Raw genomic sequence first — 72,089 nt, 5'->3', positions numbered from 1 at the left:
TGTTTGTTTGTTTGTTTGTTTGTTTGTTTGTTTGTTGTTTATTGCAACCAGCAATATCCCAGCTATATGACGACAGACGCCGTTGTTTACGCCGTAGTTTACGCCGTAGCTGTAGACGTGGAGTCGGAATAGTCATAGTCGTCGAAGTCGTAATGGTAATGATATCATATGTAGTAATATTGTAACGCCAACTGGTAGTTAAGGATGGGGACAATAAACCCCAGCTCAGCCACACCCCATATTTTCATTGAATACACTAACTGAAATGGGCTATGAATAATATGTTATCATTAGATGAAATATTAACATTTACAACAGTGATCAATTGATTGTGGCTTCTTGTTCAACAGGTCGGGATACCAGGCATCGGTTGGGGCTTCTGTCTTCCTAGGTCCTGTAATGTCAGCTCAGTAACACATGCAGTATCAATGGGCAAGTAACACTTTAGGTTTCCTTTTTCATATTTAACATATACTATTCAAACAAAAGAAACGCATAACCCAGAAATCTGTTGCGAAAATGTTGTATTTTCAAACATGTATATATCGTCAACAAATAGACTTTAGTGCATGAATGGTTGCATTAGTTTAGAAGAAGGAAAGTAACACTTTAGGTTTCCTTTTTCATGTTTAACATATCTGACGGCCTCTTTGCTCACAATTAAGCTGTTGACAGTGATGAGACAGTTTGCACGAAGCGTTACTGCATCCTTGCTCGTAATTTAGATTTTGGCAGTCATGAAACATGAACCAGGGTATGAAACTCCCCAAAAGTTCAGCCAGACCACAGAGCCGGTTAGATGTATAACTTGCCAGTCTTGATCAAAACTTACCTGAACGCAAATGATTTAAGTTTGACAAGCGACGTAGTTTATCATCCAATTGGAATGCATCATTTATTTTTACGAGTGAATTATTGATTATTATCCTGAAATATGATGAATATCTTCATATACATGTCTAAATTTTATTGAGAATTTGAGAATCTGACAGTCTGTGTTGAAAATAACCTGTCCCGGGCGGTCGGGCAGGCAGGTATTTCGAACGCTGCATGAACACTCAATGCTTTTGTAGAACGGGATCAATGTAACTTGTCATTTTGGGATTGCACATTCATAGTAACTTAGACTCCAATACATCTGGGACTGTTTGCATAAAGTATTTAACCACACCACAATTAAGGTGATAGCAATGAACAAACTGTTTGACTATGTAATGAATATGAGGTTTTTTGTCGTGTACAGTACCTTTAGAATGGTTTGGCACCGAGTTGATATCCGCCTCCTCAAGAACCACTGATGACTGGAAGGAGGATGCAAGCGCCATTGCAGCAATGTGAGTCGACATTATAATACGTCCTGGCAATGGGAAGGTATTGGCATGTACAACTGAACAGGGAGGTGGCTGCAATGTTCTCTATCATTTGCAAATGTTCTCTTCAGTAGGAATCATTTGGAATACCAGAAAACCAAAGCCACCATCTTACCCACTGCTGGAACTGCCTTCTTTAGAGATTAGACGTCTTATTACAAGCAGTAGTCAATATACGAATAAACTCCATGATGCCATGACATTTGATGGGCTACCCAAGCTATTTCTTATGCTCTTTCCTGAAATGGATTTTCTTGTTGAAAATAATGCAAATATTGATGTTGCAGGGTTATTTTAGTCCTGATTGCTTCGTTATCGGTGATCGGAACATGCTACGACGTGGTGTCTGGGTGGCTGGCCCTACGCAAAGCAAACAGAGACGACGAAGAGGAGTTTGTGGACGGATTTAAAGAATCCAAGGCTTTCGTCTCCGAGGACGGCAACCGCATCTGGCGCCTTAGTAACGGCATCTCGATGGTAGCAATGAATGGCAGGAGGGTGTACCCCATGGATGAAGATGGAGACCAGATGACCACAGTGATGGGTGGCGGTGACGGGGGGCACCTGCAGGAAGAGGACAGTGATGATGAGGAAAGACCACACACATCCAACACCGCTTACAATGACAGTAAGAATATCACGTTTAAGTGGTTCAGTGAATTTGGTTTCAAGCCGCGTATAACAATATTTAGTTATGCTACGGCGTGTCAGCTCCCTGAAGGTAACCAGTCAAAGATAAAACATGTTTTAGACACTTACCGTTTTAATGACACCAGTGAACTCTGGTATGGTGCTGACAAACTTGGAACCATAATCAGCTTGAACCTGGAGTCTTGCATGGTAAAAGGATGCATCTGTGTACAGGGAACTTCGCCGACTGAGAAACACTGGACCAAAATAAGACGGCGAACGCTTCTTAGTCCGGAGAGATTTACCAACATAAGTAACACGCGTCGTGTTTGCTGCTGTTTGTTGTTTTATACCTCACTCACCATGGTTTAGATATATGACCAGGTCCCGCTTCTAATGTTGCCGTAAGTCTATGTGAAAGCATGGGAATTATATTATTTACGGTCGGTATAGCAAGAATATAGCACTAAACATTTTCTTTTTAATGACAAATATTCATGCTTTTCCGCCTCTCCTATTCACATAGGCTTTGGTCGTCAACTGTTGTTGGCCTTCTCCATCACACGGAACGCGGAGAAGATACTCAGCAGCGCATCAGGGGAGGGCAATCTTGGCTGCATCCATGGCATCCGGGTCCTCAGTATGGCCTGGGTCATCCTCGGACACAGTTTGTCAATGTCTACCTTAACCACAAGTAAAGTTACAAAACAACGCCTACATGCAAATAAGCTTTTTGTAAACGTGTTTTTTGTTTAATGCCGGACTCTAACAACCGGGTTGGGGGCCTGGGGGATTTTATCGAAAAACATAAATAATACCAGAAAATGTTTTACAAGAATAATTATGCTTCAAACTGTTGTAAAAACATTTAGGCTCTTAGTTGTAATAGTTGAAAAACAATATCAGGCCTTCATACAAACTTCACCCAACACCTACAAGCAAACCCCCTCATCTATATCCACTCCTCCGAACATAAGGTAGTCGATTCCATTTTGTCAAAATAGTATATTTGCTTAACTTAAGAACTTTAAAAGATGTTAACAATGTTTTGGCCCTATTTGGCCACCGTACAATGACTACCCGTGAACATTTGGGCTAGAATTGGTCTTCACCAACCCATGCTTGTCTTAAGAGGCTACTAACAGGATCGGGTGGTCAGGCTCGCTGACTTGGTTGACACATGTCATCGTCTCCCAATTGTATAGATCGATGCACATGCTGTTGATCACTGGATTTTCTGGTCCAGACTCGATTATTTACCGCCAGTGCTGTGTTAAACAACAACCAAACCGAAGAAAATCCTTTCAATAACGGCAGGGGGGCGATAAAAGAGATCCCCTTTTCGTTATGTTTTTCATTTTTGAAATTCTAACACCTGTATCTATGATCTCTTCTGTCACCCCCGATAATATAACAAGGAAACTACTTGAGATGTAATTGATGTATTGTCTTTGCGCGCGGTGGGGTAGCCTAGTGGTTAAAGCGATCGCTCGTCACGCCGAAGACCCGGGTTCGATTTCCCACATGGGTACAATGTGTGAAACCCATTTCTGGTGTCCCCCGCCGTGATATTGCTGGAATATTGCTAAAAGCGGCGTAAAACCAAACTCACTCACTCACTATTGTCTGTGCAGCTGAGAACTTGATCGACTTCTCGACCAGGGTCAAGGACTTCACCATGGAGGCTGTACTGAACGGTACGCTCTCAGTGGACACCTTCTTCCTCCTGAGGTAAAGTACAGAATACTGCACCTATTACAGGCCTAGACTATCAAGCTGGTATTGGTAATATATCGGTTCAACAAGCTGTAAACGGTTTTGAAAATATAAAGTTGTCTGTTTGCAATAACAGAACCCTCCCAAACATGTTGTCTGTACCACATCATATGACTGTTGACCTCACGCATGCCCAGTGCAGTACAACTTTGAAACGAAAAAATTACCTTGACCTTCAATATCTAGTTCGTACCGAATGTCGTTGACCTTCAACGTCATCCAGTAACACGCGAGACCATTACTTGTTGTAGACTTTGGTTGTGTTACTACTATGAAGTCTCGTTTCCATGCCAACACTAACTCTTGAGGAAATTACTTACAGTTCGTTTCATGAAAGAACATGTTCATCAAACTGACCAAGAGTGACATATTTGAATTTTTATGAAACATATATTTGAACCATGTTTCACAATTTGGCCGCTTGGGACCTTGACCTTATATGGAGGTCACACAAAAGCTGATGTAGATTAAGTTGTTTATCCGGACCCTGCCCCTAGTTTATACTGTATGACCTTGACCTCATGCATTCAGTCACAACTTATAAGATGCATTTACGTGGAGCAGATAAGTTTTTGTGAGTGCCGCCACACGGGCGGGGTTCAATTGCTATATATTTGACAGGAAGTATGCCTTCAGAGAGTCTGACCTACATCTATACTTGTCATTGCCTCATCTCTGTTTCCAGTAGAAAGTCGAACCAAGATATGGTCATATTGACTACTAGTATACGCTAATATTATTCACCCTAATTATCGAATATTTAAATTAATCCATGTGTTGTAATCATTGCAATACTAACGTCATTTAGAGACCACAAAGTGTTTTAATACTGTATACCAGTAAACTCTGGAAGTAACAATATCATTTTGTCCGAAAGCGTCAAATGCTAAAGCAGAATCGATTACACATGTCATAAACTAATACAAAAGCCATTTCATTGTTCACCCGAAGAAAATTCTGAAACATATATCACAATGCGTCAAATCTTGAACAAGAACGAAAGGTAAGCAAGTGTGAGTTGCTGATGCTAAAATTAGTGCACGACATATATTTACCATTCTCGTTGACATGCAATGTGTATTATTAGATAAAGTGTGAGAAAATTGTTTCGACAGATAATGGAGACTGGTTATTCTCTGGCCTTGACTTACATATTTACGTTCTTCACAGCGGCTGTTTGGTCTGTTATTTGTTCCTGAGGGAGTCCAAGAAGACAATCACAGGGAGACCGACCGTAAAGCAAATGGTGTTATACTACGTTCACCGATACTGGAGGTAAAGGCAGTCAAGACACCACAATAAGAATTGTCTCATACACTTATTTAGGTCTACTTGCATAAAGGATAGACACAGGAAGCCGCTATGAAAAGAATTATATACGATCTTTACAAGTTATAATATATTTCTTTATCTAACTGGTTTTCGGGTAATAGAAGGTTCAATGTGTGTTTCTTCAGTTTGTCACCCATAAACATATTTATAAGTGCATCAGTATATGTTGTTTTTGTGTTGGTTGTTTAACGCCGCACTCAGCAATATTCCAGCTATATGGCGGCGGTCGGTAAATAATCAAATCTGGAGTAGACAATCCAGGGATCAACAGCATGAGCATCGTTCTACCCAATGGGATACGATGACACCCAATCCCGCTAGTGTCTCTTACGACAAGCATGAAGACCAATTCTTACCCGGATCTTCACGGGTCGCATCAATATACGCAGATAAACATTACATTTCGTACATTCATGAACTATCATGAAAATGTTATATACTGAACAGCATTGAAAACGCACCACCTGTAAATTTTGAAATATGGTAATAGGATTGTTTTGAGAGTGAAAATGAACGTTGGGAATGTTGTTAATAACACGAAAGACAATAATAATGCTGTACAGTAAAGAACGGTTGCCCGAACACATCATGGAACACATCACATGACAACAACGAAAGTCATGCACAACACACACGAAAAGCACAAATTGCATGCGTAAAACATGCTGATTAGGGGTTTAAATGACCGTCGGCAAAAAGCCGTTCTCATTTTAGCTGTACCTCCGCAAGTAAAGTTTTTTTGCAATGCGAAGATTGACACCAGGGAAACGAGAGCGGGCGTTGTACATATTGCAGGTTGGCACATCAAGCAGGATTATTGCCAGACAATTTGGTTGTCATCATTCCACCATCATAAGACTTGCCAACAGATACCACCAAACAGGAACCACCAGGGACCGCCAACGTCCTCGCCAGGCACGTGTTACCACCCCTCGCCAAGATCGAGACATTGTTCGGCGCCATATTCGGGATCGTACGTTGCCGGCTGCCAGAGCCGCCAACGCTGTCCAAGGCCGACGTGGTTTGATCAGTGCTTCCACCGTCCGACGCCGTCTCCGTGCGGCAGGATTACGATGTCGACGCCCTTATGTTGGACCCATCCCGACTGATTGGCCGACGATGGGCTGAACAGCATCGTCTGTGGTTGTTACGACGTTGGCAAGGTGTTGTGTTTTCCGACGAGTCACGTTTTCACTTGCGAAATGCTGACGGGCGTCTACGGGTATGGCGTAGACGGGGAGAACGTTACCATCAGGACTGTGTTGTGCAAACAGATCGGTGGGGTGGAGGCAGCATTATGGTGCTGGGAAGGATCAGTTATCATCACAAAACCGCTCTGGTAGTTTGTCGTGGGAGAGTGAATGCCCTTTACTACCGTGACACCATTCTTCAGAACAACGTCATTCCCTTCTTTAACCAACATCAAGATCTGCACACATTGCAGCAGGACAAACCTCGTGCGCACACTGCACGTGTTGCAACACACTTTCTGGCAAACAACAACATTCCTCTATTTCCATGGCCTGCATTGTCACCAGATTTGTCTCCCATTGAACACTTGTGGGATTACATCGGCCAACGCCACTCACGTCGCCCACAGATCAACAACCTTGGGGAACTGGAGTGTGCCTTGCAACAAGAGTGGAATGCATTGCATCAAAACATTATTCAGAGACTTATCAGTTCAATGAGGAGACGTTGCACAGCTTGTGTTGCTGCTAACGGTGGTCATACGCGTTACTGACTTTCCAATTTGATTCCATCGTTCTTTCATGGTCAGCTGAATTAAAACTTCACTGTTTTGCTGGATTGGTTCTTGTTTCTTTTCTTTACCAATCATTGGACTACAAAAGTATGTAAAATTTACACCGATTGCTCATTTATGCTCTTGGAAATCCAAACTTATACAGGTGGTGCGTTTTCAATGATGTTCAGTATATTAAAAGACCCAAGTTTCGATCGTTCGTGGAATGTCCTATGTTTGTATAAAGCAACCTATTACGTGTGACTGGTTCATTGCTCTTTGTGATTTCTTACAGACTGACACCAGTTTACATGATAGTTGTCATGGCGTATACAGGGTTCATGCGCCACCTTGCGGAAGGTCCTTTGTCAAACGCTGACAGTCTAAAGGATGCAGAAAACTGCCGATCAAACTGGTGGACTAATTTACTGTACATTAACAACATCTACAAGAATGACGAAATGGTAATGTATGCATACATTGATTATCAAACCGTTTACACTCAACGTACCTCTACAGCAACGACATAGAGGACATTGTTGTATGAAACTAGTGAAACTTATGACTTATATGACATATAAATTGAGATATTGTGTATTATTTTTACAGGCCTTTTAGATACGTATATTATAAGGGAATATAACAGTTAAATTATACTTACTTAAAAGTAGAACAATCAAAGTTAGTGCAAATGGCAAATATGTGTTTTGTAGCCAGATGTGAATATTCCAATACTGCCAATACTGAAATATGAACTATGTTTCATAATTTGGCCTCTTGCAACCTTGACCTTATAAGGAGGTACCTTTTTTAACCTGTTCACTGACATTTTGCAGTGTCTCGGGTCGTCTTGGTTTCTGGCCAATGACATGCAGTTCCATGTTGTGGCCCCTTTGGCGCTTCTTCCAATTGCTTTTGGGTAAGAACTTTCAAATCGGTAAGTTGTCGATTAAAGGGAATAAAATGCTTTTCTTTCTGGTTTTGTTAGCATCATGAGCACACCAGTATGTTTAGACTGTACTGGAGATAAGTGCATGTAGAGTTCACTCACACAACGTCCAAAACTGCCGAGCACCATACAGCTGACGGAATGGCTAGTTGGAGTGGCACTGTCTGCACAATGGCGTCACTAGGAGACTGTCATCAATGAAACATTGTGTCGGTTTGAACGCCCGAGGAAGCACACAAGAACTTGATGCCATGGGGGCTATGGAAGGCATTTTGAAGATTTGTTGAATAAGTTAAATAAGTCTGAAGGTTCATTGATTTTCTGCTTGATTGTTATGTCAGGAGCACGTCAATTTTCAAGTGTAGTTCTTAGTTTTTCTCCATACTAGATAAGTCGAAAGGCGCACTGACCTAAGACGGTTTGAAGGTTAAGTTACATGAAATATACTGAGGGAAAGAAATAAGGAAACATCACTTCATCACAGTGTTCCTATGTTATTTCTCAGAGTTTCACCCACAGTGCAATACAAAACTGGTAAGGAAACCTGGGAAAATATAGGAGCACTTGATCTTTCATGTGTTCCCTTATTTGTTTCCTTCAGTATATATCAACAAGAAAGCAAAATGGTTGATTGCATTACATGTCATCTGTTAGACAAAATAATTGTCATTATTAATATTCTACATTGTTTCCAGACTAGAAGCCCTGGGAATAATTGTGATGTTTGCATTCCTAGTGATCCATATATCTACATACGGATATTTTGAATATCATCTCAAAGGAGCAACACTTAGTGTGTAAGTTTTTGTTGTTTCTCGAAATTAAAATTTGTTCGTCTGTGTCTTTGTCACCTACAGTGTCATACAGCTCTGTGTGTTCTGCGTTTCTTCTATTACGTCTATATGTGTTTGTTGCGGTGGAGGGCCGGTAGGGGAGCCTAGTTGTTAAAGCGTTTGCTCGTCACTCCGAAGTCCCGAGTTTGATTCCCCTCATTTCTGGTGTCCCCCGCCGTGATATTGCTGGAATATTGCTAAAATCGGCGTAAAACCATGCTCACCCCCTCGCCCATTATAGTGGTGACTTGTGCTACGTTTTAACAGCAAAATGTGTTGCCGACAGTCTGTATATAATCATGTTGGCATCATAAGAATCGTTCTCCCTCATATGAATGTATTGCGTTATTACCGGTGTCCATCGCTGTGTAATTTGAACTTACAATCGATCTTGGCCGGCCTGTTGTTCCATCAAAGTTACAGCATTCAAGGCTTCAGTAAAGCTTTCAAAACGTTTTACAGTAGACGTGGAAGACATTTCCGGTGGGGCGGGATACGCTCACCTTTTCGTGAACACCTGGTATCATCACTATTTTATAAACACGTGCTCTGGCATTGTATCAATCACTGTATTGTCTGGTCCAGACTCGAATTGTTTGCAAACAACATCGTACAGCTGTAATAATGCTGAAACAAATAAATACCCATGATATAGTCACACTTGTACAATCGACTCTGCTTTTAGCAGATATTTCCTATGGATGTAGACAGGGTTTCGCGCTTCTTTCGATGTGTTGATATCATATTGGAAAACATGAGCGTCACGCGAGGGTATCAGTTAGACCTTACTCAGTATGTTTCGATGTTCAAATTATCCATTAATGGTTTGCTTGTACCAAGACCGAAACATGTTTCGACATCATGCTGTTTCTGATTATTGCTGGCCTACAGTACATATTTGTGTAGCTTCACGGTGCTCTATGTTGTTTTACAATAGGCACCAGGCTGACTTCTTCCAGTATATATACTTCGTACCTTGGTGTAGAGTTGGAGTATTTGGAATTGGCTTGTTCCTTGGATACGTTCTTCATAAAACCAAGTGCAAGGTCAAGTTACCAAGGGTGAGTGTAGATTATCATCGTCATTTTCTGGACCTTACTACCTTTTTAGGCCGACTACAAGGTCTAATGGAAAGAGGGTCTCACCGGAATGGGGAAGGTTTTGTGGTTCGGGTCCCATTCAATTCGGACCAAATGTCGTAAGAATATGATCCTTCTTGTACCTGATGTTACTTGTACTCTCCTTAGATACCGCCGGACCAATGGAGATGATACTCTAGGTCCTCCAGTGCGATTTTGTGCTCATATGACCTCTTCGCCCAGCATTTTCAAAATGCAAAATAATACCATTTAGCAATCATTATTGTTCGAAATTGAACGGATTTGGTATATGTACAGCTTATAGTGGGTTTCCAAATGTAAGATCTTTTTCTTTGGCAAAATAAAGTTTGACCTGGTTTTGACCAAGCTCTCAGAGATCTACTGATCTGTGAACTTCTCTTTTTTCTGTTTAAACTTCACCTCGATAGTTTATCTCAGCATACATGTTCCTATTTTTTTTAAATTTTTTTATTATTTATTATAAAGTTTGACCTGGTTTTGGCAATGCTCTCAGAGGCCTGTAAACGTCTTTATCTCTGACGTTGTACTTTAACTTTGACAATCATGTTTCTCTTTATGATGATATCATATCTTGTCTTGAGATTTTAGCATTCATTTGAGAATTTTAGAAATTGTTTTTATTGATATTGTGTCAGCAAATTATTTCGGTGGGCTACAGTGTCAGTGGGGCTGTGGTGTAGCCTAATGGATAAAGCGTCTGCTCATCACGCCGAAGACCTGAGTTCGGTTCCCTACATGGATACAATGTGTGAAGTCCATTTCTGGTGTCCCCGCTGGGATCGGGTCAGGGTCTCTGACTTGGCGGACACATATCATAGTATCTCAAGATGTTGTTGAACACTGTATTACTGGTTTATCTTGTCCAGGCTTGATTATTACATACCGCCTCAATGTAGCTGGAATGTTGCTGTCCTGAATGCGGCGTTAAACAACAACAAAAACTTAAAGTTCTCGTCTTTGTTGACATTGTGTCGACACATATCCAGTGGAGCTACAGTGTCAGTGGGGGCGGCGGTGTAGCCCAGTGGTTAAAGCGTCTTCTCATCACGTTCGGCTCCCCACATGGATACAATGTGTGAAGGCCATTTCTGGTGTCCCCTGCCAGGATATTGCTGGAATATTGCTAAAAGCGGAGTAAAACGAAACTTGCTCACTCACTGCAGTGTTACTAATTATGTAATGTTCCAATGCTTTCAAATTGACTGATGCTGTTTTGATTTCTAATAAAATAAATCTTAAATATACCTACGTTGAAGGGACTAATGCATGTCAGTAATAATGGATGGTTTCCACAACAGTTCGTCCTTGTCCTTGGATGGCAGCTGGCCCTGGCTATTGGCCTGATGTGCACATATTTCCCCTACGATGACTGGAAGGATGGCATTCCTGACTGGGATCTGAACACAACAATCATCTATACAACCTTGTCCAGACCCGGATGGGCGGTGTTCGTGTCTTGGATTATATTTGTGTGCTGTACCGGAAATGGAGGTTGGTATCCAGTACTATTTTTCTTTGAATAGTGCTTTGTCAAAATTGGAAATGGTATCTTTATTTAGTTCCCCTTGATGTCGACCAAAAGACCGAAATAGTAAATAGAAATAGTAATTATAGGTCATCAGGACCGGTAGCTCTGTAGGTCAAGGTTAAAGTTTGTAGGTCAAGGTAAAACTATGTGATGTGACGTCATTGAGAAACGGTCCCTAATTTGTCAATGTGTGTCATACCAGGTGTGGTCAACAGGCTATTGTCCTGGGGGGCCTGGATGCCGCTGGGAAGACTTACCTACGGGGCCTATCTCCTCCACCCTATAATCTTATCGTACACGATGTTAACCCTGAGGAAACTGGTGTACGCCAACTTAGTAGAAATGGTGAGTAGCGTGTGGACAAATAATTTGTATTGAAAAGTCAAAATAATCTGATCTTAAATACACAAAAACATGTTATGCGTATATTTGTCGCTGGACATGCTGAGTGAATGAAAGTGTGAGTGAGTATGGTTTTAGGTCGCTTCCAGCAATATTCCAGCAATATTGCAACTCGGGACACCAGAAATAGGTTTCACACATTTTCCCCGTGGGGAATCGATCCCGGATATTTAGCATGGCGAGCGATTCTATCTAATGTTATTCAATTATATATTATGATTTCAAACGTGTAAACTGTAATCTATGTTTTGAAGTCTTATTGATACTGTTCAAAACTGGGGCGGTGGGCTAGCCTAGTAGTTAAAGCGTTGGCTCGTTACGCCTAAGACCCGGGTTCGATTCCCCACATGGGTACAATGTCTGACGCCCATTTCTGGTGTCATTATTGCTGGAATATTGCTAAAAACGGCGTTAAACCGTCCTCACTCACTCACTGTTCAAAACTATCTCTAACATATAAATTAAAAGTTTATTCCTTGTAGATTAGACATAATGATGCAAGCATCAAATATGTAGGGGTGATTAATTATAAATATATAAAAATAAATAGAATAGGATTGGTGAGGTAGCCTAGTGGTTAAAGCGATCGCTCGTTACGCAGAAGGTTGGGGTTCGATTCCCCACATAATATCTCCCGCAGTGATATTGCTGGAATATTACTAAAAGCGGTGTAAAACCCAACTCACTCACTATAAATAAAATGGAAGCGGAACACGATTGTCTTGATAGGACCATAATGTATATTTGTGTTTTCTAACAGAGCTATCACTTCATTGGAACATTTGTTGTGTCTTACGGCATGGCCTTCATCTTATGTGTGTTGGTTGAGTCGCCGTGTGTGGGGCTGGAGAAGGCGGTGTTGACGAAGATGAAACTGAAAAGAAGCTGAAGGACATGTTGTCGTGTGAAATATGTGTGATTTTGTGAATTGTATATAAACTATATCTCTTTGTGACACCGAGTCAAGAGTTTTCAACGCTGGAAGGATACATGCTTTTAGGTCAATTGCCTTTTCGTATGAACAACACTTATGTGATTCTGTGAATTATATATTGTGATTATGTGAAATATGTTTGATTTTGTATATATACACTATCCCTTCATTGCTCCGAGTAAAGACATTGTGTTTTCAACGCTAAAAGATATTGCCTTTTCTCATGTAAAAACTGACTGTTTTATGTGATTCCTGATCTTCAACTGGATTTGTTACTTGTGTTTTCCACGCTTCACAGACATTCGCATCCGGTTTAGCTGGGAATCACCTAACGCACAACACTGACTGATTTATATGATATTGTGAATTATGTGTAACTGTAGGGTAAAGATTGGGATGGCCTAAAAGTCGGGCCGGGCCGGGCCAAGTCGTGCCAAATCTATTATTGGCTAATAAACCCATTAATGAAAACCATGCCTACAATTAACCAATGCAACATACACTCATGATAATAATGATCAATCGGAAGCCACAAACGCGTACCATAATAACCTTATTACGAGTAAATCGGCTAAAACCCAGGAAGACGAGAAGCCTGTGAACTTGCTGACCGAGGTTACGTCTAAAAGTGGAATCGTTAAACGAAACGGGATTTAAGACGTATAAATACTTCAGCCAATTCCGATACACATTTCCGTCGGCCCGAAAATGTTTTTACATCTATATCCAATCACATACCACCCCATAAATTCACCATTCATCGTATTTAAAATGACCACATTTAAATGATACGATCTCTTTCCACACTCTCAACATTATCTCGGCCACAATTTTCCGCCCGGCTTGGCTCGAGCCGTCAAAAGCAACTTAAACGGAACATACGTATCTTGAATTGTGTTTAAATCCATAGACTGGCATTATATCTACCAGAATATCGTTTTGTAATGTTATAAAATGCAACATGTAAAGAAAACTGCTCCATTAAAGTGAAGCCCTTGTCTCTCATTTTTCAACATGGCCTCAATCAAAAGTGTTTAGTCTCTGTTCAGCCCGACTTGGCCCGTGCTGTCAAAAACAACTTAAACCTCACACATGTATCTTGAAATGTGTTTATATCCATAGATTAGTATTATATCCACCTACATATCAATTCACAGAGTCTCAAAGCGTAGTATTTGAAGCAAAAACGTTGCTGAAAGTGAAGCTATTTTTTCTACATATTCTCAACAAAGACACAGTATCACAAGCTTTCGGTCCGCCTTGGCCCGGGCTCTCAAAAACAACTTAAACCCCACACATGTATTCTGATTTGTGTTTAAATCCATAGATTAGTATTATATCTACGTAAATATCAATGTGTGATGTTACAAAATGCCACATGTAAAGATAACTGGTTCGTTAAAGTGAAGCCCTTTTCTCTCTCCATTCACAACATAGCCTCAATCAAAAGTGTTTAGTCTCTGTTCAGCCCGACTTGGCCGTGCTGTCAAAAACACCTTAAACCTCACACATGTATCTTGAAATGTGTTTATATCCATAGATTAGTATTATATCCACCTACATATCACTTCACAGAGTCTCAAAGCGTAGTATATTCGATCTGTTTAGCTTTCTAATTTTTTCGTAGTAAATTACATAAGTAGTGTCAGGTTGCGTCATCTCTTGTGGCGACCCTCGCGATATAGATATTCTGATATATTGCCTAAATGAGTTTTGTATGGATGAACTCGTATGCGTAGTTGATGCAAACATCGATACTATCGATGAAACATTTTACCACTTGTGTTTGTAGTTGTATGTGTCTGTTGATTGATCTTGTACTAGATTCCCATCTCCACAGGCTATTAATTTTTCAGCAAAGTTCGTGGAATGAAAACAGTTCTTAGCAATACAAAACAATCTTAGCAATTCAGGGTGAGAGACAGGGTAAGGAATATCACATCTACTCATTTATTTATGAAATTATAATTTCACTTTACACACTACGTGTGCTTGTGAAATTTCCCAATTTCATTTCATAAACATAGTAGATGTGACATTGGTAGTTCAAATCCTGTGAGTGTCAAGGATCTCTGACAAACAGTTTTTTCTGTTGACTGTATTAGTTGGAAAGGTTCTGAACGTAGAGGCTTTGGTGAGGTGAGGTGAATTTGGGTTTAACGTCGTGCTTGAGAATATTTCGCTCATATGACGACGTGCATGCGTGTGTATGTGTATGTACGGCTGCTTGTACTAGCCCAGACTTAAGCTGGTTTTATAGTGCTAGCCCACTGAGATACCATGCCGCAGTGAAGCATGAATACCCCACTCAGACACATTATACTGACTCCTAGCCGACAAGTCCTTGTTGCATCTTGAAATTTGTTTAAATCCATAGATTAGTATTATATCTACCTACATATCAATTCACAGAGTCTCAAAGCGTAATATTTGGAGCAAACACCTTGCTCAAAGTGAAGGCCTATTTTCTATACATTCTCAACAAAGACACAGTACCACAAGCTTTCGGTCCGGCTTGGCCCGGGGCGCTCAAACGATTAGTATTATATCTACCTAAATATCACTTTGTAATGTTTTCAAATGCAACATGTAAAGATAACTGGTTCGTTAAAGTTAGCCCTTTTCTCTCTCCATTCTCAACATAGCCTCAATCAAAAGTATTTAGTCCCTGTTCAGCCCGACTTGGCCCGTGCTGTCAAAAACACCTTAAACCTCACACATGTATCTTGAAATGTGTTTATATCCATTGATTAATGTTATATCTACCTACATATCACTTCACAGAGTCTCAAAGCGTAGTATTTGAAGCAAACACCTTGCTCAAAGTGAAGCTATCTTTTCTACATATTCTCAACAAACAGTATCACAAGCGTTCGGTACACCTTGACCAGGGCTCTCAAAAACAACTTTTTTTCACGTGAATGATTATCTTCATCAGCTGATGAACGTCGACAGTACAACGTCAGCTCTAACATATTGATAGCCCTGACCTAGATGAACATTACCAAGTCGGCTGTAGTCAACTGCATTGTTCCAACAGACATTATGAAGCCACCTGCTGAGTTCAGCAGAGTGTGTTTCAAATGAAGGACTTGCCTAGATCTATATGTTTATTTTCCGAAATACGAATGCTAATATTACTAGGAGATTAGGTTTTGTAATTGCGCTTCCATCCATGTAAGAACTACATTCGCTCTGTATTGCTGGGACCTTACACATGCCAGTAGTCTGTCTCATACTCCAAACTTTCGGCCCTACCCCTTCATGCAAAATGAAGCCAGTCTGGACTCTCACTGGTTCTGAATCTCCGAGCTCACTGGGGCTAATTCAGTATCTATTTCTATCAAAATTTCCTATTATCAGAGACTTACGCTTTGTATAACGTGCCAGGATGCTGTAATTATAGGATCCAAACATGCCCCGGATATGCTTATTGGTTTTCCATGAGCATATCTATATTTCTGAATTTCTCCTACATTAAACAACTGTTGTTTGATCCAATATGAAACTTGCACGCTGTGTAGCCTATTTTTGGCATTGGGTTTTGTGCGTGTTTTTGTTTATTTGTTTTTTGTTGCATTTGTATGGGCTGGGGCTGTTCAAGATGAAATCCACCGAAGCAGGATTGATTGATTATTTTCTCCCTAACGCAGTGAGTAGCGAATTAAGTTACCTACTTTTTGTTTGTACCATAAGCTCCCGGTTTTTCCTGGTGACTTGATTGTGTGTGTGTGTGTGCGTGCGTGCGTTCGTCAAAGGCAATCAGTAGTAGTGAGTTGAAATAAATCAATGTCAATCAATAAGCAAACAAATAATTAAATTTAGTGAATTAAAATCAGTGTCAAAGGCAATCAGTTAGTAAGAGCAAGGGAGCTCATTGGCTAAAAATAAATTATGTCCCATCAAATCGCTGACTCCTTTAAGTGCGGGGCAGGTTAAGGCCAAGGTCGTCAATGGCGAACGTGCACAATACAATTCTGTTTGCGATGAATAAATGTACGTAAACTCATTATGACAGTGAGATATAAGTGTCTCCGAAAGAATGGCGACTAGCGCGCTGACAGGCGCCATCGGTTCAACATGCATGTCGTTTGTGTATACTGTGAAATAAACAAGAAAATGGGTGAGTTACCACTACAAATTCTGAGCAGGGATTTTGGCTTGGAATCGAGAAATCACGATTTTTCGAGCTTCCGAAGACCCTAGCTCCCAAAGTACCGCTTCGAAGTAGTGCTGTATGTCTTATTTTGTAGGTAAATCTATTGGCTTGAAATGTGTACATACTTTAAATGGGATAAATACAGTGAGTATTGTTGAATTCGCCCTGAAACGAACCTGGTGTGTTGACTTCACTACATCCCTTTCCTTTTATATAGTACTAAGACCCGTCAGTGACAGTATATACCTTGATGGCAGTTTTTAGCGTTACAAGCCCTTGTGATTGAAACCAACCCCGGCCCACTCACTTTGGAAGACATGAGAGATTGCTTCATAGCTGAAATACGTGACGTCAAATCAGATTTATCCTTACTGATCACCGCCTTGAAAAGTGACATGTTATCAATCGGATCGAGATGTGATCAGCTGGAGACGTCAGTGACAGATATCAAATAAGATATCGACGCCTTCAAACATAAGTATGGCAACATGTATTCTGATTTTGATGCCATGATCGACATGTATTCTGATCTTTTTGACCATTATCGACGCTGAGCTAGATAACATGGAATCCTTCAGCCGTCGAGACAACGTCATCATACACGGTGTACCGGAAGCTGAAGGTGAGAAATCAACGGCATGTAAGGAAACTGTTCTTAATCTTATCACCAAGCTCCTAACGTTCAAAACGTGGCAACCAATTGACGTTATTCGAGACCATCGTCTTGGGCTTAAGCGTGGCGATTCAACTAAGCCACGCCCGATAATTGTCAAGGTGCAAGTGTCAGATGACAAAGTTAGAGCACTGAAAGCCAGGTCTGCGCTGAAGGAAATAGATATATTTTTTTCAGTGATCTAACTACACGCCAACGTCAACAACTTCAAGATCTGAAAGAAACTGGCCAGTTTGGTTACAACGTAGAGGTGACGACCGTCAACCACTTACAAGTAGTGTATCTGAATAGGACGGCGGTCAAGGCTCGAAATTTACATCACAAGGTCCTCTTAGCAATGAACCCAATGATAATCGTCATTCGCTTAATCATATTGCCCCTCTATGAGGATATGTATAACAAGAAGTCTTCTCTTGTTCCGCCTCTTGGTATAAGAGTGGAACCTTTCCTTTCGGATGCTGGCATTGAGCTAGAACATATAGCGCCTTCCTGTCTGCTTTCTTCTCCTCCTTGGCAATTGGTTAGGCCACAAGTCGACCTAACACTCACTACATTTAAACAATCCAAAACTAATGAATTGCAATATAAACATGAATATAATCAATTAAAAATTAAATATAATACATATAAATCCTTTTTTACAGATGGATCCAAGGATGGTGGCGCAGTGGCTTGTGCCACTGTCATTGGATCCAGAACAATATCTTTTCGATTACCAGATCACAGCCCACTTTTCACAGCAGAAGCTAACGCCGTATTAACAGCCTTAAAATATATTCAAAAACAGCCTAATTACAAACAATATATACTCTCCCCAAAAAGAAACGCATCATGAAAATAGCAATTTCATGTAGCAATGAATTAACACGTGATTCATTTCACAAAAGGTTTTGCTCTGTTTATGAGTCCTATGGTGTTTATGTTTTGAAACATCACAACAAAACGCACCATCCGTAAAATACCCGTACTTAACAGCATGATTTTCAATTTTGGCGTGTAGTGTCACAGAATACACAATTCACATGCAATGCACATAAAAGTTGGGGATCAGATAGTCTCAATGATGGGTATAAAAGGTTGTTCGCTGTCTGTCGATTATTCACTGTATTTGGAATATTGTTGACGAACGCAAAATGCCACGTCTAAGTGAAGCCAACCGTCATATCGCCATTGGTTTGCTTGAAGCTGGCCAGTCTCAACGTGCAGTTGCCCGACGCATGAATGTTCACCAAAGCACCATTTCACGGCTCTGGGAGAAATATCGCCGGCAGAATGCGGTAGCAGATGCCCCTCGTAGTGGGCCGCCTCGAGCGACCACTACAGCGCAGGATCGCTACATCCGGGTACATCACCTGCGTCATCGAACAGCTACGGCGACCAGTACCGCTCGACAAATACCCGGATTGAGGAGGCTTTCTGCACAGACCGTCAGGAACAGGTTGAGAGAGGCTGGTTTACGTGCCAGAAGACCTTATTTTGGCCCTGTGCTTCGAAAACAACATCGTCGACATCGAGTTCAATGGTGCACCAACGTTCAGGCCTGGAACCTACCGAATTGGCCTAAAATCTGGTTCAGTGATGAATCACGATTTCTATTGGAACGAAGCGATGGAAGAATGCAGGTGTACAGACCTCGACGTGAACGTTTCGCCGACGCTTGCGTTTCCCAGGTGGACAGATTCGGCCGGGACAGTGTTATGATGTGGGGAGCGATCACCTGCCGTAGGAGAAGTGATTTTGTGATGATCCAGGGCAACCTGACAGCCCAACGGTACTGTGACGAAATCCTACGCCCACACCTCCTTCCAATCATTGATCGCCAGAGGGAGTTGTTTCAACAGGACAATGCCAGGCCCCACACAGCACGTCACACTAGAGACTTCCTCCAGAACCACAACATCATTGTGCTCCCCTGGCCCTCAAGATCACCGGACTTAAACCCGATCGAACATCTGTGGGATGCCCTGGACAGACGGGTGCGACGCCGTAACCCTCAGCCCCAGACACTTCAGCAACTCGCACAGGCACTACACTACAGGCAGAGTGGGCTACGATTGGGCAACACGAGATTCTGAGACTTGTTCGTTCGATGCCGAGGCGATGCCTTCCAGTTCTGGATGCCCACGGTGGTGACTTCAGCGCCACCACACGTCTCCATGTGACACTCAAACAGACTTTCCTCGAGTTGGTGCCAAAGACGGATAAGTCTGCATTCCCAGTGTGCAATTTCGCTATATTTCATTGACTCAAAAAGTTCAAAATAAACATAAAAATACAGATGAAATTCCCATATGCGTTTCTTTTTGGGAGAGTATATAATCTATTCAGACTCTCTTTCGTGCCTTCAGGCTAAATCTTTCTTGCAAACATCCACTTTTAATTGAAATTATTGAATTATATAATGATCTTGCTACTGGCCAATGCGACATCGTCCTCTGTTGGTTACCCAGCCATGTTGGTCATTCTGGGAACACAATGGCCGATCCTGCTGCTAAGGCAGCACTCAACAAATCTGTGACACCACTTCTTATTCCATACACTGATTACAAAGCCGTCGTTAGGTCTTACATCTGTGATCTAATGCAGAAGAAGTGGGACACCCAAGTAGGTATAACTAAATTACATGCAATAAAACCCTCTATCGGTTACACCAACTTGGGTTGTCAGTCCAGATTTGAGGATTTTATTATGCGACGATGTTGCATGGCCATACTAGATACACACATGATTATTTGCTTAAAGGTGAGGATCCTCCGTTTTTCTATCCTTTGTGATGAGATAATCACGGTCAAGCATGTTAGTGTGAAAACAGTAAAGGGCCTTTTTAATAACGTTAAGTATCATTTAATTATTGTTGGGTTTTTTAAAAGAAATTGAACTGATTAAAAAGTTTTGATAAATTTGTTTTGTAAATAAATAAATGACATCTTATACTCGCTAGATTAAATTGGCAAAGATTGTTAGTGGCTGTACCCTGAAAGGGGGTTAAAGTATTATATATACATAGAACATCATAATAGTGCATTTGGATGTTTGTATTGAACAAGAAGATGTCATGGGAGCAGAGAAACAACGAATTTATTTTTCAAACGTAAGCTAAGATTTGTGGACAATAATAAGTGCTTTAACATAAAAACCTACTGGGAAGGCTCGCAATGTTTGTTCCTAATGCATAATATGAACCAACCCAACACACACTCGCGCGATAACCTATATTATATTAATTTCCTCTGATGATCAAGATTTTATTTTTGATTCATGACATTCTTTGCAAAAAGTGTATTATGTCAATGTTAAGATCCATCAAACAATTGAGAAACACAATTTAGTTTTACAATCAAGTTAGTCTAAGAGTCTCAGCTATGGAAATATGTTTAACTATCTGTTTAAGGAAAGGCTGTCCGATACTTAGCACAATCATGGCAGTCCTTTCGTGTTACTATAAACAGTTCAAATCACTTCTTGATATCGATAAGTATCTATCTTATGAGTGAGTGAGTTTAGTTTTACGCCGCACTCAGCAATATTCCAGCTATATGGCAGCAGTCTGTAAATAATCGAGTCTTGACCAGACAATCCAGTGATCAACAGCATGAGCATCGATCTGCGCAATGGGGAACCGACGACATGTGTTAACCAACCCAGCGAGCCTCACACACACACACACACACACACACACACACACACACACACACACACACACACACACCGATCCCGTTAGTCGCCTCATACGACAAGCATGGGCTACTGAAGGCCAAGGTGAATTTAGTTCGGAACACTAACCTTGATATTATCAGGCATGTTCTATTATTAACATCATGTCAGAAATATTTTAAGTCACAAAAATTAGGTAAATAATCATGTCCAATGAAATAAATAATTATCGATGTATGTATTCTTGGCCGGAGGCCTCTTACTGAAATATACATGCCTGTCTGTCAGCCTATCATATGCTCAAACACATCATGGTGTAATTCGAAAGTAGCAAAGTTGATGTAATGCAATAAGACATTTTTAGGTAGTTATATTTCACTATCGCTTAAATATAGTTTTAACCTTCTGTTAAAATATACAAATACATTTTCAGTAGCTATTTAACATCATACATATACATCACAGCTGATTCCTACGGAGACTACAATCGTATGTGCTCTAATACTTGCACAATTACTGTCATGGCAAAAATCGTACAATCAATCATAACTGCCTGAAATGCCAACAACATTGTGTATAGTCTTTTATGCGTTTACACAACCAAATTGAAAACCTGACGCTTGCTCAATTGAATCAGAAACAGCTGCAGTGTGTGCATTCTTGTGAAAATGGATGCGTATATGAAACGCATCAGAGGTAGGTTGACAGAGCCGGCCTATATGAACACTGCTACGCCAGCTGTCGTTCATTTCCCAATGAACGTTAGACTGTCCCGTGATTCCGTGTCAATCGAGCGACTATCTACAGAACTCAATATTTCGCCCATGAAGGAATTCGTTCACGGGAGGGACTGTATTCATAAGCTGATGAACGTAAAGAAATACAACTTCACTTCTAAAGAATAATTTTGAAAAAAAACACAATGCATAACGTTCCATGACTCCCCAGGTGCAAAATTTACACTGATGAAACTGATAAGACTTCACAAGTGTCAGGTCACAGTGCTGCTGTGAGGGAACACAATGTCTCCTCGTGGACAGGAGACTCTTTCGGGACGCTGTAGCCACTAGTGTTCGTCATTTGTCAAAGTTTGCTTTTTGCTTTCCAAAGTTCTTGCAAGGTAGTATTCTTCTTCCCAGCTCATCCCGTGTGTGTTTGATCGGGTTCAAGACCGGGGACCGGGAAATCAGCAAAGGGACATAAAAAGTTATGCGTCAGAACTGCTGTGTGGAACACAGACTTGTCATGTTGAAATGTCAGTCCAGGACCATAGGGTTGCATGAATAGCAGAAGTACTGACGTCAGTCTTGGTGCCATTGTCGTAATGCAGTTAGATTATCATGATTGACTATCAACTGAGACTGACCGGTGGCACGAAATGCTCTCCAAACCATTACGATGCCCTCTCAAAATCGGTCAGCCTTGGGAACACTGTTTGAGTTAAATGGTCGCGAAGATGAAGTAACCACATTGTACGTCATCTTGGTGACACGTCGCAGTCACACACCGATTTTGCTACAGGACATCCCTTCATCGTGCATCTTTTCTAAAAGTCTAGGCTCTTTCATGTCAAGCATACTTAATTAATTGTACTGTTGTGATTTAAATCTGTTGAGAAGACTGCACTGCATGTACTGCAATTGTGAACGTTTGTTATCAATGTGTTGTGTGCCTTTGTGGCACGTGTACATGCGACCTATATCTTTTGAGATATCGTGTAAAGAACGTGCTTTATATGTGCATTCTGCTTGGACCAGAAGTTTCAAAATGGATTCAGGTAGTGTTTAATTAATACTGGTCGTTAGATTTAGCTCATAACAATAAATACTCTGCAATACGTTGTGTTCTTTCATCTGCGATGTTATCTATGTGTTCTGGAAAACCATATTTTACACGTTATACATATTATGTGTATAAATAGCTATAGAACACTGTTATGATACCAGTATGACTAACTGCAAACATCAGTCTTATTACAATGCTTCAACCCCATACCAATGCCGTAATAATAATAGTTTTCAATTACATCAACCTCAGTTTAAACACATCCATTCAAAAACTAGTGAACAACACTATCCCATTACGTACTGTTCATACTTTCTTATAGATGGATATCTGAGGTACGATATGCACAACAGTATTCTATAGGTATTTATACAGTAACATTACACAAGATGTTGTTGGCATTTCAGGCAGCAGCTGTGAATGGTTGATTGTTCGATCATTGCCCTGACATTAATTGTGCAAGTCTTACAGCACATACGACTGTAGATCCCGTAGGCATCAGGAGTGTTGTGTATGTATGATTTCATATAGCTACTGAAAATGTGTTGATATATTTTTTAAAAATTTAACAACAGTTTAAAACTTTAAACGCAATCGTGAAATTAATATTTACCTAAAAGAGTTTTATTACATAAAGTCAAATTTGCTACTTTGTACCATGATGGATTTGAGCATATGACGGACAGGTTTATTTCATTAAGAGGCCTCCGTCCCAGAGTACATACATTGATAATTCATTTCCTTGGACATGAATAGCAATATAGCAATATTAAATTAAAGTTACATGCCAGTTATGATTCTCTATCTCTGGTAATCTAGTTGTTTTAATGTCCTTTGTCGACTGATTTGATAATGTAACATTTTATATTGTCATTGTATAACTTGTTTGAGTCATGACACGGCTGAAATATTGCTGATGTGACTATAAATCTTAACTCAGTACCAATAAGGCATCCCCATGGTGTAGCATGATGACCAACAATGCAAGTATATACATATTCTTTCACCATACCAACTATCCAACGAGTTTAATGAATTAAAGGTCGTGAGAACAAACGGTGTCCATATTGACTTTTAATTGTTTTTTTACAGATGTTCAACATGAAACGTCTGACCTTGCTTGTCCTTCTAGTATACACATGCCTGTTTGTGTTATGGGGCAGTTATGACAGGTAAGTGTTGTTATGTGGCAGTATTATAAGTTGTTCACTGGTCTCGATGGGCCGTCAACCGATGGGCCCCGAGGGACCAGTGAACAACGTATTTATCTTACAGAACACCTTAATGTTGATTTTGAATTGTATGAAGCACGGGTACAAATCTTTTTTGTAGCCATCGCTAGATTTTGCTGACAAGAAAAAACAGATTTAGAGTTATCTCAGTTCCATCGATTTGCATTCGCAAAACATCGGTAATTTCAGTACATCATACGTGATTCAATGTTATTCGAGATAAAGAACTACTACCACGAAGTACCAAATGAGTTGCAATTGACAGCGGGGTACATTGAAATGTTACTAGCTTGTAAGCGGGGTACATTGAAAGTAATAGAAGAGCGCTCAACCAATCGGAAAGCGACATTTATGTGTGAGGTAAGATAAAAGTCATTGTAAAACAGTGTTGTTAGTGTTTTGGGGTGGCTGATTGTGTTGGGAGGGTGTGGTAATGGGATGTAGGGTTGTGGGAATTTTGGGTTGCTGATTGTTTACAAACCTAGGCAAGTGCCCATCTACAATCCAGGGATCAACAGCATGAACATCGATCTACGCAACTGGGATACGATGACCTGTGTCAACTTAGTCAGCGAGCCTGACCACCCGATACCTTAGTCGCCTCTTACGACAACCAAAGTCAGCAGGGTTCCAAGTATCTCACACCTTTCCTGTATTTCTTCCTGAGCATCGCTCTACGCAATTTGGAAACGAGTCTGACAGCACGATCCTTTTATTCGCCTCTTAAGACAAGCAAGGGTTGCTGAAGGCCAATTCTAACCCGGATTTTCACGGGCAAGTCAACTGTTTCATATTTGGATAAAAAACTCTCCACAAGGCCGTATGACAGAAGGGATGATTTCAACTTTCCAATAGTCAGCTTCCCTTTCATGTCGAGAAATATTCCAACACCTCCATCCTTTGGTGTTTATATAACGTTTGAGGTACAATCGAGCGTGCTCTTTCTTTCAGGATTTCAAAGAGCGTCATTCCACTCTTGCTCAGTTATGTGATCAAGGTCACAACATTCAAGGCCTCAGTAAAGCTTACAAGAAGTTTTATCGATCACGTGATCTTCGCATCGAAGTTTTCTTCATATACACGTGTTTGCACCTCCATCCTTTGGTGTTTATATAACGTTTGAGGTACAATCGAGCGTGCTCTTTCTTTCAGGATTTCAAAGAGCGTCATTCCACTCTTGCTCAGTTATGTGATCAAGGTCACAACATTCAAGGCCTCAGTAAAGCTTACAAGAAGTTTTATGGTAGATATATGGAATACATGTGGAGGAAATTTCCGAATTTGATGCATCAGTGACAAAAATATTGTCCGTTGTTCCCTATTTGACTTATACCATACTTCCCGAATTGTTTCAGGTGGATAAATACTAGACTCAGCATATGTTTATGACGGGTGCCATCTGTGGGGCAGGATACGCTCACCTTTCGCTAACACCTTGTATCATCCCTATTTCATAGTGATTCATAAACACATGTTTTGTCAACACAGATCCCAACACACTTCTTTCTCATCTCCTTTAAGATGGATTAGATTGAACTGCTTGCCAGTTGAGAATCCATACGAAAAGTATGTATGAAGTCCATCCATTCCACGATCCAGAGTATGCAGATGGCATTATGGAAAATTACAAAATTCTTTGGAATAGGCCCACATACAGCCCCAGACATATTCAAGCCAACAAAACTGATCTTGTCCTTTTCGATAAAACCAATAGTGTTATCTATACTGAGTCAAAAAAGAAACTTCACAAAATGTAATGTGAAAAATAATGAATAATTTTTCTCTGATGATACATCTATGTATCCGAAATGGGATCCCTATCTTTCGACTCTAGAAAAACGTTAGCAAAACCCACTCAAACCCATCCATTCGTCGTGCAAATGACGTAAGTGCCAAATCAGGTTTTGCACGTGCAGTCGATCACGTGATCTTCGCATCGAAGTTTTCTTCATATACACGTGTTTGCATTTGCCTCAAGAATTGAAAAAACACTTTTAAACCACAGTTCTAACGGTACTTGAAATGCTACGATTGTCAAATGTGCAACGTGAACGTGCCGTTGGCATGTTGCAAGCGGGAAGATCAGTTATTGACGTCGCAAGAGCAATGGGATGAAGCCGTCGTACTGTGTATGACTTGCGAGGTCGTCTACAGCAAACTGGCACCACTTCTGATCGCCCAAGGTCGGGTCGTCCACGTGTGACGTCACGAGCAGAAGGCCGTCAAATCGTCCTACCTCACCTACGTGACAGATTTCTGCCGGCTACACAAACCAGGGCTGAGATGTTTAGAGGTCGACTGTCCTCACAGACCATTCGAAATCAGTTGCGGGCTGCCAATCTCCATTCTCGACGTCCATATCGTGGGCCAATATTGACGCCGTTTCATCAACGTCAACGTCTGCTGTGGGCCCAACGTCACCTCCGATGGACCCAGAGAGACTGGAATCGAGTCGTCTTTAGCGATGAATCCAGGTTTACCCTCAGATTCGCGGACGGCAGGCATAGAGTCTGGTGACGACGTCGTGAACGGTATGCCCAATGTTGTGTACAGGAAGTCGACAGATTCGGGGGCGGAAGTTGCATGGTGTGGGGTGCTTTCTGTGGGAACAACCGTTCCCGACTTCTGGTCATCCGTGGAAACCTCACAGCTGCTGCTTACCGCGACCAAGTGCTCACCCCTGAACTCGTTCCTTTCATGGCGGCTCATGGCCCAGGTCTACAGTTCCAGCATGATAATGCTCGGCCGCATACCGCGATGTTGACAGAAAATTTCCTTCAAAACGCTGGAATCAACGTCATGGACTGGCCATCGAGGTCCCCTGACCTTAATCCAATAGAGCACGTTTGGGATGCACTTGGGAGAAGGCTTCGTGGTCTTAGGAACCAACCTCAGAATTTGAAGGAACTTGGCGCTACCTTGCAAGAGCAATGGAGCAGAATCCCCAACCACCTGTTCACAAGCATCAGGCAGTCGATGAGGAGACGGTGTTTGGCAGTGGTGAATGCGCGGGGCGGCCATACACGATACTGAACTGAGAAATTTCGCATTTTTATTCTTGTGACTTGACATTCTGTATACCCATGTTTTGGAACGGCGGTGTAGCCTAATGGAACTGGTTATGGCACTGTCAGTGTATCGAGTACATCACACAGATCTCAGCAATAAAATAATAACAATTTAACCATCTTACCATCTCTTGTTCTTTTAAAGTGCCCTGACGAAAGGATGTGAAGTTTCTTTTTTGACTCAGTATATATCATTGAATTTTCTGTCCCTTTTGACAGCGATGTGATTGACACGATTTAGGTAAACGTGCGGACCTCGCCTTTGAAATGTGGTGCTTGCATTGCAAGTACACTGTTTGCCGACTTCCCGTTGTTCACGGTGCCCTTTGCATAGTACCTCCTGATCTCTTGCGCAGAGAGTGCCCGGGTTCTCCACTGAGAGAACGGGGCTTCTGACCCTCTGGGTAATGCAAAAGCTGCAGTGTTGGGCGGCCTACATATTCTCTGTAAAGTTCTTGATGGGTTCGACTTAACCTCCAAAAAACCCTACATCCCATAACCCCTACAGCTTATAGCAACAAAGTTAATGGTCCAGTGCACTGCTAATCTCCTGCCTATTACCTATTTCATGCATTGGACCAGCCCAAACACTTAGCAATTGAGAGAATGATTTTAATGAGTAATAACCAAACTAAGAGTTTGAGAGAATGATAACAAAAATAGTTTAACAAAAGTTTAATGTTAAATTAATATTGAACTTGAGGTTTAATTCTGGGCTGTAGGGGTTATGGGATGTTGGGGGTTACTGAAAGAGCTTGTTTTGGAGACACTACCCAACCCCTTTCAGATAACGTAATCATAAGGACTTAACTTATTCTCATGTTTTCACTTATTCATACATAGGGGTGGGTATTGCAGAGAAATTTCATATTGCGATATATGGCGATGCGAAAGCATATATTGCGATATGTGTTGCAATATGTTGCAAGATGTTTTTTAACAAAGAAAAACCTACTTATAAAATCGAGTTAATGCTTGATTTATAAAGCAAAACCACAACAAAATCACTATGATTGATTAGCCTTAATAAAAACTTTTAACCATGACAAATTCAAAATGTAAATAATTTAAAAAGTTTTTATAAGTTATATTTTATATGGCATTATTTGAGGGCATGCCATTGTCCAAGAGGTGCCAAATGACAGATCGTTTTTCATTTTTTTCAATTTCTTAAAGAAATACTAACCAACCCCAATGTGTTGTGATATGTGAAATATTGGATATGGCCTTGCTAATAATTTCTTCAAAAAAAATGGAAGCTTTTCAAACATTGGACAGCGCGAATATAGTTAGGCTGACTACTTTATGAACGCCCCTCGTATATACCACCCCAAATCATCTCAAAATATTTATCTCAGTTTACTATCTCCAACATTATTACAACTGATATTATTACGATTTGCAAAATCTGACTACTCATTATGTACATCAGGAAGTTATAAAGACTAGTTCAACATCTAATTCATCTCAAATATTTAAAATAAATTATCAAAACCCGAATAACAAAAGCACAATCTCAATCCCTCCTCATCTGTATACTCTGTGCAGCTCACACTGTATACTCTACCCTGTAATCTCTCCTTTGGGTAAGGGCGGTGGGGGTAGTCTAGTGGTTAAAGCGTTGGCTCTTCACGCCGAAGACTCGGGTTCGAATCCCCACATGGGTACAAGGAGTGAAGCCCATTTCTGGTGTCCCCCGCCGTGATGTTGCTGGAATATTGCTAAAAGCGGCGTAAAACCAAACTCAATCAGTCAGTCAGTCCTTTGGGTCAGTTCATTATGCCAGACAGGTAATGCCGTGTGTTGTTAATTGTAGGGTTACTGGGCCGTAGGGGTACTGGGCTGTAGGGCTTTTGGGGAGACAACCGGGTTCGCATAGACAGTGCTTCCTGGGAGAAGTCACAATCACTGTCTGGACTGCGTGTAGATAGAACAAGGACACCTGTGCCTGGACCATCCAACCTCTCTCTCTGCTGCTGCATTTTATCTCAATCTGTAAAAGATGAAAGAATTTAATCTCACTATTTTGAATTGCAATACACTGTATGTTATCCTAGTTTCAATAATTGCATTCAGGGGACATCTATTTTTGTTATGAGGCAGAAATACTGTTACGCTTTGACTTTGAGCTATTAAAATGCATGATGTCGTAGTTTCCTGTTGGTGCTTGATATATGTTGTTTCGGTATTCCCGTACCTTCAGATAATATCTCACCAAGATCTAAAAGAATCATAGTTGGTACAACTTAAGCCTGCAATGAAGGGGTGGGGGGTGGGGTGTTGGGGTTGTTTTGTTTTTAAAACATAAACATTTTCAAAGATAAATAAAGCAAGAACCAACAATGATACTCACGAAAAAGAGAAACTGTTGACACACACAACTGTTATTGTTACGGTAGAACTATAATAATTAAATTTGATTCATGGCATGTTGGTAAAAACAAAATGGCTTTACTAAACAGTTGTGGTTAATGTGACAGTGTTTGCGTGAAAGACCCTGGATAAATGCAATCATACGTGGGAGCTGCTATGAAAAGTCACAAGCTTCCAGACCCGTGAAGATCCGGGTTAGAATGAACCTTCAGTAACCCATGCTTGTCGCAAGAGGCGACCAACGGGATCGGGTGGTCAGGCTCGCTGACTTGGTTGACACATGTCATCGGTTCCCAATTGCGTAGACCGATGCTCATGCTGTTGATCACTGGATTTTCTGGTCCTGACTCGATTATTTCCAGACCGCCGCCATAGAGTTGAAATATAGCTCAGTGCGGTGTAAAACTAAACTCACTCACTCACAAGCTTCCAATGAGTGAATTAACATCACATTGACAAAATACCTGCCATATCGTGACGACAAAAGTCATACACAGTGATATGGATAAATATGTTAATACTTTTTAAAATGCTGTCAGTGAAGAACAGTATAACAACTAGATTATCCCAGATTAATTAACACAAGCATGAGGTCAGTTTAAAATGCTAGATCGGTTGTCAACTACACAATATAAAATCAAGCTTTTCATCACCAGCAACTGAAAGTAGATCACCATGCTTGGGGCCACAATGCTTGGGGCCACACCTCCATGGATTTACATAATTTTGCACGAGTGGTTGTATTAGTCATATGCCACACTTGCTCAGGTGTAATACTTTCTTTATTATCTATTTTATTCATGCACATTTGTGCACTAAAATACGGTAAGCAAGTGACGACACTCTTCATTTTTTAATGTTCATTTGTTTAATGACATCACAGACGACGAAATACAGAAACAATGGTTGCTAGGCAAAAGTGATATGTGCACATGTGCACATATGATATATATGACACTGGTTATATTTCACCATATGGATAATAAATTCACTGTATGGCATCAGAAATGTCGTCACAGATGTTCGAGCGCTGCATCATCATGAATTGCGTTACCAGTTTTTTCAAAACAGTTCACACTCCATGTGGTTTCGTGTTTATATATCAATGTGAACATCCCCTGTTGGTTGTTTTACTGTGACCTTTCCATAGAATGGTTTTGTAACCTTGAACAATATTTACATAATGTAATAAATGAAGTTACCAGATATGTTTATAATGTATTCCGATTTACAGTCATCCTAAAATCGTTAAACGATGCCACAGGAGCACGTCTCTTCATATTCAGGCGACCAACACTGCTACCCCTTTTGTGGCATTGATTACATCCATTCATGTACATGTCATCACTATTTGGTACAGTGTCAAAGTAAACTATGACCATTATAACATTGTTGCATTATGACCACTTTGTCAGTGTAGGGTAATCAGCATGGACTGTTGAAGGTTGTTCCATTTGGCTAGCACACACAGAATCTATACTAGATATTCACGCTATATTATATCAAACATATGACATATGTTTACCTGTAAGTATGTAAAAAGACGATTACATGTAACATCAACTTTTACTGTACATGATTCTTTACAGGGTTCAAACCGTAAGAGAGCCCTCCCCTTCAAGAACTGAGAGCAAAATCCAAACTCCTTTAGTTGATATTAAAATCAACCAAGAAATCTATATGATGAATGATACCGAAATAAATGATATCAGTTATCATGCGTCTGCAACAGCCTCAACGATGACCCTTGTTAACTCCCATACGGTGTACACACTTAATGGAACAATCAGAGTGAAGATTGTACTGTTTGACCACAAGCAGAGACCCAAAACCCGAGGTGGAGACATGCTTATCTTATGGATGCGAGACAGAAGCAAAGGAGCTGCTTCAGCAGGATCCGTTACTGACCATGACAATGGGACATACACAGGTATTCTGCGCATCTTGTGGACCGGGCAAGCTGTCATCCGTGCAGCAATATTGTGTACAAGAGAAAAAATGGCTTTCATGCACAGGGAATTGAGGAAAGGATATGTTGGAAAGAAAATCACGTGCTTATTTAACACACCTAATTTAACTGAGATCACTTCAGGACACATGGATCACGCATTTCTGAGGATTGGACAAGTTTGCAATCTAACAGACAAACATTACGGTGTTCCATTGTATTGTGAAAAACCGAAGAAGAACGGAATTCAATGCAGCCATTGGACAGGCATCAATTCAGTACCATGCTTGAAGATGACACTAAAACCTAACAGTGAATGGTATTTCAAGTAAGTATAAATATGAGAATAGAGAATTAGTTTTAATCTAGAGAGAGGGGTTGAACAGCACATCTGCATGTAAGGACATATCAAATAATATCACACAAGGCCAGAATATCAAGTGAGGAAGAAATCTACCAAAACTATGTATCAATACTATTACCGTCTGGGCTGCCCGTTACCTTTGTACTGGGTTTCAATGACCCATTAAAGTTTTACACGCAACCCATGTATCACATAATCCTAAATGCAATTAAGGAACAACTTTTTAAATAGCCGGAAGGATCTAAGACACTATAAACGTCAATGAATTTGTTTGGAAACAAGCTGCTTTCTGTGAAAGTATTCGTCTTTACAACTTTGTACGCCACTATCCCACATGACATGAGGTAAAACTGCATTTGTCTGTCTTAAAAGCTTCAATTAGCACACATGATAACAAATGAGAGAGAGAGAGAGAGAAAGTGAGAGAGAGAGAGACTGACACTGAAGGGAATCCACCATTCATGTTCATCACGACTTCCATTACACACACTTAATTCACTGTGTAAATATTTCTCTTAATGTCGAGACCAGCATCTGTTGTTGATATGAAACCATCTTCTGTTATTTCAGGTCATTTGTCCCAGGTACTTTTCCAGGCAATGTCACAGTACACATTCCTTCTGGTTTGTATGCAGCAACTCATGTATAGTCTGTTTGCAGTGAAAACGTACCGATGAATTTTACTTTAAACAGAAAAGTAAATCAAATAAAGTGAAATTAAGATTGCGAATTCTCATAATTTTACCTTGCCAATTGAACATTTAAATCTCTGAATTTTATTCACCTTAGGATAAAAGTTGTTTAACAAACGATCATAGTTTCAAATCGCTATTATTGGTTTGTATTGTAAGGGGCTTATATGCAGTCCATCAATTGTATACGTAATATAATTTCAGTAGACCGATAAAATCACTGAAATCTTCCCCTTTTGACAATTATTTCAAGGGTTAATGAATCAATAATTAAATTTGTAAGACTCGGATCCATGGCAGGCCTCAAATCCGTGGCGGATATTCCAAATCCATGGCAGATTTTCAAATCCATGGCTAGTTGCCGTACCTACCCTAATCTGTGGCGGATTTCCTACTCATCGTCGTTAGAACATTTCAGCTCGGTAGAATAGAGGTTAATGGCATTTCATTTATGCGTTTCTAACTTACTGATACCCCTTGGCCTAGATTTTCGAAGCTCTGTTATCGCTAAGATCGTCTTTCGATATTGCTAATGTTTTCATGACTATCATAGAAACTAAGAGAGTTTCGAAAATTTAGGCCATGGTAATTATCGAATACGTTTGCTTTCCTTTAAATATTCAACAATACATGAAGAAAGACAAAAGAGTGAATAAGGTGTAAAAACATTTATTTCTTATACATCTAAATCTGTCCATCACGGATCTGATGTCTGTTCAACTGGAACCATTGGGAGGTTTGAGTGTCCGTCACCTCGTACACTCGACCACAAGTAGAGTTCTTAGATGCGGTGACAGTTCCGGTCTCCAGAAGCCGCTGGTCAAAACAGCGACGCCATTGTTCATCGCGGGGTTTGGTCTGAAATAGACCGTCTGACCATCCCGCGGGTAGATCTCATCTTCCATCACGAACTTGTCCGCAAACTGCTTAAAAAGCAAACCACAATAGGTACACCTACAGAATACCGGATACCTGCCAACCATATTCTTTAATAGCACGCGCACTTCCTATTACAGGGAAGCACGAGCTATAAAATTGGAAAAAATAAGCGAGCATTAACATAAACAATAACCATTAAAATCGGATTAATTGAGACGACTTCCGGTTAGTAAAACTAACCAACGATTTTTAAAATGAACGGTAAGTTATCACAAATAAAAAAATATATGCGTCATTGAAAAAACGGACCTACGGAATTCTGGGAGTTGGAGCGAATGAGCGTGGGAAATTTCTGGAAGGTAAGTGTTCAGTGATTGGTCAGTTTGTGTCTACGTCATAGCCTAGTTACGGCCATATTTGGAAGTCTACAACTACTACTAAAAGTTTATAACTTTCTTGGAGCTTATCAGTCGGGTATATAAACCCCATGACAGAAATGATGAAATTGTGCATGTGAGACGCCCCTTCGCTCCCCTGCAACCCGATGCTGACGACAGTGCTGACGACTTCGTTCTGTGAAGGTAAGAATCATATCTAATGTTTAATCTAACCCTAAACCCTAACCCTAACCCCTAACTCTAAACCCTAATGCTCGTAATGTCGAGTATTCAGCATTAACTAAACGCCGTTGCTAAGGAACTCAGTTGCGCACATTTTGTTCGCAGTTCTAAAATAAGCTTTCAAAGATGGCGGAAGGTATCCGGTGTTCTGTAGTCTTTCCCCACAATATTACAAACATAGTTGAACCCTTTGTAGGTGGACATCTTTATAAGATCTATTTGCCACCGGGAGTTGGGATAAGTCGCAGGAATTGGCTTCCTCGTCCGAGTGATTTTGTGTAAATTCCCTGCACTGTTGCATTCCTCACATTTTACATTGATGTCCGTAACAGCACCGTAACAGCTTCCCGTACAACCAGGAAAACAGAGCGGCGAATGCTTTAATAAATGGCCGCCGATGTCCTATGGTCCAGTGCGTGGTTTTGAACACTAATTTTTACCATTTCTTCTTTGGTGCAACACATTTCTTAAAAACCACTTGTGATGTTTCGTCAAAGAAATAATTCTCAAGGATTTTCCTTACCATTCTTTCGTTGGTTGCAAACGAGAGGATCTTGCAAATCTTTACACTTCCCCATTTCGGATTCAGCGTTTTCAGTTTTGTAATCCACACGTATCAAGTTTTTCCATGACGTTCCAAAATGTTTCCCCTGAAAGTTCGTCCTACTATAAGGCTATACAAACATGCACATTGTTTGACCAGCTAAAATAAAATAAAATCCGCTAGTTTGACCAGCTAAAATAAAATAAAATCCGCTCTATGTAACTGATTGTTATCTCTATATTTTGGGAGAGCTGAATGCTCGTGTTTGAGATGGAAATCAACCATATGAGGTAACCAAGATAGATGTGAAAACTAAATTGCGGCTGATGAGCTAGTACCTTTAGATGTTCGATTTACTCAAGATAGTATTGTAGACAGATTTGGAAAAACTACTTTTAAACATTTGCTTTCGTTTTAAATTTGTACATGTTGACGAGGTGACGATAAAGGTCAGTTCACTTATATTTCTGTTTCCGGAGTTTTTCCTATTTAGCAGACTATTTTATCTGTCCATCCGGTTTAGGCAAGGGTGTATATTAAGCCCAATGCTTTTTTCATTGTTCATTAACGAACTTTCTGTAGAATTCTTACAAAATGGTAAACAAAATCAGTTAGATATTAGATACTGTGACTGTAAACGGTTAATGACAGACGTCCGCCATATGTTTTACTCCAGCGGTGAACAACAAACAAATAAAGACACTATCTTGCTATTAATGTTTCAGCCCCAAACGCAGCGATGGCTTCAAACATCCCTTGCAGAAGGGCAAACTTCCGGAACACCTGGCTGTCAAACCCTGTTGGTTTCTTTTACAACTCTACGTGGCGCTCCCCGTCGTGTTTTAATGATATAACTGTCAAAGACTTTGACCGCTGCCTAGCCAACAGAACCCTTAGAATGTTTGGTGATTCCACTGTCAGACAGTTGTTTACTTTCTTGTTCAAATATCAGAATCTTACTTGGGCAATTGGACCAAAGGAAACTCACAACAACATTATACCAACGAGCAAATGGTATTCCTATTCCGAGGCATACAACAAGAGGTTTAACTATACTGTCTTTTGGGCCCCCATGGTCTACCTATGTCGTTTGAAAATGCCAACAGGACTGCGATTCGACCATGTTTTGTCCATCTAGACGAAATACCTTCCGGTTCTAGAGATATTGTTCTCATTCATCTTTACGCTCATTTCCAAGTGTTTCCTCTACACGTGTTTAAGGCTCGAATGAAGTATATAAGACTAGCAACAGAGAGACTTCTGATACGATCACCCGATATAAAAATTGTCATTAAAGGACCACACTATTTCATTAAACATAGTACACGGAACACTTTAGGTGGATTGTGGGGACCTCTATATGATAAAATCATCAGACAAGAATTTGTTTCTCTTTATGCTCGTGTCATTTACCTCGATGTTTGGGACATGCACGTTACTGGTGAGAATTCTGACGTTCATCCTTCTGAAGGATTGTTAAAGACGATGCTTCGCACTTTGTTCGGATATGTGTGTTCAAAATGAGGATAACCTTTGGCCATGTAAGTTATCATACATTATCATATATTTAACGAGTCGCTAATTGTGGCGTTTTTCAAGAATACACTATGTTTGTACATGCATTTAAATAGTTGAAATGAACAATGCTACATTCATGCAATATTCTGTTTCTTTTGGGGGCTTTGCTTAAAATGGGACATTTTCATTTTGTGCATACTCGGATCTCTACTGTAATTGTTGTGTCGTTGGCATAGAGCAAACCAACTAGATTTGTCATAGTTTCTAGTCGGTCGTTAAAACAGGATGTAATTCGACTCCTTAACAGTTGTCATTTTATAGATTATATTCAAGATCATTCAGGAATATTGTGAAATGTATCCGGTAAGCTAAGCGGGTACCTATTCAGCTCCAGAAGTTCGGCAGTTCGTGTTTGTCCACAGAATAAAGAGGTGAAAACATATCCCCTGTGTTGTCATACTTTCAACCGTAAGATAACAATATCAAGACTCAAAATTGTCATATTTGGTTGTTAGTCTATGATATACGAACGACCTACTATTTACACTTATGTACTTATGGTGAGGTCCAGAGGTTTAAGCGTCCAGTCGTCACGCCAAAGAACCAGGTTCGATTCCCCACATTTGTACAGTCTGTGAAGCCCATTTCTGGTGTTCCCATCCGTGATATTATGGTGATTCTCAATTGGAACGACCCGTGAAGATCCGGGGTAGAATAGGTCTTCAGCAACCCATGTGCTTGCCATAAAAGGCGACTATGCTTGTCGTAAGAGGCGACTAACGGGATCGGGTGGTCAGTTTCGCTGACTTGGTTGACACATGTCATCGGTTCCCAATTGCGCAGATCGATGCTCATGCTGTTGATCACTGGATTGTCTGGTCCAGACTCGATTATTTACAGACCGCCGCCATATAGCTGGGATATTTCTGAGTGTGGCGTAAAACTAAACTCACTCACTCACTCAATTGGAACAATCATTTCTTATCAGTACTTGGGAATACAATTCACAAGAACAGAAACTTAACATGTGGAGTTAAAACTTTAGGAGCTCTTCCTCTTGAGCTCTTCTTCTTGCCTATTACGACTCATTCTATTGCCTATAGTGTTACACGGATCCGATTTAATGGGGCCATGAAATTAAGACATAATAGAGCGAGTCAGTGAGTGAGTATGGTTTTACGCCGCTTTTAGCAATATCCAGCAATGGACAGCAGAAATGGGCTTCACACATTGTACCCATTTGGGGAATCGAACCCGAGTTTTCGGCGTGACGAGCGAACGTTTTAACCACTGGGCTACCCCACCACCCCTGATAGAACGAGGAACTAGGTTGAGTTCCGATGTCCATATATACAGTGAAGAAGATAATTACTTTGGGCATAGAATGTGTTATTCTCTTCCCACAGAGGTTACTCCTGTCATATCTTCCTACATATGTACATATGTAGGAAGATATAACAGGAGTAACCTCTGTGGGAAGAGAATGAGAATGTGTAGACATCCGATGAAGTTATCCTCCATACAACACGAGTACATCATATCATCTACTCTGGTGTCCACCAACGCGATATTTCTGGAATATTGCTAAAAGGGGCGCAAAACCGAAAAAAACATACTCACTCGCTCACTCTGTGCCCGTAATTTGGGGATGAGTCGGCGGTTGTTTTCGGACTAAACTAAACTCACACACTCACACACACTTATGGTGATTTTCAGTTGGAAACTATAATTTCTTGTCAGTACTTGGGAATACAATTTCACAAGAGCAGAAAATTAACATTAACAGCTACAACAGCTAACGCTTGTGTGTATACTTGAATAAGTCACACACAGTCAGAATCTTTTCGCAGCGGCATCTTTCAACAGCGGCATCTCGGAAGTACGTCTACCGCCTTCTAATGTTAAAGCCGTCGAAAAAGTATTGAAAGCTCATTATATTTAAAAATGGAGAAGTGATAACCCTGTCAAGTTCTGAAGGCACATATTGCCAATATCTAAAACAAGTATCTTCTTAGGAGCTTCTTATTTTATATTTATATATATATACAACAAGTCATAACCGCACAGTGGAGACATGAGACCTGACTGGCACTGACAGAGAAAACAAACTCTGTGTTGTATGTGACTCTTCCACAGTTGCGAACGTTACTTCCCTTTTTGGATTATGTTTGGATTTGGGTTGGTTCTATTTATGTAGGGGCGGTGGGGTAGCCTAATGGTAAAAGCGTTGGCTCGTCACGCCGAAGACCCGGGTTCGAATCCCCACATGGGTACAATGTGTGAAGCCCATTTCTGGTGTCCCTCGTCGTGATGTTGCTGGAATATTGCTAAAAGCGGCGTAAAACCAAACTCAGTCAGTCAGTCAGTCTATTTATGTGTGATATAAGGCCATCCATATTTCTTCTAGTCATCTGTAACTTTTACCAGCTAAAGTACTGGTGCCAAAAAAGAGAATATACATAACAGTTTGAAACAGTTTCTCTCAATTTATGATCAGCTTGCCACGCTTGTCTCTAACGGGATCAGGTTGTATCATGGATCCTTGTAGGGCGGTTTTAGAATATGCAGTCATGATGAATCATTAGATTCAATGACGAGTGAGTGAGTTTAGTTTTAGGCCGCACTCAGCAATATTCCAGCTATATAGCAGCGGTCTGTAAATAATCGAGTCTTGACCAGACGATTAAGTGATGAACAGCATGAGAATCGATCTACGCAAATGGGATGCGATGACGTCAACCAAGTCAGCAAGCCTGACCACCTTCTCTTGATCTATGTGAAACCACATAAATAAGATTTTCCCCTAGTATTATCGCAGGATGGGTGAGAAACCTTATGAGCGATGCGGGTATTGACACCTCGCATTACACAGACATGTTAAAATCGGGACACTGGACCAAAGGCCCTGACCACCTCCATGGTGTAGTGGTTAGAGCGTCCGCCCGGATAGCGGAACGTCGCAGGTTCGATCCCCGACCGCGTCATAGCAAAAGACGTTAAAATATGGTACTTGTTGGTCCCTGCCTGGCGCTCGGCATTAATGGGTACAACAAGGACTTGTCGGCTAGGAGTCAGAATAATGTGTCTGAGTGGGGTATTCATGCTTCACTGCGGCATGGTATCTCAGTGGGCTAGCACTATAAAACCAGCTTCAGTCTGGGCTAGTACAAGCAGCCGTCCATACACATACACACGCATGCACGTCGTCATATGAGCGAAATATTCTCAAGCACGACGTTAAACCCAAATTCACCTCACCTCACCTCACCTCACCAAAGCCTCTACGTTCAGAACCTTTCCAACTAATACAGTCAACAGCAAAAACTGTTTGTCAGAGATCCTTGACACTAACAGGATTTGAACTACATGAAATGAAATTGGAAATTTCACAAGCACACGTAGTGTGTAAAGTGAAATTATAATTTCATAAATAAATGAGTAGATGTGATATTCCTTACCCTGTCTCTCACCCTAAATTGCTAAGATTGTTTTGTATTGCTAAGAATTGTTTTCATTCCACGAACTTTGCTGAAAAAATAATAGCCTGTGGAGATGGAATCTAGTACAAGATCAATCAACAGACACATACAACTACATACACGAGTGGTAAAATGTTTCATCGATAGTATCGATGTTTGCATCAACTACGCATACGAGTTCATCCATACAAAACTCATTTAGGCAATATATCAGAATATCTATATCGCGAGGGTCGCCACAAGAGATGACGCAACCTGACACTACTTACGTAATTTACTACGAAAAAATTAGAAAGCTAAACAGATCGAATATACTACGCTTTGAGACTCTGTGAATTGATATGTAGGTGGATATAATACTAATCTATGGATATAAATACATTTCAAGATACATGTGTGAGGTTTAAGGTGTTTTTAACAGCACGGCCAAGTCGGGCTGAACAGAGACTAAACACTTTTGATTGAGGCTATGTTGTGAATGGAGAGAAAAGGGCTTCACTTTAACGAACCAGTTATCTTTACATGTGGCATTTTGTAACATCACACATTGATATTTGCGTAGATATAATACTAATCTATGGATTTAAACACAAATCAGAATACATGTGTGGGGTTTAAGTTGTTTTTGAGATCCCGGGCAAAGGCGGACCGAAAGCTTGTGATACTGTGTCTTTGTTGAGAATATGTAGAAAAGATAGCTTCACTTTCAGCAACGTTTTTGCTTCAAATACTACGCTTTGAGACTCTGTGAATTGATATGTAGGTGGATATAATACTAATCTATGGATATAAACACATTTCAAGATACATGTGTGAGGGGTAGGTGTTTTTGACAGCACGGCCAAGTCGGGTCGAACAGAGACTAAACACTTTTGATTGAGGCTATGTTGTGAATGGAGAGAGAAAAGGGCTTCACTTTAACGAACCAGTTATCTTTACATGTGGCATTTTGTAACATCACACATTGATATTTACGTAGATATAATACTAATCTATGGATTTAAACACAAATCAGAATACATGTGTGGGGTTTAAGTTGGACTTTTTTCCTAAAATCTTTGGGAAAGGAGAGAGAAAAGGGCTTGAAAATCAATTTTACTTACTTTATGAAGTGGTATTTATGTAGATTTAATACCATTTTATGTTTCATGTGTATTAGTAAATATAAGCATATGCATACGCGCTAGTATTGTTTACAATGAAAACACATAAGAATTTTGTGTTTGTGAATGCATAACTTGTTTGATCCTTTATAACATATTACAAAAGGTTGTGACTAAAAAGATTTCTTTTAATATACATAATCATGTCATATTTGCCCATTGACACTCGCCAACATCCACTTCTTTTTAACATAAACATCCTGTGCTGATTCAGCATGAGACAATAAAGGTTAATTAGGGAACCCCAATATCTTAATTAAGGAAAGAAAAGCAGTCAAAACACTGTCACTTCCTGCCCAGGACCCCAGGATGTCACACGCTAAGAGACTGACTGACTGAGTTTGGTTTTACGCCGCTTTTAGCAATATTCCAGCAACATCACGGCGGGGGACACCAGAAATGGGCTTCACATTTTGTGCCCATGTGGGGATTCGAACCCGGGTCTTCGGCGTGACGAGCCAACGCTTTAACCATTAGACTACCCCACCGCCCGACACGCTAAGAGAAGTAAGCAACCTTCCCACATAGACATATCGAGGAAAACACATAACAAAAAGACGGTGTCTTTTCTACTGGAATCTTGGTATGTAGTTATTGTTGTTGTGTGTTTGATCGTCGTTAACTATACATTTTCAACCAAACTATGCTGTGTGAAGGCAGGAATTGTATCTACCCAAATGTGCAGATTTCGTTTTAATATTCTGCAATCCATTTTTAGTATTACCCGGTTGCCCGGCCCGGCCCGACTTTTCTTAGCCCGACTTTTAGGCCATCCCGTAAAGATTGTATCTCACAGAAGGTATATATGTATATATTAATGTCCATGAAAGAAATTGTGTAAGAATTATGTAAACTTGAGCAGAAAAAATCAACTGTATTATTAGAAAAATTAGTTCAGTTGCTTAGTTAAGTTATTTTAACAAAATGTGAAACAGTTACTTGATGCATGTAGAATAAGAAAGATTTATGTGCATTAGTCATGTGCATTCTCACCAAATGATGTCAGTACATGCAGTATTTATCTTTGTAATATCGGCGATTACTTTAGAGATATAGGTTAATAAAGAAGATCTCGAATGTGAGGAAACAAAAAATTTTGGGGATGAACTTCAAATTTGGATCAATCAAAACATACAGGAATTGCAATTGACAAAATTGCACATTTGGTTTGGTACTCTAAGTACTAACCCACTACTTTGTCATACAATACTTTCTGCTAAAAGACACATCTATATTTGCACCCTGAAAAAAATAATTCCTAGCTTAGAAAACTTTATAAAGATTTTAAAAGACATATTCATGGTCGAAAAATGTATAGCCAAAAGAAACAATGTTTTTGATAAATTCTCAAAAAAATGGTTTCCTCTATTCCCATGATTTGATCCAGAATGATCATTGTAAACCGCTGAAACTCAGTGTGCAATATTTACATATATTTGATCTTACAGCAATGTATACTCGCATAAAGCTACACATATATTGTACTCAAAATTTGTATCGATGGGAACAATAAAAAATAGAAGAAGAAGAAGAAGATCTCGTACTACATTGGTGTAGATTGATGCTCATGATATCGGTCATTGAATTGTTCGGTCTTATTCATTTAGGTGGGATATTAATGAGTACAGTATTTAACAATAAACTTTGGGTGAGTGAATGCTTTCGAATAAATCAGCAATAACACTGATGGCTGTAAATGGTAAGTGTTTTACTGCTTGACTCCTGAGAGTTTCTTGGACTTCAGTCCTGCCCAACAACGAAGCACATGTGATACATGTGTTCTCAACTTAGGCAAGTGAGTTTGTTCAAAATTGCCTCTGTTCACCAAGCAGAAAATGGATACCCGGTTGGATAAAGTCATGTTACCATAACCTTCTAGCGCCTAACAGGCAGCTTGGGTTATCCGGGGTAATAAGAATCAGATTCTGATTAACCGCCGCGAGCAATCACTTGGTGTTTGGAGACTGTGCGCAATTATAGAAGATGACGTATTATTATTAAGTGAAAATATTCAGACCTGTGGAAAATATGAGCAGTGACCCGTGCATAGTGACACATGTATAAGCAAGTCTAACCATCCCGGCCCCTTTATTAGTTGGTTCTTTAGACAAGCGACGGCACTCTACTCCTCCGACAAGCAATTTACAGAGAGAGTGAGTGGGAGAGTGAATTTAGTTTCATACCTCTTTTAGCAATATTCCAGCGTTATCACGACAGGGGACACCAGAAATGGGCTTCACACATTGTATCCACGTGGGGAATCGAACCCGGGTATTTGGTTTGACGAGAGAACGTTTTAACCATTAGGCTAGCCCACCGCCGCCAATATACAGAACACTAACATTACGTGATTTAACAATAGCAAAGGTGTGAAACGGGGTCTAACGTTGCGTTCGAGAGTAATTCACTTGTGTTCAAGCGTGTTCACTTGTACGAAGTCGTAGAAACTGCTTTCTGTACATTTGTTTAACTTCCCTGAAACTTGGACCACCTCTAATGAGACCTGTGAAGATCCAGGTATCAATTTGGTCTTCAGCATGGTTGTCGTAAGATGGGACTAACGGGATCGGATGGTCAGGCTCGCTTCATTGGTTGACACATGACATCATTATAGAACAAATTTTATGGATAACAACTGCTTTTATTCGTGAGTGCGAAGTTACGATACTGATTCTTGTACCGTTGTACATCCACCTCCGGAACAGCTTTGTGACGGCGACGTCAACGGTGACGACTTGGTATGGCTGGTATACGAGCCTACCTCCCTTTCCTTGGATTGCTTTGAGCCGTCTACGTCGTCAACGTAGACTGTAATGGGCACTAACTGTACGTTGGCTGGGACTGAGAGTGAGTGCTCTCTACAGATGAAAGTCTGTTCAGTCGGTACAGAAACGTTGGGAGAGTTCGAGTTTATCGACGTAGAAGAGAGCGACTGGCGCTAAACTGCGTTCAAGAAGTTTGTCCGTTCAACTTGGGGGCATGGCGGCATTTGTGGCCAGAGAACAAGACTGGTGATGTTCCGAAGACATGATTGCCCAGCGGCATTGTGGGTTGGAGTGTTGAGAAATGTTTTGGTATTCTTATTCGACAATAGTCAAGGGGGGGGGGGGGTCATTTTGCTGCACACAAGGCCTCACTCCGCCAGAATTGTCCGAGAATTCCTACACAATGTTAACGTCAACGTATTGCCTTAGCCAGTTCTCCAGACTTCTCTGGGATCATCTTGATCGCCATCTGAGACAGTGTGTACCACCTCCAGCAAATCGCCAGCACTCTTGGACTTTCGGAAAAAGGATTCCTGCTGACATCATCCGCCGACTGACGACGTCAGTTGGCGTGTATGGATGTCCAATCAACCTACAATGATCAAGAAGAACTAATGCAAAAGTTCAAGTTGAAGAAAATAACATCCTTTGGTACTAGGGCAGCGAGGTAGTCTAATGGTTAAAGCGTTTGATGCAGACTCATTCTTGGGTCTTTGCAATAAGGGGCGGTGGGGTAGCCTAGTGGTTAAGGCATTGGCTCGTCACGCCGAAGACTCGGGTTCGATTCACCACATGGGTACATTTCTGGTGTCCCCCGCCGTTATATTGCTGGAATATTGCTTAAAGCAGGCGTTAAATCATACTCACTCACAAATAACCTTAAACTCAATTATATTTTTATACTATTCACTGAACAAAATCAGTCAGCGTTACATATCAAAATAAGTCAATTATATTTGTAGTGAATATCCCTCTAGCGCAAAACACAATGTCTTCACCTTGAGGTAAGGTACGCAATAAAGTTTACACAAATACTCAGCTAGTACATAACGAAAGGTAACTAAAACTGTAAACGAACATCCTTCTAGCAGGGCGGTGGGGTAGCCTAGTCGTTAAAGCGTTCGCTCGTCACGCCGAAGACCCGGGTTCGATTCCCCACATGGCCACAAAATGTGAAGCCCATTTCTTGTGTCCCCTGCCGTAATATTGCTGGAATATTGCTAAAAGCGGCGTAAGACTAGAGTCACTCACTCACTCCTTCTAGCAATGAAAACACAATGTCTTTACTCGAAGTCAGAAAGTGATGAAGTTTATAATTATATAATTCACAGAAATACTCATAATTCACAGAAACATATAATTCAGTCAGCGTCACGTATGTTAGGAAAGGCAACTGAACTGCCATCGAATATCCGTTTTGGCGTCGAACTTGAGGTCGGAAACATGACATAATTCACAAAATCAGACATAGTTGACATAATCACAATATATAATTGAAAGTATCATCAAAAACAATCAGCGTTTACATAAGAAAAGGCAACTGAATTGAAAGTCAGTATCACTCCAGGGCAAGATTACAGAATACCGGATACCTATCCGCCATTTTTATTTTGATTGCACATTTATATTTGCGCACTTCCATTTTGTTTCCTTAGCAACGGCACGCGATGAATGAAGGCTGTGTTGAAGCAGCGTTTAATATTAAATATTAAATATTAAACAATATTAAAGCTAAAAAAGGGTAAGATAATGGGGGTAAAGGGGGTACCCCCCTTTATTTAAAAGCCTTACCTACCTTACCAATCAAAAATCACTTACCATCAGAGTGTTCCAACACTGTAGAGTTCCTTTTCCCAGCATGCATTTGAATAAAATTTCAACACACGATTACTTTTTACTCTGTTTACGTCAGTGAACGCTGTTAAAATCCCCAGTTTAGGTTTCCTAAACCGGAAGTAAGGTGAGGAATTCGATTTTAACCTTATTTTTTACCTTAAATTCGTATTTTTATTGGATCTCTCGCAGGCTCGCGCTCTCTGTTTCTTCTATATATAGGAGCCTCACGCACACAATAGAATGTATATAATTATAGTATTCTGTAAGTGTACCTCACTTCATAGAATTACACATTATTCACAGAATCAGATAATTCAGTCAGGTATGTTAGAAAAGGCAATTGAATTGAAGTCTCTATCTTTCCAGCGTCGCGGGGTCACAAAGAGATAGAGTTTATATACAATTCACAAAATCACACATATTTCACACGACAACATGTCCTTCAACTTCTTTTCAGTTTCATCTTCGTCAACACCGCCTTCTCCAGCCCCACACACGGCGACTCCACCAACACACATAAGATGAAGGCCAGGCCGTAAGACACAACAAATGTCCCAATGAAGTTATAACTCTGTTAAAAAATAGAAATATACATTAGGGCCTGTCAAGGCAATCGTCTTTATATTTTCTATTTAATTAATAAACACTACATGTGATGTTGCTATCATATTTCTAATCTATGAGGAAAATATTTTTAATTAGTTGTCAGAGACAGTTTTGAAGAGTATCAGTAAGATTTCAAAACGTTAATTACAGGATATATTACAGAAAAGCATGGGATATTATTAATATAATAGATTAATCGCTCTTCTCGCCAAATATCCGGATTCGTTTCTCACATGGATACAATGTGTGAAGCCTATGTCTGGCATACCCCCGGTGTGATATTACTAACATATGGCTGAAAGCGGCGTAAAACCATACTCACTCACTGTTTATACACTCAGAATGTCCAGCGACAAATATAGGCAAAACATGTTTTCATATATTTGGGAACAAACTGTTGTGTCTGTCTTTTCGACACAGGTAAGATTTTTTCCACAGGTAATTAGGTTACTCACGAAGTGTACTATGTTGAAGTACACCAGTGTCCTCGTAGAGAACGTGGTGTACGCTAAGAGTGCAGGGTGGATGAGATAGGCCCCGTAGGTAAGTCTTCCTAGCGGTATCCACACACCCCACGACAATAGCCTGTTGACCACACCTGGTATGACACAAAGTGACAAATTAGGGACCATGTCTCAATGACGTCACATCATATAGTTTTACCTTGACCTACAAAATTACCGGTCCCAGGGACTTACACTTGCTAGACCCAAGGGCCTATACAGGAAATATGTAAACTAATAAAACGGTATCATGTATGGAATCATATCTAATTGTTAAATTGATTTAATCATTTGGTTATTTTACGCACAGGAATCCTATATTTCTTGTCATGAATCTGGTGCAATGAATATTACTATGGGTCTCTCGTGACGCAGTATATACTACAAACAAAAAGGATGGGAACGCCCTAAAATTTGATAGGCATATATAAACAGACACGTGGTGAGGTTATTTATACTCTAAGGTAAATGCAACTTCTTGTGTGCTTTCAGGGCACTTTAGACGACATGTTGGAACCTGCAGTGAAGTAACTGAGTCAATATTCGTTGAGTCTGAGTGAAAGAAACAATGTCAAAAAAAGCGAAAAACAAGGGTGCTGAAACACACCAGCACCATGTTTGATTCAAACGCCCAAACGCAACAGTCTAGTGCATGTGGAAGACAGAATCAGTTACTTCACTGCATGTTCCAACATGTGCCCATTAAGCACACAAAATGTTGCATTTACCTTAGAGTATAAATGACCTCACCACGTGTCTGTTTATATATGACTATCAAATTTTAGGGCGTTCCCATCCTTTTTGTTTGTAGTATATATTTTCCCGGGTACATTCTGTACGTTTGAGTGTCGGACCCACATTATTTGCGTTCAGTAAAAGGTTGCATCAGATTTTTATCACGGAAAAATATAAGGGTACAAGACCCGAACACAGGCTGATACTAAAAGTATCAGAAAAAAACTTCTGGATAGTTCACACGATTTGTTTTATTGATAAAACTTCTGACAGCAGAAAGCCAGTAAAGAAATACACATGTTCCCTTTTCGTGAGCACCCATTTTATTCGTGATATGCAATGATCCATTCATGTCATTTTAACAATTATTTTGCCACCAATCGGAACCTATTTTATCAGGTAACTGAGCTCTGTTATTCTCCAGCGTTGCCGGTTCACCTTTGTAAAACAATAGTCATATCTTTCTGAGGCCATGATGGATTAAGAAACACCATTTAACCATTTGGTCGTTTTGTCGACATCAATGGGAAACGAGGAACTAAATAGAGATACCATTTTCAGTAATAAGAAAACACAAATTCATAGAACAAACATTAGTACTGGAGTTAAGCATACCAACCTCCATTTCCTGTACAGCACACAAATATAATCCAAGACACGAATACCGCCCATCCGGGTCTGGACAAGGTTGTAAAGATGATTGTTGTGTTCAGATCCCAGTCAGGAATGCCATCCTTCCAGTCATCGTAAGGGAAATATGCGCACATCAGGCCAATAGCCAGGGCCAGCTGCCATCCAAGGACAAGGACGAACTGTTGTGGAAACCATCCATTATTACTGACATGGCATTTGTCCCTTAAGGTATACATTTTGGGGTTCTTAATAGAAACTAGAATCATTTCAATATGCCATTGTTGAAATCATAACAGCATCAGTCAAAGCATTTAAACGTTGCTTAAATATTGCCACTGACACTGTAGTAAGTGAGTGAGTGAGTGAGTGAGTGAGTATAGTTTTACGCAGCTGTTAGCAATATTCCAGCAATAAAACCATGCAGAGGACACCAGGACTGGCTTCACACGTTGAACCAATTTGGGGAATTGAACCCGGGTCTTCGGCGTGATGAGTGAACGCTTCAACAACTAGGCTACCCTTTCGCCCGCCATTGATATCTGAAGCTCACTTGGATATTTGGTCGACACAATGTCATCAAAGACAATAACTTGCAAGAAGTTGTTTGTTGTTGTTTAACGACGCATTCAGCACAGCGAATATTTCAGCTATATAGCGGCGGCCTGTAAATAATTGTGTCTAGGCCAGACAATCCATGGATCACCGGCATCTTCACTATCGGGATACGATCACATGTGTCAACCAAGTCAGCGAGTCTGACCACCCGATCCCGTTAGTCGCCTCTTACGACAATCATGGGTTACTGAAGACCAATTCCAACCTTGATCTTCACGGGTTGGTCAGTACTTACATCTAAGACGAATATTTAAATCTTTAAAATAAGATAGCTTATCATCATAAGAGAAACTTATATGCCAAAGTTCAGTTTTCTCACTTCTACAACGTCAGAGAGACGATGTTTACAGGTAAAAAAAACCAGGTTATACCTTATAATGCACACAAAATCAGAACATGTATGTTACGATCTACTATCGAGGTTTAAAATGTAAAGGGAGAAAATTAAGAATTACCAGAGCAGTAGATCATTTGGGTGAGTGAGTAAGTTTAGTTTTACGCCGCACTCAGCAATATTCTAGCTATATGGCGGCTAGATCATTTGAAGCTTGGTCAAAACATGTCAAACTTTATTTTGCCACAAGATACAGATCATACATTTTGAAACCCACTATTAGCTGTACATATACCAAATCCATTAATTTCGAACAATAATAATTGCGTAATGGCTATATTTTGCTTTTTGGAAATGTTGAGCGAAGTGGCCATATTAACGGAAAATCGCACGTTGGCTTTAAAAGCATGAGGTGTATCATAACATTGGTCGTTGGTATCTGAGGAGCAAACAAGTAACACGTACAAAAGTATCATCTCCCAAAGACTATTGGTTCGATTCGAATGGGACCGGAACCGCAACCCTTCCACGTTCCGGAAAGACGCTCTTTCCACTAGACCACTGGTGCGGTCTTAATGATGTATAATGGTCCTGAATATGACGATGATAGTCTACACTCACCCTTGGTAATTTGACTTTGCACTTGGTTTTATGAAGAACGTATCCAAGGAACAAGCCGATTCCAAATACTCCAACTCTACACCAAGGTACAGCGTATATGTACTTGGAATAGTCAGAGTGGTGCCTATTGTAAAACAACATATAACACCGTGAAGTCACACAAAAATGTACTGACAGCATGATGTCCAAACAGGTTTGGGTCTTGGTACAAGCAAACCATTGATGGATAATTTGAACATAGAAACATACTGAGTAAGGTCTAACTGATACCCTCGACTGACACTCATGTTTTCCAAAATGATATGAACAGCACTAAGGACAACAGATCGTCCCAGATTGATTGTGGGTAAGTTCAAATTTCACAACAAGAGACAGCGGTTATAGCTCAATGCATCCAAATGAGGGAAACGATTTTCATTGTGTCAACTGGAGTATCTACGGAATGTCGCCATGCAGCTCACAACAAATTTAACTGTTAACACTTAGCACAAGTCACCACTATAATGAGTGATTGTGTGAGCATTGTTCAACGCCGCCGATTATACCATATTCCAGCAATATCACAGCAGGTGACGGAAACGGACTTCACACATAGCATCCATAAGGGGAATCGAACCCGGGTCATGGGAGTGACGAGCGAACGCTTTAACCACTAGGTTAGATCGTATACATTGGTAGAAGAAAAAACCACGGACAAACAAATCTTGATTTCGAGAAACAACAAATGCACTTACAGCGTAATAGTTGCTCCTTTGAGATGATATTCAAAATATCCGAATGTAGATATATGGATCACTAGGAACGCAAACATCACAATTATTCCCAGAGCATCTAGTCTGGAAACAACAGAGCAAGGGAGTAATGATAGTTATTTTGCTATGCAATCAAAACTTTTGCTCACTTGTTAATATATTTCATGGAACATATCCTTCAAAACCTATCACATCAATGTTCCTCAAACTTAACACATGCGGAGAAAACTAGGAATTACACTTGAAATTTGAGATGTTTCTGATATAACAAATCTACCCAAAGTAGAATATAATGGGCCTTCTGGCTTATGTCGAAAAACAAAGAACTCAGTTGAAATTTGACGTGAAATAATTTCCTGATCAAAACAAAACATAAACTGACTTGCATTGCTCAACAAAATAAAACGGAAAACATTAAAAATGTATTTTATTAGGTCAATCATAAACAGCACAAGACAAAACAACAATTTTAGAAGCACTTTGGAACAAAATGAAATCAAACACACATGAGGTCATATAATGCTGTTGTAACAAATCTTCTAAACGTTTTCAATAGCCCCTATGTTAATGGCATCACGGTCTTCGACGGGTTTCCAAACAGGCATGATGTTTCATCGATGACAGCCTGGTGACGTCATGGTACAGACGGTACCACAACCAATTCGGGTAACTATATGATGTTCGGCAGGTTTGGGCGTTGTGTCCAAGATGACCTTAGAGATGTTCTTGTGTAGAGTACTGATTATTCGTGTATTATAAGGCCCTGGGATGGTGCCAACATTGTGTATTCGTGATACAAAAATGCAGCTTGAAGAGATATGACATCCTTGTATCGCTAGAAATCAAATTTTCTATGGATGATGACACGATGATGATATGGCGTGTCTTCCTTTGTCCACAAACCCTGCCCGACACCATGACGTTACGTCCTCAAAAACAACCTCTTGGGCGCACCATAAAGCCTTCCGTTCGCCTGAATAGTACCAACGACAACCACGTCTGTGCCAGATGATGTGTCTCCCAACGCCGATGACGTCAACGTCAAGATGCGGTAGCTCAGACGTTGGTCAATGCGGGGTGGTCTCACCTTCCTTTGCTTCGTGAACTGTCCAGTATGTGCCCAGCTTGTTGGTATCTCGGACGTAGTCTCACAATGGTCCGTCATCCATACCCTAATGCTCAGTTTCTTTAATTAATGTATTAAAACCTATTCTCGGTTTAAAAGAGTAAACTTTGTTTTACTCGTTAGTCCATATGTGGATATACCTTAAACAGAACTATACATGGACTTATCTTCAGTACAATGTAAACATACATATCTGCTCGTGATACTAACAAAACCAGAAAGAAAAGCATTTTATTCCCTTTAACAGACTACTTACAGATTTGAAAGTTCTTACCCAAAAGCAATTGGAAGAAGCGCCAAAGGGGCCACAACATGGAACTGCATGTCATTGGCCAGAAACCAAGACCACCCGAGACACTGCAAAATGGTAATGAAAATGTTACAAAAGTGACCTCTTAAAGGTCAAGGTCATATGAGGGCAACTTATGAAACATGGTTCAAATCTCGTTCAAAAATCAAATTTCACAAAGCTCAGTTGTTCCAGTTCTCGGAAGTTGCAAGTATTGGACTTTTTAGAGGCAAAACCCATATTCACCATTTGTTGCTACATTTAACTTTGATTTCTTTATATTCACCTACAGACTGTTTAACTGTTTTATTCCATTAAAAGATGCTCATCTAAAAAGCAAATGAAAAAAGAGATAATATCGCAAATTATTTTGCGGGAAATATGTCATTAAAGTTGTGTCTATGTTTTACTAACATTGCAACACAAATTAAGCATTTAACTGTTATATTCCGTTATAATATACCTATCTAAAAAAAATATAAAAAATAATACACAATATCTCAATTTATATGAAATGAAAGTCATAAGTCTATATTTCACTAGCATTGTCATACAACAATCTCCTCCATTTCTTTGGCATAGAATTACATTGGATGTCAACGCCCCGATAGTCAATGTATGCATACATTACCATTTCGTCATTCTTGTAGATGTTGTTAATGTACAGTAAATTAGTCCACCAGTTTGAGCGGCAGTAGTCTGAGTGTTTCAGTTTGTCAGCAGTTGGCAAAGGCCCTTCCACGAGGTGGCGCAATAACCCTGTATACGCCATGATAAAGATCATGTAAACTGGGGTCAGTCTATAAGAAATCACAAAGAGCAATGAATTAGTCACACGTAATAAGTTGGTGCATGTAAATTTCGAACGTGCAATATTGAAAACGAAACATGTTCATGGTTGTTCATGAATGCACTCAATGCACTCTGCATATATTAATGCACTAATAAAAACTTTCATGGGAGACATTTTGAAGAAAACAGAGTAGAACCTTCCAGTATCAGAAAACCAATTAGATAACGAATTAATAATAACAATTATTTGTAAAGATCGTATATCATTGTTTCCGCAGCGCCTTCCTGTGTCTATCCTGTATGCAAGTAGACCTAAATAAGTGTATGTAACAATTCTTATTGTGGTGTCTTAACTCTCCTTACCTCCAGTATCGGTGAACGTAGTATAACACCATTTGCTTTACGGTTGGTCTCCCTGTGATTGACTTCTTGGACTCTTTCAGGAACAAATAACAGACCAAACAGCCGCTGTGAAGACGTAAATATGTAAGTCAAGGCCAGAGAATAACCAGTCTCCATTATCTGTCGAAACATATTTCTCACACTTTATCTGATAATACATATTCCATGTCAGCGAAAATTGTAAGCATATATCGTGCACTAATTTTAGCATCAGCAACTCACATTTGTTTACCTTTCGCTCTTGTTCAAGATTTGACGCATTGTGATATATGTTTCAGAATTTTCTTCGGATGAACAATGAAATGGCTTTTGTATTAGTTTATGACGATTTGTGTAATCGATTCTGCTTTAGCAGAGAATCTTATGGATGGAAAGAATACATGAAAAATCAGTTATCAGTCTTTATCTGAAAACATACATTGCATGGCAGTGAAAATGGTAAGCCTATGTCCTGCACTGCTGGTAGCATCCACAACTCATACTTCTTCACTCATGCTCTTATCCGGAGGTTTGATCAAGGTTAGAACATCACGATAGCCGCCAAACGTTTAGTGGTAGACATGTGGAGAACATTTCAAACTTTGATACATCACAGACAAACATCATGTCCGATGCAATACCATCTTTTGACCTGTAGTATATGTTCCCGATTGAAACTGGCCGCTGGAGTGGTGTACCCACAGAAGAAAGAATTTGTCCATTATGCAATTCTCCTGCAATTGCAGATTACTCTCATTTGTTTGTTTAAATGTGACGTTTTTGCGCTGGATCGATCTCAGCTTATTCCTAATAAATATGTGCACTGGCCTAATACACTAAGGATGGCAAACTTATTTAATTCAAGAAGAACTAATATATTGCGCAACCTCGCAATATTTATAAATGTAAAGGCTGGATATTTTGTCCTAGTCTCTTGCACAAGTAACCCAATATCCTGCCCTTTACCAGTTACCTGATAGGGTTCTGGGGCTCAAGGCACTGGTGCCATGGGTTCCATGGCAACAGTTTTTTTTTTTAGCCAATCCCCAGGGGCTATGTTGTCACATGACAGGGGCAAGAGGGAGCGTGGGACCCCCCAAGCCTGAAATCTTCCTCTTTCTGCCTGCACTGTCGAGGTGACAACAAGCCAACTTGTTTTTTAGGTAAGAACCTCAGTTTGCTTCCATATTGCAACTAGGTCTTCTGTACTAAATTCCAATGCATAGTTATGTTGTTAGCAGGATAAGTAATTATCTGCGGCTTTTAAATTAATGTATTTTTTAATTTGTTAAATCACAATTAAAACAAGTGTTGAGTCACTGTCATCAATTATTCTTGCTGTGCCAATCTGGCGAAAGGTCACTCATCTGTGACTGTCCAAACGTGCACTCGATGGCAAGAATAAATGACATGTACTCATTGTAATATATTTTCATCTAGAAATTCATTTAAGTAAAATACTTTCTGTGTTTAGCATTAATTTGCTGACTGTCAGTCAAAATTGTCTCTAGCTCATTGCTAAATTCAAAATTCCATTTATTTACAACTTGTTGCTGCTAACAACAGAACTCTTTTTGCCATTTTATTCTAATTTTAAAAAGTGGCTGTATCACTCTCCCGGTTTCCACACCATGTGCTCAGTTAGAGTATCACGGTATCAGCTGGAACCAATTAGTGGCGGTCATGCTCACTGACCAGTGCTGACCTCTCCACTGAGCAGCACACAGCCTGGGCTGTCTTCGGCTCACCTCGGCATTCTCCGGCTCCCGTCCGGCTCCATTACAAAATGGCTGCACCGGATGTAAACAAAACTAGGGTCCGTCGTCTGCTTCATGGTTATCTTAACATAGCATTGGCTACCGGTACCATGCAACTATATCAATCATATTTTAGTATGTTTACCCACTTGATGTGAAAGTGAAGTCACAGTTTATTCAATAAAAATGTATTATATTATATGGCCATTAATATACCTACATATTGTAGTAATATAAATCATGTAATATCCGTTTATTACATATTGTCAATTTACTTACTATAATTTGGTGTTCATTCTGGGTAGCCCCAAGTGGTGTACCTACTGGGTGTATTGACATTCTGTTGGAGCTAGCCTCATATTGACTAGTATGATCATCCAACAGGCAGTCATACCCCATTTCCCTTAGCCACATGTGTCGTACAGGCCAGGTGTCCTGTCGTGGCTATTGTGTATATCAATCAAACCGGTTTTCATACATTCCAAATGTGTTGGGTATAAATTTTTCCCCACTTTGTGTATATATATATGTATTTTTATACTTCCCATTGGCCATTAAAGTTATTGTGACTTTCACCTCACCTCAGGTTGGGCCCCATGTAAATCCTCTGATAGGAGGGGTGTGACGATTCTTTTGGGTTATATAATTAAAGTTATTTATGTAAATACTCTTTTGGGTTGTGTGCTCATATATGCACATATACTTTTGTTCCAATATTGTGTTTATATATTCTCTAATAATATTGTTTCCCCTAATAAGTATTGTCGTCACATCCTATATATCAGTCGGATTATTATTTATTTTCATTATTGTATCTGTACAATGGCTCTTTCTGCCTGCACTGTCGAGGTGACAACAAGCCAACTTGTTTTTTAGGTTTCACCTGGACTGTGCAGTCGAAACTTGCAACTCTGTTACCAAGACTTTTATTTTAATACATATTGTTACTGTCTTTTTGTGTTGTGTCATCTTTGACTGGAGCACTTCGCGCAATAGACACACTTGCCCATCCCTTTTCCCGTGAGACGTAATTGTTACGCAACCACCGCAATTACCCAAGTCTTACATAAACATTATATCAAAACGATTAAATTTGTAATTAAGTTTAAAATATTATACACATTTTTAATGTAATATCTGTATTTCTTGATATATTTTCCAAGTGTTTGTGTGTTAACTTTATGAATCAATGTAAATTCCCTCTATCTCGTTATTCAATATGTCTATTGTACCACCACTGGTGGCTTTCGAGAATAAACTATGTTTTATGTATGTATGCTATGGTGTTGATTCTGCAAATAACATTAACAACTATATAGTGTTAAAATCTCAGTTAGTGGTACATGGTAAGTCATGTGACAGCTGCAGAATGCTGTACTCTACCTCAGGAGGAAGAAGGTGTCCACTGAGAGCGGACCGTTGATTACAGCCTGCATGGTAAAGTCTTTGATCCTGTCCAGGAAGTCAACCAAGTTCTCAGCTGCACAGACAATATTTCCATCACATCCTAGATAGCTTTCTTGTTATAGTGAGTGAGTGAGTGAGTTTGGTTTTACGCCGCTTTTAGCAATATCCCAGCAACATCGCGGCGGGGGACACCAGAAATGGGCTTCGCACATTGTACCCATGTGGGGAATCGAAACCGGGTCTTTGGCGTCGCAAGTCAAGACTTTAACCACTAGGCCCCTTTCTTGTTATAAGGGGACAACATTTTCACGTTCATAGTGGCAGAAGTGATTCTGAATATAAAATGTTAGAATTTCAAAAATGAAAAAGAAACAGCGAAAATAACATATTTTGCATACAAATATGGAGAGTCAAACATGGATACATCCCAGACGTGATTATACGGAAGCCAAATTGGACCAAGACATCTTTTAAATTTCTTAAGTTAAACTTCATTAAAGGAACCGACTATATTATGTTCGGAGGAGGGATATGGGGTGGGGGTTTGGAGGGTGGGGTGGGGTGAAGTTTGTATGGAGACTAGATGTTACTTTTCAAATACTAATGAGCCTAAAAGTTTTGGGGGTACTATTTCTGTTTTTACAACAGTCTGAAGCATAATTATTCTTTCAAAGCATTTTCAGGGACTATCTATGTTTTTCGATGAAATCCCAGGCCCCAAAACCAAATCAGAATATCAAATGACAGAGCCCCTAAGCTAGAAGTTTAAGATAGTATTACTATGTTGAAAGGTTTTCACTTTCAGCTCTGACTTGACAATGTCGGATATAACTAAACTTTCCAAGATACAAGCTAGGAAATTTAAAACAGGCCCTAATGGACGTCCGTATGATTAAGCTGTGATATCATTTATAAAATGATTGTCATTGTATGCCAATTTTAAAGATCGATGCACATGATGTCAATCACTGGGTTATCTGGTCCATGTTAGATTATTTACACACTGCCGTCATATAGTTGAAATGCAGATGCGTGCAGCGTAAAACAACAAACTTACAAAACGTTTTGTAACTTTACCTGTGTTAAATGTTGCCCTTGACAAACTGTGTCCGAGGATGACCCATGCCATACTGAGGACCCGGATGCCATGGATGCAGCCAAGATTGCCCTCCACTGATGCGCTGCTGAGTATCTTCTCCGCGTTCCGTGTGATGGAGAAGGCCAACAACAGTTGACGACCAAAGCCTATGTTAATAGGAGAGGCGGAAAAGCATGAATATTTGTCATTAAAAAGAAAATGTTAAGTGCTATATTCTTGCTATACCGACCGTAAATAATAACATTCCCATGCTTTCACATAGACTTACGGCAACATTAGAAGCGGGACCTGGTCATATATCTAAACCATGGTGAGTGAGGTATAAAACAACAAACAGCAGCAAACACGACGCTTGTTACTTATGTTGGTAAATCACTCCGGACTAAGAAGCGTTAGCCGTCTTATTTTGGTCCAGTGTTTCTCAGTCGGCGAAGTTCTCTGTACACAGATGCATACTTTCACCATGCAAGACTCCAGGTTCAATCTGATTATGGTTCCAAGTTTGTCAGCACCATACCAGAGTTCACTGGTGTCATTAAAACGGTAAGTGTCTAAAACATGTTTTATCTTTGACCTTTACCTCCAGGGAGCTGACACGTGGCATCACTAAATATTGTTATACGCAGCTTGAAACCAAATTCACTGAGCCACTTAAACGTGATATTCTTACTGTCATTGTAAGTGGTGTTGAATGTGTGTGGTCTCTCATCATCATCACTGTCCTCTTCCTGCAGGTGCCCCCCGTCACCGCCACCCATCACTGTGGTCATCTGGTCCCCGTCTTCTTCCATGGGGTACACCCTCCTGCCATTCATTGCTACCATCGAGATGCCGTTACTAAGGCGCCAGATGCGGTTGCCGTCCTCGGAGACGAAAGCCTTGGATTCTTTAAATCCGTCCACAAACTCCTCTTCATCGTCTCTGTTTGCTTTCCGTAGGGCCAGCCACCCAGACACCACGTCGTAGCATGTTCCGATCACCGATAACGAAGCAATCAGGACTAAAATAACCCTGCAACATCAATGTTTGCATTATTTGCAACAAGAAACAACATTTCAGGAAACAACATAAGAAAAAGCTTGGGTAGTCCATCAAATGTCATGGCATAATGGAGTTTATTCGTATATTGACTACTGCTTGTAATAACACGTCTAATCTCTAAAGAAGGCAATTCCAGCAGTGGGTAAGATGGTGGCTTCGGTTTTCTTGTATTGGAAACGATTCCTACTGATGGACAGTAAGCACCCAAACTTAAGCACACATTTCGCAAATAATAGTGGCTGAGAACATTGCAGCCACCTCCTGTTCAGTTGTACAAGCCAATACCTTCCGATTGCCAGGACGTATTATAATGTCGACTCACACTGCTGCAATGGCGCTTGCATCCTCCTTCCAGTCATCAGTGGTACTTGGAGAAGCGGATATTAACTCGGTGCCAAGCCATTCTAAAGGTACTGTACACGACAAAAACATATCCATACAGTTTAATCATTGCCAACACATTGGTTGCGATGCGCTTAAATACTTAATGCAAACTGTTCCGAGTGGGACTGAACCCCCAAATGAACAGGAATATGTAGTTTACCAAGAACGTGTAACCCAAATATACAAGTTGCATTTGACCACTTTTTTAAATGGCATTTTGGGTTCATGTTTCACCATTGCCAGCATCTTAACTGTGAGCAAAGATGCAATCAACTGCTTTTTGCAAACCGTTCGATCACTGCCAACAGCTTAATTGTGAGCAAAGAGGCCGTCAAATATACTATCCAAAAAGAAACGCATAGGCGTTTTGTATTTAAAAATCATTAATTACCTATTGTGTTCAAACAGTCGTCATAATATGTAACAAAAGTGTTAATAACATGATTTTACACATTTGCACACGTGAAAAATCGACTTTACCTGCAAATGTTGATTTTGATGAGATTTCTTACTAGAATTAAACAGGCCTCGCCAAAACGCAACAGAAATCACCTCCCAGTTGAAATTGTGCAGCAAAGAGCATGTACTGTCTGGCTATAAAACTCCACATTACTTTCGGAAATCGGCATTCGTTTTGAAGGAGTTTCAAGGTCAAATCACTACGCCACGTGTTGACGCTGCGACACGGAACATCATTGAAAGAATGCACGCTGGAGATTACCAATCTTCTGTTGCCAGGCGTTTGAATGTTAGTCTGAGCACGATATCACGGCTTGCATCTCGTTACAACCAAACAGGTATAACAAATGACAGTCCCCGTACAAGCAGACCTCGAGTCACCACAGCAGCCCAAGATCGGTACATCCGGGTACTACATTTGCGTGATCGTACTGCCACGAGTGAGAGCACAGCAGGCAAGGTGCCTGGACTTCGGAGGATATCCGGTCAAACAGTACGGAACAGATCGAGAGAGATTGGACTGAGAGCCAGGAGACCCGATATCGGGACCATGCTACGTGTTCACCATTGCGCTCAACGTCTTTGTTATCTAAAATTATCCACTTGGTTGTATAGACATTTCCTTCTTCGGAACTGATGCAAATATTCATGTACTAAAGTCTATTTGTGGACGATATATACATGTTTGAAAATACAACATTTTCGCAACAGATTTCTGGTTATGCGTTTCTTTTGTTTGAATAGTATATGTTAGCTATGACAAAGGAAACCTAAAGTGTTACTTGCCCATTGATACTGCATGTGTTACTGAGCTGACATTGCAGGACCTAGGAAGACAGAAGCCCCAACCGATGCCTGGTATCCCGACCTGTTGAACAAGAAGCCACAAGGAAATGATCACTGTTGTAAATGTTCATATTTCATCTAAGGATAACATATTATTCATAGCCCATTTCAGTCGGGGTTTGTTATGTTATTTTGAGCATCCCCAGTAACCATTTGACGTTTTTGTGTGTTATTTCTACTACTACTACTTTGAAGACTACGACTACTTTTCCCCCACTTCTACAACTACGGTGTAAACTACTACTACCACTACGACCATAGTGGCCATATAGTGATTAAGTGGTTAAAGAAAAATAACTGAATATTGCATGCTTCTTTCATGCTACAACTATAACCGCTATCATCCTCACTAAGGTTAGCGGGGCTGTGGTGTAGCGTAATGCGTCCGCTCGTCACGTTGAAGACCCGGGTTCGATTCCCCATATGGGAAGTCCATGTGTGAAGTCCATTTCTGGTGTCACCGCCGTGATATTGCTGGAATATTGCTAAAGCGGTGTAAAACTATAATCACTTACTACAAAGTTAGCACTTGTGGAACTCGTGCCATCCTCCTGCTACCACTACTACTGTAGATGGTCATGATGTCAATCACTAGATTGTCTGGTCCAGGTGAGGTGAGATGAAATTGGGTTTAACGTCGTGCTTGAGAATATTTCGCTCATATGACGACGTGCATGCGAGTGTATGTGTATGTGCGGCTGCTTGTATTAGCCCAGACTGAAGCTGGTTTTATAGTGCTAGTCCACTGAGATACCATGCAGCAGTGAAGCATGAATACCCCACTCAGACACATTATACTGACTCCGAGCCGACCAGTCCTTGTTGTACCCATTAATGCCGAGCGCCAGGCAGGGACCAACAAGTACCATATTTTAACGTCTTTTGGTATGACGCGGTCGGGGGTCTGGGTGTGGGTGTGGGGTCAAATAACAAACAAACCCACTGCTGTCACAACTCACTATCAGAGATCCTCCCATAAACGCTCCCAATAACTTCGGAAAGGCGAACGTCAATTCCCAGTACTCCCCATGTACAACACGGGGTACCGTGGTGTTGAGAGTCGCCGAGATCTCCCTACACTCATCATAGTTCCCGATGAACTGCACAGCGCCTTCCAAGATACTTGTACCTGGCTTCCCAGATGCATCCAACACTGAAACCAGATGAAGAGGTACACTGCAATGTATATAGGTTAAATAACGGAATGAATAACCAATATTGAATATTTCTACCAGGAACAGAAACAGATAGGGAATGGTCATATTTCCATCTAAAACAGATGGATTTAATACCGCTTGGAACAAAATTCCAGCAACTGCACGGAGGTACCAGAAATTGGTTTCACACAATGTACCGATATGGGGAATCGAACCCGTGCCTTTGTTGTGAAAAGCGGGCGCTGAAATCACTATGCTATCCGTCGCCCCTACCCCCCGGGTCGAATTAATCTTCTGCAACCCATGTTAATCTAACGAGATCGGGCCGACCGGCTAGCTGATTTCTTTGATACATGTCTTCGTGCCCCAAGTGTAACCCAATGTCTCATTGTGCGTCAATGATCGAGATGTTAATCACTGGATTGGGTGGTCCAGACTGAAGATTGACAGGCCGCTGTCATATATCTTGAATTGATGGAATTGTGGCGTAAAATAACGATGATAAAAAAAGATGACTTTGGAGCAGTGTGGTCATGAGACCGAAACTCTGTATCAAACATTAAGAGGAAACTAAAATAATGCTTCATGGGTATCCAACTCAACATTTCATGTTCATATTTCACATGGAAATTAGGAAAATATACAAAACAACATTCATTTTATGCATTAAGATAACGTCATATAACCCATTTGTTATGTTATCAATAGTTTTCGTCAGTACGAATGACAATACAGATTTCAATTTAAATATTATTATCTTTACGCAATTTGGAGGTAAACATGAGAAATTTATGCAATGCATATATTAATCACTTTTCTTATTATTAATTAGTCGCGGGTAGCCTAGTCGTCAAAGGCCTGGTAATTCGCTGTGGAAATCCCTAAGATGTGCCACAGGGCTGCGATTCTCGCTATCAATGGGTCTATGATTGTATCAGCAACATACCCATCCCTAAGACTTTCACCAGAGTGGCAGAGGCCATTGCTTCGGGATTTCTTCCCATATTAAACTGACACGCCGTGATTTCACTGCAACACTGTTCAAAACGGCGTTAAACTCACTCACCAACTTACTTCGAAGGGCCCACATCTGCTTCGAAAGAAGACCCTGGACAAAGGCACTGAAATCAGCCAGACATAAATTCTCATTTGAAACCATTTCTGGTTTCATCATCTGTCCAAGATTGATGGCCAAAGGTAAGACATCCAACAACATGCCAACAGGCCCAGTTGCATTGGCAGCAAGCTCTTGGAGTGCAGTGACGTTGCCTTGCTCGCGGAATACAGGCACAAGTTCTGAAATCTGTTCCATGACGTAGGTGGCATTAACGTTAACGCCGAAATTCTTCAGAGCTGCACTCAGAGATCCTGATACTGATGGTAAAGCAGACATAACCGCTTGCATAATTGCACCAGTGCTCGAATTTCCGCCCGTTCCTGAACCATTGATCATATTACTAACAGCCTGAAACAGTTGAGCCGGCGTGATATTGTCCAGAGACGGGGAAATGTTCGGGACGAACGACTTCAGCATATTTTGAACTTGCAGAAATACCTGCTCCATAACTGCTTGGACTGAGGGGTTGTTTAAAAGCTTAGACAGTCCTTCTCGACTGGGCCCACCTTGACCTGAAGATGTGAGGTTTCCAAACAACTCCGCTACTTCAGTTGATGATGTGACGTTTCTGAACAACTCCTCCAGTTTACCTGTGTTGTTCTGGCCAAATATTAATCCAAGGATGTTCTGAGCTTGAGGACTCTGCATCAGCAACCCCGCGATCGCTGCAAATGGGTTGATGCTAACTGATACAGAAGGAACAGACCCATCTGGAACATGATTATTGGGTACAGTAACTGTTTGTTGGTTTGAAACTGAAGCCGTTATTGTCTTCTTCTCAAGGGTCACCTGGCTGATAGAACTCTCTATTCCCATACTGTTTGATGTCGTCATTTTATTGATTCCTTTCTGCGACGACGAGTGTGGCGTTGTTTGTTGTGAAAACCCTGTCATCAAATCCTGACCAGGAGTGTCTGTTTCAGAAGACGGGCCTCCAGTTACGGTAAATCCATCGTAAGCTTCATCGATGAATCCGTCGTCGCATCTCAACAACTGCAGTTGACATGAAAGTAGCACTATTATAGCAACAAAAACACGATCCATATTTCTGGCACAACAGATGTCAAGCTGAGGGTATGAAACCTGAAACTAGCCCCGACATAGAGCTAGTTACACGCACTTGACTTAATGACTGTTAGACTAAACTAGATATAACTCATCGTGTACGTGACGCATATTATCTATGAACAATCAAAGAGAGCATTTGTCCCTGGTTATCAGTGACCTATGATACGAGATGTAGGTATAACGTTGTACGTACTTACACAGATCAAATTTGGAAACATCCTCCACATGTCTATCATTACCTGGAACCTTTGCTGAGGTTAATAATCACAATAATATGTAACTAATACTAATATTACAAGATTCATAAATCTTAAGAAATTATTCATAAACATGCAATAAATATGCTATTGATACGCAAATGTGTGGTCCCGTGTGACAATTCGTGAAGTCTTTAGGGACGGACTTGATATTTAATAATTTGGCAGTGGGGTGGACTGGGATTCACAGACCAATTACCGACCTAGGAAATCATTGAGGTTAGTCTTGAAACTGCTCAAAAAAAGGAAATTGTCTGGCACGGAAAAAACACTGTGCATGATGGTGTTAGTCCGGATTACAGAGTTTATATATACTACCCATCAAAGGTTTAGACTCACCTAAAGTACTCACTATATGTTATGCATATATATGTGGTTACATCGAAGATGAATTTCTCCACTAACTTGGGGGAACCAACTGCATACTTTATGCAGATGAACTGTACGAGGATCATGCATCAAATTGCTGAAAAGCATGTGCAAATATCGTTCACGCGAACAGCTGCGTTTTATTGAAACGTTTTGTTAAGAATTCGCCAATTTTCACTGACTTTCATCTTTCATTGAACTCATGACAACATTACGAATTTGTTTTACAATACATTAGTTCATATGTACACAGTACCTTTAAACTGAATGGAATATTTTGCAAAATCATGTTTAGAACAGTTGACTGAAGTAAGTGTCTACATTCACACAAGTGAGTCTAAACTTTTGATGGGTAGTATATTATTTGATAAACCGATCCCTTGACCCAAATTCAGTCAGGAGTCAGGTTTGAAGGATGTTTGGGTTAGACAGATTGTTGTTTGTTTGTTTGTTTGTTTGTTGTTTAACGCCGCATTCAGCAATATTCAAGCTATGTGTCGGCGGTCTGTATATAGTCGAGTCTGGACCAGACAATCTAGTGATTAATATCATGAGGATCGAACTACAGAGTTGGGATACGATGACGTGTCAACCAAGTCAGTGAGCCTTACCACACGATCGCGTTAGTTGAATCATGGGTTGCTGTAGACAGAATTGGACCCAGATCTTCACAGGTTTAGATATCCGAAATTAACTGTAACCTATATAATTAACTGTATCCTTTACTGTGAATCGGGAAAATATTGTGCCTTGAAATTTGTGCAAGTTAACAATGGCCTAAACACAACACCCTGTTGATGAGTCAACCATAGGTCAAACCTTATTTTTAACGAGTTATTTTGGTAACAAGGAAGCGGCGCAATGAAGAGATAACTCAGTGGTGGTCGATGTTTTGTAGTAGTGAGATATCGTTGTTAACGTTGTGCTTGTTACTGACAGGGATCCTTATTGGTCCGTGTCCGGTTTAGACAGATTTTGTTTTCTGTGAAATATAGATGAGATGATAAAGCAGCTCTCCCTCGCTGTTTGATTTATAGGTACGACACTGCTGCAGATGCTGGGATTGATAGTTTTTTATCATAGTCTGATAACAACATCTAACGTAAGCACTCGCCGTCACTGGTATGTATCGGAATACTGTGTAACTTCATTTGAATGAGGATACGGTAGTGAGTGAGTGAGTTTATGTAACTTTCGCCACATTGAGCATAATTTAGGTGATTGTCACAACGTGGCCGCTTGATATGAGAGGAACTGTGGGGTAAGGATGTCAGGGTGGTGCAGGTCTTAGATCACAATGCTGAACACGTTTCGATTTCTTCCCCCAAAATTAAAATACATTTCATCGTTTTCAAGCAGCTTTCGGGGCCGGTGGATAAAGCGGGCGCTCGTTGCGTCGAACAAGTTCCCACTATGCTATACAAATCTCCCCCTCCCCCCTCCAAAAAAGACCCTGTTCGATTCCCCACATGAGTGCAATGGGTGAAGCCAATTTCTGATGTCCCCTGCCGTGATATTATTGGTATATTACTCACTCACTCACTCACTCACTCACTCACTCAAGCAGTTTCCCTTACATGAAAGGATACAAAGGATTGTTTCCAATCACGTAGACCCTTTAATATGGAAATAAGTGTTTTAGCATACATTGTTGAAATTCAGAGAACGCAGGCGGGATAGGTTAGTGGTCAAAGGGTCCGCTCGTCACGCAAAAGGTAGCGGTTCTGTACTCATTCCTGGTGTCCCTTGCCGTGTTATTGCTGTTTTATTGCTGGAGTTGCGTAAACCCCAAGTCATTCATACTCCAATGAACCCACACAAACTTCAAGTCAACACTTCTGATGTATGAATTATTCTCCAGAATCACTCCACCAACACCTTTCGTCTCCACGCTTCCACATAATTCAACCAGGATCTTACACAAGATGTTTGTTTCACGGGGTTGTTCAGGGTAGGAAATAATGCACGAAAATTATTAAAACATCATGTGAAATTATAATTAATTATATATGGTATTTATTACCAATGACGAAGTTCAGTTCATTATCAAGACATAAAACTGTCTGGTGTCCCTCGCCGTGATATTGCTGGAATATTGCTAAAAGCAGCGTAAAACCCAACTCACTCACTCACTCACTCACTCACTCACTCACTCACTCAAGCTATAATGCGAGAGCTGCAATACTACACATACAGAAGGTAATCGGTGCAGCATCACTCTAGGCTATCAGAACATCCGTACGAATTGTATACAGAGATACACAAGAGGGCTCATGTGTGAACAACAGTGTCTATAGGGAGGAGGGGGGATGGGGTAGCCTAGTGGTTAAAGCGTTGGCTCGTCATGCCGAAGATCCAGGTTCGAATCCCCACATGGGTACAATGTGTGAAGCCCATTTCTGGTGTCCCCCGCCGTGATGTTGCTGGAATATTGCTAAAAGAGGCGTAAAACTAAACTCAGTCAGTCAGTCAGTCAGTCTATAGAGAGACTATGTGGATGAGAACGTGCTAAAGAACACCAAAGCGCCATCAGTCCCGTTCATTCAGGCGACTGCTCAGATGCGGCTGTAAAATCCCACGATCTTTGTGGAGACGGCCGGTACTACCAATTGTGTTGTGTGCGTATGTACGCTTAACTTCAGTTGATGATTCCCGCAGCAAATATATCCCGCTGAATAAACATTTCTTGTTTTTATGTTTAGCTACTGTCATGTCAAACAGCAGTGTGCACTTTCTTTCGTCCGGCATTGTGTATAAACAATAATAAACAAGGTAAAACATGTAATTAAAACATATAAGCAATTTATGGCACAAAAGAGAGACTTATCATGCACCTTTGCTATTCAAACCAGGAACTGCTTTACTGACATTATTCCCAGTGTATTCGACAGCCGACAACCCGACTTTCAGGTGCGTCCCTCAGGCAAGAGTATGGCATTGAATCTAAGATTCGACAAGATCATGTTTGATAATTAGTAATAATTAGTCCATATTGCGCTAAATCCACACCGACAGCATGCTCATTGTGCAGACAATTATGAGCCCAGATAACCAAAGATGCCTGTGATGAGCTATAAAGTTATTGTAACATGACTTATCCCACCGGGTACCCATTTTCTGCAGGGTGAACAGTGGCAATTTTGTGGCAACTCATTTGACTAAACTGAGACCACATGTATCACATGTGCTTCTTTGTGGGGCAGGATTGAAATCCTAGAAACTCTCAGGAGTCAAGCTGTCAAACACGGTCACCCATTCAATGACTCTCCGCACCCAACGTTGCTTAACTGATTTGTGACCTAAGCTGTATGAACATAACCACACAGGTTTGTAACACCATGCCCATTTGTTTCGCTCAAGATCATATTGTTCTATCTTCCAGCACGGTGGGGTATAACTGATACAGTCACTGTCTTTCTTTCCATATCATACCTGCTGTTGATCCATGAATATTCCTTGAGTTAGCCCCCTCAGTGTCAAGTGAGAGAATGTATCTCACCATGTCCACGTCCCCGCCGATGGCGGCTACGTGGTGGATGTTGTTACCGTCGTCATCAATCAGTGACAGATCACAGCCTTGTCTCAGAAGTATACGAACGACTCCTCTGTGACCAAACTCTGCTGCCAGCATCACAGGGGTCCTACCGTACTTGCCTCTACAGTTCACGTCTAATGTGGTTTGTAACAGCATGTAATGTATCATTTCAACATTCCCTTCCGAGCAGGCCAAATGAAGAGCGGTGTTACCCTCGTCATCAAACAGTAATGTGTCCGCACCTCTGTTCCAAAGAACGTCAAATACACCTTTGTGTCCACACTGTGCTGCCAGCATCAACGGTGTCCTTCCAAGCTTCCCCCTACCGTTGATGTTGATGCTGGTTTCGATGAGCACTTGGAACGTCATGGCATCATCACCACCAAGACTTGCAAGATGGAGAACGTTGTTACCGTCATCATCTAAAGCTGATACATCTGCCCCTTTACTCTTCAGCACGTCAAACACAACCCCGTGTCCGGCTCGGGATGCGAACATGATTGGCGTCATCCCCTTCTGTCCTGAACTGTTGATGGTGAATTGTTTCTGAAGGAGAATGTCTATTACCATGGCGTCATCGCCTCCAAGACAGGCCATATGAAGGATGTTGTTGTTGTGGTCATCAACGATGGACACGTCGGCTCCTTTACTCACAAGAAGGTCAAATAATATCTGATTCCCCATCCTGGCTGCTATCATCACGGGAGTCATACCTTCGTGTCCTTTCACGTTGACGTTAATTTGTGTCTCTCTGAGGACATCCTGCACAAGCTCAACATCACCACCAAGACATGCCATGTGAAGGATGGTATTACCATCAGCACCAACTACCGACAGATCAGCATCCTTACCCACAAGGAAGTCACACATGCCTCTGTACCCTCTCTCCGCTGCAATCATCACCGGTGTCCACCCGTATTGACCCCTGCAGTTAACGTCATCACGGATCTCAACGAGGACATATTTCACTATATCGACATTACCTCCAAGACAAGCCAGGTGGAGGATTGTATTTCTGTTAGCATCAACCAGCGACACATCGCATCCAGCATTAACAAGCACGTCAAACGCTCCTCTTTGTCCCACCCAAGCTGCACACATGAGGGCTGTCCAGCCGTTACGATTCCTGCTATCAACATGTGTACTGCCTCGAGAAAGGACATACTTCACCGTCTCAACATCACCTCCGCAGCATGCAACGTGCAGCATAGTATTGCCGTCGTCATCAACACATGCTAAATTGGCTCCTTCGTTCAAAAGTGAAGTCATCATTCGTCGATGACCACCCAACGCTGCCACCATCACCGGTGTCCTTCCATGTTGTCCTCTGCAGTTGACGTCGACGACGTTCAAGGATATGATGTATTTAACCATGTGGTCATGACCCCCGTTACATGCCACATGAAGGACGTTGTCACCTCCGTCATCAACTGCCGAAACGTCACCGCCTTTATACATGATGCAGTCCAACACGTCTGTATCTCCACTCCATGCTGATGCAAGCAATGGCGTCCAGCCATACAATCCCATTTTGTTGACGTTCGCTGTGTTCGTGGTCAATAGTTTTCTCACATTGTTAAGATTCCCTTCCCTGCATTCAGCGTGTAGGTTGGTATTTGCTGTCATTGCTCGTATTGCATTAATGTCGTGGCGTAGGACATTCATGGTGTCAATACCTGTGAGGTAAGCATTCAAACATATTAATGAAATATACTATATTAACATAAATGTCAACAGGTTGGAATAATTTGCCTCGATAATCTGCCGAAACATTATCGAGTTCACTAGGTGTAAATGATAATGGACATTTATAATCCACGCACTTGTGCATGCTGAAAGCGCCGAGACATTATTACCCCGGATAACGCCTGTGAGGCGCTAGAAGGTTAACAGTCATATGACTTATCCGACCGGGTACCCATTCACTGCTGGGTGAACAGAGGCAATTATGAACAAACTCAGTTGCCGATGGTGAGACCACATGTGTCACGTGTGCTTAGTTGTGGGGCAGAACTGAAGTCCTAGAAACTCTCAGGAGTCAAGCTGCCAAAGACTGTCCATGGCCAGTGTTGCTTAACTTCACCTGATTTGTGCACACGACCACACCTCACCAATAGCAAAATAGTGAATATTAACAAGATTACATACATGGATCACTGGACATCAGTAGAAATATCACATGCTGAATGAATGAATGAACGAGTCGTTATCATGGAGATGGAAGAAGGTCAGTGATAAAGTCACACTGTAGTATTGAGTATATGTAAAACATAAATGGCATTCTATGAAAACTGACAATTGAGGATCTAAATGAGATCGTCAGTCGTTAGTATAAACTGAGCAGAAATTCACATGTCATTACAGCAGTAGAGCTAAGCCAACATACCTGATCAGTACACAATCTGCCCTTCAAACCAACAGTCAGCTACAGAGGTAGCTATGTGTGGGACGCTTGTTGTAGACAGAAGCAAGCCTATTGAAGTGGTTCTATTTAAGTTTACAAAACACCTTTGTGTTGGCATTTCTCAAGTTTGTACTAGTATGCTTTAGTTGCAACATGTAAACAGGGCTAGGGTGGAGTCTCTGTACTGGTGTGCAGTGAGTGGATCAGGTTGTCACCTGCTTGAATATGATACTGTATTAGTTATATATGGGAGATCATAGTTATACGTGGGATATGATAGTTATACGTGGGATATGATAGTTATACATGAGAGATGATAGCTATACGTGGGATATGATAGTTATACATGAGATATGATAGTTATACATGGGATATGATAGTTATACATGAGATATGATAGTTATACATGAGATATAGTTATGATATATGATAGTTATACATGGGATATGATAGTTATACATGAGATATGATAGTTATACGTGGGATATGATAGTTATACATGAGATATGATAGTTATACTTGGGATATGATAGTTATACATGGATATGATAGTTATACATGGGATATGATAGTTATACTTGGGATATGATAGTTATACGTGGGATATGATAGTTATACATGAGATATGATAGTTATACATGGGATATGATAGTTATACATGTTAGTTATACATGGGATATGATATGATAGTTATACATGGGATATGATAGTTATACATGAGATATGATAGTTATACATGGGATATGATAGTTATACATGGGATGCGATAACTATACATGGGATATGATAGATATACACAAGATAATTTAGTTATACATGGGATATGTTAGTTATACATACTCTATGTTAGTTATACATGGGATATGATAGTTATACACAAAGTATGTTAGTTATACATTAAATATGTTAGTCATACACAAGGTATGTTAGTAAAACACGACATATATAAGCTATTGATGTGATAGTTATACATGAGATATGGCACTAATAGTTATTTATTAGGTAAGTTAGTCATGCATGACATATGTTAGAGCTACATGATATACTTTAAACATGGGATATATTAGTTACACGAGACATGCTCGTAAAACATTGTAAATATTAGTTATAAATGAGTTAGATCTACATGAGATGTGTCAGTAGTTGTACATGATATTTGTTGGTTATACATGAGATATATCAGTTCCACGAGACATGCTCGTAAAACATTGCATATATGTTAGTTATAGATAAGTTAGTTATAGATGAGATATGTTATTTATACACGATATATGTTAGTTATACATGAGATATGTTAGTTATACACGAGATATGTTAGTTATACACGAGATATGTTAGTTATAGATGAGATATGTTAGTTATAGATGAGATATGTTAGTTATAGATGAGATATGTTAGTTATACACGAGATATGTTAGTTATGCATGAGATATGTTAGTTATACGTAAGATGTGTTAGTTATACATGAGATATGTTAGTTATACATGAGATATGTTAGTTATACATGAGATATGTTAGTTATACATGAGATATGTTATCTGAACATGAGACACGTGAGTCATACGTGAGATCATTATATGACCACAGGTCGATATGGTTCGATACACACATGCTTGTTAGAATACATGACCAACATGCAACAGTAAACACCATCACGGTAAACACCATCAACAGTGCGTATCATGCAGTAGGTGTATGTGTGTTGACTCCTCAATGCTATGCTATATCCTATATCTGAACAATGACGTGAATGCTGTGAACTGTGGCAAGGTGACATTGCTTAACGTGGCGTTCAAGACCATTGACAATATATAGCGACATGCATTCACGTGGGTGGGGTTGTTTGTACTAGACCGGACATATACCGGAGCAATCCCACTGAGATACCATCCACGTGTTTACAATATATGCCCTCACAGCCACGGCTGCTGACTCCAAGCCTACTAGAGGTAGCTTAGTTTTTAAAGCGTTCGCTCGTCACGCTGAAGACCTGGGTCCGATTCCCCACATGGGTACAATGTGTGAAGCTCATTTCTGGTGTTCCCCTGCCGTGATATTGCTTGAATATTGCTAAAAGCGGCGTAAAACTAAACTCGCTCACTCACTCACTTCCTGATGTGGGAAGTGCGTCAGCCCGGGAGCGGAAGGTCGGTTTTTGGTTCCCCTGCCGTGATATTGCTTGAATACTTCTAAAAGCGGCGTAAAACTAAACGCGCTCACTCACTCACTTCCTGATGTGGGAACTGCGTCAGCCCGGGAGCGGAAGGTCGATGTTTGGTTCCCTGTAAAACCATACTCACTCACTCACTCACTCACTCACTCACTCACTCACTCACTCACTCACTCACTCTCACTCACTCTCTGTATTGCCTCCGTGATGCGGGGGCGGTGGGGTGGGGTTAAAGCGTTCGCTCGTCACGCCAAAGACACG

The 72,089-nt window shown here is 40.6% G+C and overlaps 4 protein-coding genes across 4 annotated transcripts in view; 2 read left to right on the top strand and 2 right to left on the bottom strand.

Moving 5' to 3' along the window:
- The window catches only part of LOC124272422 (nose resistant to fluoxetine protein 6-like), a 15,445-nt gene extending 2,329 nt beyond the window's left edge, over nucleotides 1–13,116 (top strand). Inside the window, exons 3-15 of the mRNA XM_046707589.1 lie at nucleotides 351–432; nucleotides 1,244–1,334; nucleotides 1,658–1,998; nucleotides 2,527–2,694; nucleotides 3,635–3,731; nucleotides 4,947–5,051; nucleotides 7,148–7,316; nucleotides 7,689–7,771; nucleotides 8,497–8,598; nucleotides 9,572–9,695; nucleotides 11,054–11,246; nucleotides 11,486–11,628; nucleotides 12,446–13,116. Of these exons, the coding sequence (XP_046563545.1) occupies nucleotides 351–432; nucleotides 1,244–1,334; nucleotides 1,658–1,998; nucleotides 2,527–2,694; nucleotides 3,635–3,731; nucleotides 4,947–5,051; nucleotides 7,148–7,316; nucleotides 7,689–7,771; nucleotides 8,497–8,598; nucleotides 9,572–9,695; nucleotides 11,054–11,246; nucleotides 11,486–11,628; nucleotides 12,446–12,574 (1,827 nt within the window). The 3' untranslated portion in view covers nucleotides 12,575–13,116. The remainder of the gene's footprint in view (nucleotides 1–350; nucleotides 433–1,243; nucleotides 1,335–1,657; nucleotides 1,999–2,526; nucleotides 2,695–3,634; nucleotides 3,732–4,946; nucleotides 5,052–7,147; nucleotides 7,317–7,688; nucleotides 7,772–8,496; nucleotides 8,599–9,571; nucleotides 9,696–11,053; nucleotides 11,247–11,485; nucleotides 11,629–12,445) is intronic.
- An 18,068-nt stretch (nucleotides 13,117–31,184) lies between these two features.
- Nucleotides 31,185–36,282, top strand: LOC124272399 (NXPE family member 3-like). The gene is made up of 4 exons (XM_046707566.1): nucleotides 31,185–31,597; nucleotides 32,446–32,459; nucleotides 35,336–35,409; nucleotides 35,671–36,282. The coding sequence occupies exons 1-4, from the start codon at nucleotides 31,244–31,246 to the stop codon at nucleotides 36,132–36,134; spliced, it is 906 nt and encodes a 301-aa protein (XP_046563522.1). The 5' UTR covers nucleotides 31,185–31,243; the 3' UTR covers nucleotides 36,135–36,282.
- A 9,531-nt stretch (nucleotides 36,283–45,813) lies between these two features.
- LOC124272398 (nose resistant to fluoxetine protein 6-like) lies at nucleotides 45,814–62,859 on the bottom strand. Its single transcript, XM_046707565.1, has 14 exons — nucleotides 61,983–62,859; nucleotides 60,695–60,904; nucleotides 58,385–58,475; nucleotides 57,692–58,032; nucleotides 57,000–57,167; nucleotides 55,899–55,995; nucleotides 52,741–52,845; nucleotides 52,217–52,385; nucleotides 51,571–51,653; nucleotides 50,153–50,254; nucleotides 49,419–49,542; nucleotides 47,835–48,027; nucleotides 46,433–46,575; nucleotides 45,814–45,942 (listed from the first exon to the last, which is right to left on the bottom strand). Exons 1-14 carry the CDS (start codon nucleotides 62,857–62,859, stop codon nucleotides 45,814–45,816), a joined length of 2,832 nt encoding a protein of 943 aa, XP_046563521.1.
- Nucleotides 62,860–66,504: 3,645 nt separating this feature from the next.
- The window catches only part of LOC124272462 (putative ankyrin repeat protein RF_0381), a 6,181-nt gene continuing 596 nt past the window's right edge, over nucleotides 66,505–72,089 (bottom strand). The window contains exon 2 of the mRNA XM_046707637.1: nucleotides 66,505–68,930. Within this exon, the coding sequence (XP_046563593.1) occupies nucleotides 67,126–68,919 (1,794 nt within the window). The 5' untranslated portion in view covers nucleotides 68,920–68,930 and the 3' untranslated portion in view covers nucleotides 66,505–67,125. The remainder of the gene's footprint in view (nucleotides 68,931–72,089) is intronic.

Source organism: Haliotis rubra, unplaced genomic scaffold, assembly GCF_003918875.1.
Source record: "Haliotis rubra isolate DU_JTF1 unplaced genomic scaffold, ASM391887v1 Scf17, whole genome shotgun sequence".
Lineage (NCBI taxonomy): Eukaryota > Metazoa > Mollusca > Gastropoda > Lepetellida > Haliotidae > Haliotis > Haliotis rubra.
The sequence above is the reverse complement of the archived record's forward strand: the minus strand, read 5'-3'. Positions and strand labels throughout refer to the sequence as shown.

Bases quoted from the DNA above. Each gene is read 5' to 3' on its own strand.
- LOC124272399 (XM_046707566.1), top strand. From the start codon at position 31,244: ATGATGAATGATACCGAAATAAATGATATCAGTTATCATGCGTCTGCA. The intron at 35,410-35,670 runs GTTGGTTTCTTT...AACTATACTGTC, and splicing joins ACACCTGGCTGTCAAACCCT to TTTTGGGCCCCCATGGTCTA.
- LOC124272398 (XM_046707565.1), bottom strand. From the start codon at position 62,859: ATGACGACATCAAACAGTATGGGAATAGAGAGTTCTATCAGCCAGGTG. The intron at 46,576-47,834 runs GTTGGTATGCTT...GTGTCATACCAG, and splicing joins GTGCTGTACAGGAAATGGAG to GTGTGGTCAACAGGCTATTG. The intron at 45,943-46,432 runs GTGAGTAACCTA...ATTTTTTAACAG, and splicing joins ACTTCAACATAGTACACTTC to AGTTATAACTTCATTGGGAC.